General features: G+C 53.6%; 3 protein-coding genes across 3 annotated transcripts in view; 2 read left to right on the top strand and 1 right to left on the bottom strand.

The window, feature by feature from the left end:
- Positions 1-1876, bottom strand: part of LOC119110557 (cyclin-dependent kinase 12) — a gene marked incomplete at its 3' end in the record, with an annotated part of 6689 nt that extends 4813 nt beyond the window's left edge. The window contains exons 1-3 of the mRNA XM_037234432.1: positions 1756-1876; positions 661-795; positions 157-265 (exon numbers count right to left, since the gene is read on the bottom strand). Coding sequence (XP_037090327.1) covers positions 157-265; positions 661-750 — 199 coding nt within the window. The remainder of the gene's footprint in view (positions 1-156; positions 266-660; positions 796-1755) is intronic.
- Positions 1877-13159: 11283 nt separating this feature from the next.
- On the top strand, positions 13160-18575 carry Ogg1 (8-oxoguanine DNA glycosylase). Its single transcript, XM_037234597.1, has 6 exons — positions 13160-13184; positions 13521-13701; positions 14610-14933; positions 15355-15637; positions 16278-16472; positions 16879-18575. Exons 2-6 carry the CDS (start codon positions 13622-13624, stop codon positions 17146-17148), a joined length of 1152 nt encoding a protein of 383 aa, XP_037090492.1. The 5' UTR covers positions 13160-13184; positions 13521-13621; the 3' UTR covers positions 17149-18575.
- A 5106-nt stretch (positions 18576-23681) lies between these two features.
- LOC119110344 (transcription factor Dp-1) lies at positions 23682-58723 on the top strand. Its single transcript, XM_037234123.1, has 8 exons — positions 23682-23909; positions 24473-24572; positions 24990-25178; positions 30520-30645; positions 44341-44450; positions 56420-56502; positions 56846-56929; positions 57352-58723. Exons 1-8 carry the CDS (start codon positions 23761-23763, stop codon positions 57543-57545), a joined length of 1035 nt encoding a protein of 344 aa, XP_037090018.1. The 5' UTR covers positions 23682-23760; the 3' UTR covers positions 57546-58723.
- Positions 58724-70771: the final 12048 nt, after the last annotated feature.

Genomic DNA, 70771 nt, shown 5'->3' with positions numbered 1-70771 from the left:
AAGCGCGTCGCGGCGAGACGGCCAGACAACACCGCTGGTGTGAATTAGCTGCGAAGCTGGGTGTGATCCCCGAATACTTTTTTGACCAAATGAGTGGATTACTGATGGGCCGCACTAAAGCGCAGGCGACGCGCCAATAGCATCGCGTCCACTCACCACTGGCGCAGTCCTTGGCCTTGTACACCTGGCCATACGTCCCCTGGCCGACCTGCGCGATCAGCTCGAAGGCGTCCACGCAGCGGTCGCCCCAGGTTTTGTTCTCGCTCTGCGGTACAAGAGCTCGGTGTAAGCGGGTTGTGTGTAATTGGGGCTTTACGACGCACTCAGCTGCTGAGGCTATATGGCGTCGCCTGTCCTCTCACCCTGGCAGGAAGGGCGGGCACCGCGGGGAATCGAACCCCGTACCTCTGGTTTCCCAGACGCGCAGTAGCCAACGCAGACGCGCTAACCACTACACTACCGGCACCCCTGGTGTTAGCGGGTTGGCCGCACCGGTGCCGGCCGCGCCGGCGTCGGCAACACCGGCCGGCGCCACGCCGAAACGGTGTACGCCTATTCGATCTGTGGGGCGCGCGGGCCCCCTGGCCACGCCCGACCCGCCGCCAGCGGGGCACGGCGCCTGCACAGCCGGGCATTGACGTCTCCCGGCGCGACCCTCACCTCGCGTCGCTTGTGGATGATGTTGGGCCGCTGGAGGCGCGGCTGCGGCACGCGCGGCGGCGGCGGAGGCGGCGGCGCCGGCGGCGTCATCGGCCCGTCCTCGTCCGGCGACAGGTCCTCCGTGCCAGGGCACCACTGGTGACGACACGACGCTCGGTCAACCACTGAGGGCACCGCTGGTACCTGACGTGCGCAGGGACACTCAGGCACCATCAGTGGTGACAATACCATTAAGTACGGCACTATACTGGTGACCGTGCATCATTTCATCAACCGCTACGCAACACGTCAACGGCACAATAAACACGACACTGTGAAGCACCGAGCACCCAGCTTAATCGGAATCACTGGGGGGGGGGGGGGGGGGGGGGGGCGCCAGACTACCGGTCACCACTGGTGAGTTACCAATGGGGTGCCACGCCAGTGACCTGAGCTGGTCAAGGGCACAGTCAACACAGTACACCAGTAGCACCGAGCACACAGGCTATCTAAGGGGATGAGGACGTCCTCCGGTGAAAATCAGCAGCTCGCTGACAGCTATAACGTACTGGTGATCATTGGACACCATGCCACCATGGCCACACAGGGAAATGTGGACTATGTGCGCTCATGTACGGTAATTACCTCCACGTCACGCCAAATGCCAGTGCAAAACGAATTTTGTCATAACCGACATCCATCGATCGTTGGTGAGTTTCTAGCCCCAATCCAACACCTAAAATGGACAATCAAATTATGTAACATGGACAAGACCTCCGGGCGGCACAGGACCGCGCGCACGTGACACCAAATCCAGCTGCCGATACCAACATCAGCCGCTAAAAAGAACGTTACGACGGTCGAGCACGGTAGTCACGTCAACTACCTTATTTGGTGCTCGTCCGAACAACCACCGCGCGGGCATTACCCTCACCGAAGCAGCCACACGTCACCATCACCCAAACACTTGCCGACGGCGGCAAGTACCGACATAGTTCTGTCCGAAACTGCATCCCTTTCAAACCCTGGCTGTGTAGTAGTATGCCGCCCTCCGGTCCGGACCGTCAGCAGGCCTCGGTGGCCGGGAGGAGGGCGGGTCCGCGCCGCCAGACTGACCGGGCGGCAGTGGCGGGGTGCGGCCGCGGCCGCGAGCCGGCTCGCCCGGCCGGCGCGGCTCCTGCTCGGGCGTGTACAGCTCGGGCGACGACTCGATCGTCTCCAGCTGGTCGGCGCCGTCGCGGCTGTCGGGCGGCTCCCGGCCGGCCGGCCGCGGGCTTAGCACATCGCCCTCCGCCTCAGGATACACGTTCTCCTTCTCCTGCCGGTCATGTGGCCCGGCGTCACCGGGCGGCTGCTCAGCCGCGGGGGGAGGGAGGGGGGGGGGGGGTCGAGACCGCGCCGGAGCGGGAGGGGGACTCGGCTCAGCTGATGTGAAACGGATGTAAAATATCACACGACCATTCGGTAATCCACATTAGCCGTATTCCCGTCGCGTGCCGCCCCGCTCACCCCCAACCCCAACACGCCACACGGAGGGGGGAGGACGGGCACCCACGGACGTGCCAGCGGGCAGGTGGATCCTTGCCTTGGATGAACCCCGGTACGGTCGCGTGACCTCCGCCATCCTCCAGCATCTCTCTCGCTCTCTCGCTCTCGCTCTCGCTCTCGCTCTCTCTCTCTCGCTCTCTCGCTCTCTCTCTCTCTCTCTCGCTCTCTCTCTCTCTCTCTCTCTCTCTCTCTCTCTCTCTCTCTCTCTCTCTCTCTCTCTCTCTCTCTCTCTCTCTTTCTCGCTCTCTCTCTCGCTCTCTCGCTCTCTCGCTCTCACCTTGCCGTCGTCCGGCCGCTCTCGCTGGAAGAGTGGCATGCGCAGCGCCTTCTCCCTGAACTTCTTCTGCTTGACTAGCTCGGCGAACAGGGACGTCTCCGACATCTTGGCTTCAGCCGTCAGCTGCTTGGCGGAGGGAGTGCCGCGGCGTGGCGCCGGCGCTGGCGGCGGCGGCGGTGGCGGTGGTGGCGGTGGCGGCGGTGGCGGCGGCGTGTAGCGCGGCCCCCCGTAGGGACGGCCCGAGTGGGCCGGCGACCGCGAGCGTGACCGACGCCTGCCAAACCAGAGCGCCGCCAGTGAGTAGGGGCACACCGAGAGACGAGGCCACACACAGATCAGTCTGCGGATCACACTGGACGGCTCCGAGGCACACACAGGTCAGTCTGCGGACCACACTGGACGGCTCCGAGAGCGGAGGGCACGCACAGGTCAGTCTGCGGACCACACTGGACGGCTTCGAGAGAGGAGGGCACACACAGGTCAGTCTGCGGACCACACTGGACGGCACCGAGAGACGAGGGCACACACAGATCAGTCTGCGGACCACACTGGACGGCTCCGAGGCACACACAGGTCAGTCTGCGGACCACACTGGACGGCTTCGAGAGAGGAGGGCACGCACAGATCAGTCTGCGGACCACACTGGACGGCTTCGAGAGAGGAGGGCACGCACAGGTCAGTCTGCAGACCACACTGGACGCCTCCGAGAGCGGAGGGCACGCACAGATCAGTCTGCGGACCACACTGGACGGCTTCGAGAGAGGAGGGTACGCACAGGTCAGTCTGCAGACCACACTGGACGGCTTCGAGAGAGGAGGGCACACACAGGTCAGTCTGCGGACCACACTGGACGGCTTCGAGAGAGGAGGGTACGCACAGATCAGTCTGCGTACCACACTGGACGGCTTCGAGAGAGGAGGGCACACACAGATCAGTCTGCGGACCACACTGGACGGCTCCGAGAGCGGAGGGCACGCACAGATCAGTCTGCGGACCACACTGGACGGCTCCGAGAGAGGAGGGCACGCACAGATCAGTCTGCGGACCACACTGGACGGCTCCGAGAGAGGAGGGCACGCACAGATCAGTCTGCGGACCACACTGGACGGCTCCGAGGCACACACAGATCTTTGTTGTTGTTGTTTATTGGAGTTTAGGGGCGCGCCGACTGCGGTGGTCATTTGGCGCCCACACACAGATCAGTCTGCGGACCACACTGGACGGCTCCGAGAGGAGGGCACGCACAGGCCAGTCTGCAGATTACACAGGAGGGCTAAGTGCCTCCGAGGCGGCGACAGTGGGCGGGGGGGGGGGGGGGGGCAAATAATAATACGCTGGTCGTCAGTATCAAGCCATATTCAATACCCACTACAAGGTGTACATTTACTTTCGTATCTATGAAAGTAAATGTATATTTTGTATCCACCAAGGGGTACCCATTTCCCTTCATTTCTATGAAAGTAAATGGGCACCCCTTACGAAGGTCATGCCAACTATAAACAAGAGCGGCGGACGACAGCATTGGATAGGGCAAGCGTCTACCTGGGCCGTTTTCTATTGTACGGCGAGCTTCTTGAGCTTCGCTTGGGCCGGCCCGGACTCCGGCTCTGGGAGCGTGAGTAGTTCCTCCTGTACCTGGAATCAATCGAGGTGTTAACTTCACTGCGGTTGTAATCCGAGGGGCTTAGCTGCAATTAGGACAAACACAACTAGTGATACAACGCTGGGAAGCTCACGGCGTGGAGGCCAACGTACTATGGCCGAATATGCTGATGAGTTCTGAGTCATCCAGCGCATATGCCATTTGACATGCGTTATGAAATACAATGCGACACATTGGTGACGATAACAGCAGCTTTTGCGCAGGCCTACAGCCAGGATAATTTGGCGCCCACCCGAAACGTTCAAAGAAATACGACTAAAAATCGTGAGTGCCCGCACCAAACATGCAAAAGAGAAAGTCAAGCACGCAGTACGTGCCAGGACAACAGCAGTGACGCAGCCAACATCGATGACGCAGGAGTGGGTCTTTGGAGTTGGAAGATAGCGGCGCCTGACGCAGGGACGGACACGGGAACGAGGAGCGGGGAGAGCGGGAGGGGGTACCTGCCGCCGGGTAGCGGACTCTCGCTGTCGCGGTCCGCCGGCGACGACTCGAACTGCGAGGCCGGGATCTCGTCTTCTTCGCAGCTGATGAGGCGGAGGCTGTCGGGCGGCGTGAACACCTTTGGCAGCCGGCTGGCCATGAGCTGGCGCGCCCGCTCCAGCAGCCTGCTGAGCGGCTCCGGGCACGGGATCGCCTCGGCGTCCGACTCGGCCGGCTCCGGGGCCGACCCGGCACCGCCGGGCGGCGGCGCCACCACCGCGCAGGCAGGCGGCGCCACCCCCGGGGCCGGCCCGCCGCCCCGCGCTGCTGGACCCCGGGACACTCGAGGGTGCATCCGACGCCGCTGCAGCCCGGCGTCGAGCCGGACGCCTTCGAGGCGACTGACGCGGCGCTGTCGCCGCTCGGGCGCGCCGGCTCGGCCGCCGCCGCCGCCGCCGGCGGGGGCTCGGCGACAGCACCGGGCGAGACTGGCGCGTCTTCGGGCGCCAGCGTCTGCAGCGCCGGCTCGCCGGCGACGGTGGACCCTTGACCCCAAAGCGAGGAGGGTGAGGCCTCCCTACCTGGCTCGAACGCAGAGTCATATTTGAAAGGGACGGGCGAAGATGCTTCGACTTCAGTCGCCGCGGGCGATGACACCTTCATTTGATCTGAGGACTCCTTTGCTGTTTCGTCGTCTTTGGCATTGCCTGTAGGATCTTCAGAGCGGTCTTCGATAGCTAATGATGTAACGTCTGCACGCCGGTCTTCCGCATTAACTTGTTTCCGCTGTACGCTCTTCTTCCTGGGGTCAGTCTGTGCGGAGCGTCGTCCATTTACCCTCACCGACTCTGGCGCCGGCGTCCGTGGCGGCGGCCGTCCTCCCCGTGCGTCGTCAGCGCAGACTCCCGCGTACGGCGGCACGGACGTCGATTTCCCCGGGTCCTGCGGCTCCGGCCGGCAGGCCGCCCGTCTCGGGTCGGTCGGGCGGGGCTGCGAGCCACACCGCCCCCGGCCGGCCGGCTGACCGCCACGGCTCGCGGCCGGCTTCTCCCGGCCGGCCGGCCGCTGGCGGCTCGCTCCTGGCGCGCCCTCCTGTCGAGGCCGCGGCGCGTCCCGCTCGGCGCCGCCCGGCTCGGACCGCGGCCGCCACTCCCGGCCCGCCGGGCGTCGGGCGGCGCAGGGCTCCTCACGGTTCTCGCTGCGGCGCGGCCCTGTCCCCCGGCCTGCGTCGGCGCCTCGACGCTGGCCGGTGCTCGCCGCCTCCCTGTCCGCCTCGCGCGAGCGTGGCCGTCTCTCGACGCCCGTGCCGTCCGCCTGCAGGGCGCCCCGGCGCGCCCTGTCTCCCCGCCGCGGCTCAGCGCGAGCCTCCCTCTCCGACGCTCGCGCCGGGGACGCGGCGCGCGTCCGCGCGTCCGCCCGCCGCAGCTCGGACCGCTCGCCGCGCCCGGCCGGCCTCTCGCGCGACGGCGAGTCGGCGCATCTCTCCGCGCTGCGGCGACGAGGCGACCGGCCCCTGCGCTCCTCCTGCCTGGCGGTGGCGCGCGCCGGCGGGCTGCGCAGGCGGCGCGGCGGCGAGCGCTCTTCCCCGCGGCGGCGAGTCGGCCACCTCGGTCGGCCAGCCGGCCTCCGGCGGCCGCGGCCGGAACGGCGGCCCACGGCGGCCACAGCAGCGGCCGCGGCGGGCCCAGCATCGGCCGCGGCGGCGGGAAGCCTAGCGGCCCGCGGCCGGTCGGGCCAAACGCCATGTCGCAGGGCGGGCGCGGCGGACGCTCCATCGGATGCGGGCAGAAGCCGGGCGGCCGGGGACAGGGCGGCCGCAGCCGGAACATGGGCGGCAGCCACGGCCGGAACATAGGGTGCGGCAGCATGGGCGGCGGCGGCGGGATCAGGAAGGGGCCGTCACGCTGCAGTGGCGGGGCGGCCGGCACTGGACCAGGGTCGGAGCGGCGCCGCTCCAGCGGACGACGAGCCAGGCGGCTACAACACAGGGCAGCGTGGTGACGGCGAGGACGAGACGGCGGACGTGGCACCAATCATGCGGACGTGCCAAGCGGCCCAGACAGGGAAGCGTGCAAAATGGCAGCCGAAGTACCATTCCCCACACCAGCCGGCCACACCGGGCATCGCAAAAACCCACCACCATCACCGTACTCCATGCACGTCACCACCACCCGATCCGTCCCACACCCCGCCACGGGCCTGCCGGAGCACCGGCCCTTCCTGCTCACCTAGGCGAGCGGCTGCGGCTGCGGCTGTGCGGACTCGTGCGCTTGCGCCGTTCGCGCTCGTGGCTGCGCGAGCGGGACCTGCGCCACCGGTCGGCGGCCGGCAGCCGGCGACGGCGGCGGCCAGCGGCGGCGTCTGGTGGCGCGCGCCGCGGCCCGCCGGCGTACGGCGGCGATCGGAGCGGACCGCGGCCGGGCGGCGAGTCGCGCTCGCGGCCGTCCGGAGACACCATGCCGGCGTCCGAGGCGGAGCTCACCGGGCTGGTGGCGCCGAGGCTGGCGCGCCGGCGCGCCCTGCCGCTCGCTGGAGCCGCCGCGGCCCGCCGGCAGCCCGTCCTCGGCCAGGTCGATGACGGCGTCGCGGCCGGAGGCGGCCGTGCCCACCTCATCGTCGGAGGAGATGGGACTGGCGCCCGGCAATCGGCCCGTCCGGGCTGGCCGAGTAGCGGCTGCGCCGGCGCCGCTTGCGGCCGCCGCTAGCGGTGCGCTCGCGCTCGCGCCGCCGCCGCCGCTTCTTCTCCTTGGAGCGCGGCCGCTCGTAGCTCGGCGAGCGGGAGTCGGAACGGCGGTAGAGGCCGGCGACTGGCGGCGGCGGGCTGGCCGCCGGCGGCTGCACGGGCCGCGCCGGCCGCCGCACCGGCGAGCCGGGCGACACCTCGCCCTCGCTCAGTTCGTCATGCGCGCTGTCGCCGCTCTGGATCTCGCCGGCCTCCGGCTCGCTCAGCGCCTCGGACGATACGTCCGAGTACTCGGCCGGCGGCTTGCCGTTCACCATGGTCAGCGGTCGGCGGCCTGGCGCATGTCAGGTCAGGTCACCACTGGAACGGCACAGACGCGGACGTCAGCAACGCCAGGGGACTCACATCAACAATGTTGGCGCCAGCCGGCAGCCACTCGCGCAGCCTACCTGCATAACCCTGGCAGGTATGAACAGTCAATCGTTTCTCTGATGGACACTGGGCAATGTGCACTGGTGTGGGAACTTGGCATGACCCCTCCGGCACCTCTGGCAATGTGTTCGGTTACCGGGATCACCTGGTGAGGCAAGACAAGGCTTCCCAACATCCCGATGCACCATAGAACTGACCACGGATACAGACCGCACGATAAAGGCAGCTCGCGGACGTGAGATACGACCACACCGATGCGGGCCGTATCGACTGAGATAAGAAGGGTCAGACCGTTGCAGCTGATCACTAGAATAACAGCAGTCCTGACAAGAACACCAAACAGCACGCAGAACTGCTGACAGTGATGATAAACCAACTGCGATATTCCCACACATCATCATCTTGCTTGGGTTTGCACTGTTGGATGCAATGACACGATATTGCCCCAATGCGCTACTACGTTGCACTATTATTGTATCAATTTAGGTCATCTACTAATTTATTCAGATTTAGCGACTGGTACACCAATATTTTGTCCCCACTGACCATGCCAATGACATCAGGCTTACAGCGGTTAATGCTGGTAAGCTGCGTGCCAGGTGGTATTTTGTTATTGCATCACCTGCATTACGTAGGATAGTCTCATTTTCCCCGAATTCCTTCCGTGGTCTGGTAACCATATCTCACCTCTTTGGCGGGTACCGTGTTCGTATTGACATGCAATACATTGAGATAAATACTAATGACTGCTTAATGCACACGATTTATTTTGTGAGACACAGCTAGCTGTACCTTAATATATATATATATATATATATATATATATATATATATATATATATATATATATACAAACATACATATAGGCATCGTGAGTTCAAATTGTTTACGCCGAATCAGCGACCGTCAGTGTACCAGGAGGTGCTGGCTAAACATTGCTGAGTTAAGTAGCCTTAAATTGATGGTGCCCAGCATTTTGAGCTGTTTTGAGCAGCATTATCATCCTTGCAAGGATGAGAACAGTTTGCTACACCTCCCTCTCGAAGATGAGATGAGCACAAAATATTCAATACCGCCAGTAAAATCGTCATTTAGATCGACGTCATTTAACCAGCACCTCCCCGTATATGACGATCACTAACTTAACATAATGACATGGAGTTCAAAATTGCTGGTTTTCTTGGGTATTTTCAAGACGAGTGCATTTCTCCCTTTATCCACACCTGCCAACGCACATAAGTTCTTTTTTTTAGTGTAGCCAGGCGGTATCTTGTTACATCTTCCATACATGGCACCACAGTACCACAATGATGAAACCCCTAGGATATCTATGCATTATCTGCTTTGCCACGCTCTTTGGTATGACACAGCTGCGTGGATAAGTGTCATTAGACTGCCAATGCATTTAGCTACAAGTTGACAAATGTGCCCAAGTAGGTAAGCTGTGTGTCCATAACTATGAATTTAAACAGTTCTGCACTCAGCAAGTATGGTGCTTCCCATTTGATGTGAACTAAGAGTACTCCACCAAGCATTTGGCATGTTTGCACCACACAAACTTGAACCTTCTTACTTGTTCTGGAGCTTGTTTGTCAAAAACGGCTCACCAGTTGGGACAGCTAAGTTTCTAAATCAGCTTTCACCCAAGGCAACTGATCCTGATGCCCACATAATAACAGCTGCATGTCATCTGAAGATTATGCTGTTGTTGCACATCTGTGTAAAGACTCATCTCATTGGCAAAAAAACCTAAAAACATCAAGCAGGTAAGCAAAAAATCCTGATTCACTCATGCAACATTCAGTAGCATTTTGGACAGGATGGCAAGTCTTCTAGAAAAGTTGAGCTGTTCAACAGGTTATGTCATGCCCAGTGAATATAACACAATTCAACTGTTTTATGCTGTAACATGTATCAATGGATGCATTTGCACTACACTGGTCTTCAGTCAGCCTCAACTGGGGACATTCTCAGGGCCAATGACAGTCATCTCCTAATACCCAGAATATGGGGATATATTATTTGGAGGACAAGGGGACTGGTATTACACTGGTTTAATGATTTACAAGCACCCTCAGTGCTCCTGTTGAAATACATGAACAAAGGATCAGCTTCAGTTGAGGGGTCTGTGCCTCCAGCATGCAGCTGAGGTATCCAACATGTGGGTAAGGTTTGTAGTAAGCCTTCCCACCAGGATACATCATGGTCATTAAAATAGCCAAAAAACCTGGGACCAAGGAAAAAGTATGGAAAAACTAGGACTGCAAGCATAGGTGCATGCCCTAATTTTAAATCCACTTTCAGCTGTACCCATCCCCAATTCAACACAACTACACTTAAAATAAAATGAGATTGACATTAAATTGCTCACCTTTAATTCACAATTCCTAGCAGACTTAATCAAGGTGCACATGTGGTGACATAAAATCCAATCTGTTAGACTTTCCCAGGTCAAAACTGGCTACATTGCCACAACTTGACATGCCATGCTGTACTCATGGTTTGAGCGGCCAATGTTTGATTAGGCTTACTATAATGTTTGTGTTAATGTAATATTTCCAAACCAAATATTTGCTTGATGGGGCCATTTAACCAATACCTCCTGGTATATGGCATGTGAAGAACTGTCAGAATGGGAACTCTGAGCTCATAATGCCTTTAAAAGAGGGTCAAGGCATTTCTAGCATGGACCAAGTGCATGCAGATCATAAACTTTCCAGTGAACTGAAGGATATACTAGCCATAGTCTGTTGAAGGAGAAAAAAGCTAGAAGTTAAAGAGGAAAGAAAAGAAAAGTTAAAGTTAAAAAGGAGAAAAGTTAATGTGTATCAGTAAAAATTAAGAGCCAACTTTTAAAACAGCATAAGGGAGTCCAAAGGTTGCATATCACATTCCAGGGTTCAGGGTAAAAGTTCCAACACTGTGGTGAAAGATGTTTAGAGCCCAAAATGTATGCCTGGTTATTGCCAATTCTGTGATACCCAGTTTTAACACATTTGGACAACTCCTTGCAGGTTCCAGCTCAGAAACAACAGAGTTTGCAGCATGTGCAAAAATCTTTGTTTTTATTTGAAACCCAGAGTTAGCAGATCAAGAACAAATCTCCCCAACAATGCATGTCATGCCATGCATTTTGATAGTTAGTTATTGAGCTTTAAGGGCTGACCAAAAGCATTGGTTATTTGTGCCCATATCTTATTATTACAAAACTATGTCAATATAACTATAATCAGAACCAAGCATTTGGTTCTCTGGTGCCTGAGAACACAGTAGTGGATCAATAAGTTGTGTTGTATAACTAGCTGAGCTGCAGCTTGACATCTCCTGTCCATTTCCATATTCAAGCATGGCAGACAGCATCTTGTCAGGCCTTCCTCATCTTGCAGAAGCATCTTGTGAACCAGCATCAAGTAGCTGCTGGCACAGGGTATTGATATGCGCAGCAGCTACTAACTTATGCAGCACTTCTTGAGGACAGGTTGCATGATGGATAAGATATGTACATGTGGAACAATCAAGCCTGTTTCAACCAAATTATGTTTTCACATAGTAATATTTTGGTAGGACATAGGTTTTTTTCTGCATTACTTTGACATAACATATCCATCATGTCTTGACTTGTGTGACACAAGTCAAATCCAGCGTAATGTGATAGTGAAATTTGCATACGTGCACTTGGTATCTGGCCTATTTTATAACAAATGGACAGAGACATGCTAGCCCATGTTAGAAGAATTGTATTGGTTGTCTTGTGTCTTGATTGTATCTGTGTAATTTCTTATAAAGAATGGAACAATAGAGAAATAGGTATACCTTTGAGTATTTTTTAGAATGTGCAAAGCAAGAGCATCTGTAATGACCTTTAATAATAAAGGCAGTCATTACCTAGCACCCAGCATCATTAACAATATAACAAATATAAATATCTGGCATCAATTAAATCTCTTGTTTGACTTGGGCCATCTTAAAAAGTTGACTGCCCCAAATATTTGTACAGTGCCAAACTTTCTCAGCTTTTTGGAGATGGTACTAGCAAATTCAGAGTACATCCAACTTATATTCATATATTTCATCCAGCTTGTTTTTCTATCCAAACTATGGTTTACAATCACAAAATCAAATCAATCAAAAAATATTACAATCACAAACAAATTAATCCAATAGCATGCCTCAAACCCTGTAGCATTGGTAGCTAATGTTCTTGACTTACAATTATCATGCAACATTTGGAATATCAGTAAGCAGGTAACCTGATAAATGAGGTAAGCAGGACAAGCTCCACAGTGAGTTACAATTTTCACAACCTACAGTGTTTGCATTTTACTCAATCATTCTCTAGATTTTCATCAAATATTGTGGGCAACTGGATAGGCATGCTCTGAAGTAAAGTTAAGCCTAATATGAATAGATACAGTCTAAAAGCATGCCTTCAATGCAGAAACAAAACTACATCTCCCACCCCAATCTTTATTCAAGCAGCTAACCATATTTAACACCATATACACTGGTCAATCTGGTTAACTGTACAGGTGAATATATGCAAAAACAATATTAGCACTGGCTAAGGGTGCCAGGAGGAGGGGTGGGCATTGCACTATGGCCTCACCAGCCGCAACAACGATCTCGCTGTTCCAAAAGTTTGATACCCAGTAATCCCTCATTTACCCACCTCACCAAATAATCGCTTCCTCATCACTGATCCTTGAGCCACGGCACCCAAGCCCCCTGACACAATCAATACCTTTTTGCCGTGGCTTACGGGCTAGTCTTTCGGCGCAGAGGACCTGAATCCGGCAAAACCCGATCCGGTTTGATGAGCACCGTTACGAAGTAAGGTGCCTCACATTCGTCACGGAAATCGCGCTCAAGTGCAAACATACCTGAAGAGGAGAAGCGTAAACTGCCGTTCAGGCGCTGGCTACCATGCCATATATGCTAACGCTGGCACGGGACGACCGAAATTATTGGTATCCCCCCCTACAGCCTCGCGCGAACCCAGCGACCAACACGCAGCCGAGCCTCTGCACCTACCCCAAACGCCGCAATGAACAAGCGCAGACAGCGAAACAAATGCTGGTGGTGCTCATATCAGCCGAAGAGCTGAAAGCTCGCTACCTTTGGGCAATCAATTCTATCGTACATAGTCTTTTACCAATCATCAGGCCAGTTCAACGATAACCTTGCGTGCAACCGTTGAGTCTGAACACTGTGAGCAGGTGTTGAAGGTGTGGAGTCGCCTAAAACGCGGTCTTTTTATGACTTTCCATACCCGTGTTGACTGGTCCATGACTGTGCAACATAATACAACTTAATTGATATAAGGCTATTTTTTGTGTACGGTCTATCTAGTTTTTCCTCAGGTGCTGCTTTGTTAAAAAGATGTCGATAAAGACATATACCCCAAGATTACAAGATATTTACAGTTCTGACGCTTATTAGACGTTTGAAATCAGGTACCGACAGCCACATACCTCGCTTAGAACGTGTGCTGTCACTACCTCACGCGTTGATGGGAGTCGGTGGGTTTCAAATCACATTTCAAGTTGATTACTGTAACAGATAGCACCATATTCATTGGAAGACCATACGGACCACGTAGCCCATTTCACCAAACCCCATGAATCAACGAAGGAATTTTGCTTTTGCCACTTCTGGGCTTTGCTTTCGGCTACAATGCTTTTGACTGAAACACTGATAATCAAAAGTGTCATCACCATTCACTTGCCTTTTCTTAAGTCCAGGGTTATGAAAAAATCACCAGAGGTGTAAGGGAAGCCCAAAACTTATCTGAGTCAAAACTAGTATCATCTGAATCATTCCTGCTTGAGTGCCTTTACCCACACTGATTTTGGCAGTTGGTTGTCAGGTTAGAGCCTGTAATTCATCTGGAACAATGTCAAGAAGCAATCTCAGCAACAAGCAACCCATTATTATTTATTGAGTAGGAGACTTAACTATGGGAAGCTGTGGTAGAATCTTGTGCACCATACATGATGTGAATCTTGCTGCAGTCCTTAAAAGTGGACAGTCATTCAGGTAAGTTGATGAGCTATTGTTTAGTTTTTAAATGTGTTGTCATGGGTTTTCATGCTATAACTGATGGTGGTAGGCAGGCAAGACATTGCAGCTTTAGTATGTTTGCATGCAAGGTATTGTAGCAAATATGTACATAGCCAAAATATACCAAAATAGTAAGTAACCATAACAAATGAGTACATAACCAAAATATACAAAAATCTAACATAGCTGTAAGTCTCTCAGCATATCATTCTCATAACAATACTTCATTTTATCATTCGTCATGTAGACATGTGAATGGGTCCCAGGCCAAATCCAGGTTACCATAGTGCTCTGTGTTGATGGGATCCTGATAGCCTTCTTGGAGCTGCGGGCATATGTTTTGGTGGCTGATGCAGAGAAATGAGCTAGTAAGAAGTTTAATTTAAGGATGGTCTAAACTTCTCTAAATTACTTTTTGGAGACAGCTCAAAAGAAATTCATCCCACTGTACCCTTAGCTCAAACAGCACACATTCTAAGAAGATGCACCATTGTCACATTAACCTCATCCTTCAATCAATAAATCATATGCACTACCCTGATGATATATTGTGGCTTATTGTTAACAGTGTAACCAGTTCCTGTAGGCAACAATTTGTTTGCTATGCCCATTTGTGGTTATTACACATCACTACCTTTTTCTGCAGGCAATAGTTGGTGCACTATGCCCGTTTGTGGTTGTCACATTGATGAGAACCTGTTACACTGCTGCCAATTCAGCACGTGGTTTCCCTGGTGGTGGTGGTGGAGTTGCCATCGCCGCCCCCGACAGGACGGGCTCTGTGGCCAGCTGCAGGGTGACCAGCACCGCACGCTGATGGCGCACTCAGAGCCCCGCATCCCTTGTGCATCCCTTGCATCCGCTGATGCTGCTGTGTGTTCCAGATGGGTGAGGCTGCCCTCTGAGGAGTGGGTGGGTCCTCTGGGCCGGCACGTCTGGATCCTGCGGCAGGACGAGTCCGGCATCACCTTTAGAACACTGCCGCCTCCCAAGAGTGAGGCGAGCCTGGATGAAGGCAAGGCCAGATGCTTCCTCGAGGACTACTTCCAGCTGGGGGTAAACCTGCGCGAGCTGTACTCGTGCTGGAGCGCGGCCGACGAGGCCTTCAGCATGGCCGGCCGCCGGCTGCCCGGCGTCCGGATGCTCCGCCAGGACCCCGTCGAGAATCTGTTCTGCTTCATCTGCTCCTCCAACAACAATATACAGCGGTAGGTACTTTGCAATGGTAAGCTCTGTGACTGTGTGGTGTGAATCACGGCTGCATGTATGCGTACAATAAGCGTGGATCTATGGAGTTGTGAGGCCTGTTCGGCTCTCGGAATGCGTTTTTGCATCGCTGTTGAACAACGGCCTTGTAGCACATTTGTCGCATTTAGTTGAGCTGAAAAATTGAGCAGTTTCGCTAACTGGCTGTACACGTCCATGTTAGAACCGCACATTTATACTGTTCGCGGCAAATGTTATCTCTGCTCGCATATGCCACAATTGCACGAAGACACTTCTGGCCGGTAAGGTATCCTGGCCTAAGCTTTACCAACCCCTTCGGGTACAGTAGCACGGCGCAAACAGAGGGTGCCCGTCTCTGCTCGCGGGCCGCTGCCGGCGCCTCACCCCCGGCCGCCGCCACAGCATCACCTCGATGGTGGAGAAGCTGTGTGAGCGGTACGGCGAGCCGCTGGGGGAGCACGCCGGCCGGACGTTCCACGCCTTCCCCGCCGTCTCCCGACTGGCAGAGCCGGCCGTCGAGGCCGAGCTGCGCGCGCTCGGCTTCGGCTATCGAGCCCGCTACGTGCGCGAGACGGCCCACCAGGTGGCGGAGCGCGGCGGCGCCGGCTGGCTGCGCGCCCTGCGCAGCGTCCCCTACGCCACCTGCCACGGACAGCTGCGCCAGCTCTGTGGCGTCGGCGCCAAGGTCAGCCCGTAGATGGCGCCGGTCGGGTGGGGTGGATGAGTGTGGCGGCTGAACTGGCCCAATGGTAGAACTTGTCTCGTGATATGTAATGCAAGATGAGATGCGCCAGCTTTGGGTGGGGGGCTGAGATGTGCTAAATGTCCATTGCGGGATGTAAGCTGCGACGAGCGATCTGTGATGTGCTTTGTGGAAGAAGGGCAATCAGACGGTCTTAGAAACGAAATGAAAGGTGCTCCGCGGGCGTTCAAAAGGACTTGGCGAAAGATGTTTGTTGGTGTGTCTTGATTGGCTGCAGCTTTGAGGCGTCTTTCTGTGTGCTGCCGGTGCGGGTTTGATGTGAGATTTCATCTGAACATAAAAATGTGGTAAAAAATGTTAATGAGCGGAGGCACTAACGGGCACTGATAAATATTTCCATCTTTCGAACTCCGTAGCTTCTGATGACAGAGATCGATTTCGGTGCTTGAGGATCACGATGAGTTCTGCGCCCATCGTGATGCAGAATGACACGCTTAGACCTAATTCGCTTGCGACTAAGGGGGTGACCTATGGTGGACTGTCAGCTGGTTTGGCGTGTTACTTGTCCGTTGTGACCGCCGCCGCCGCCGCTCTGACCCGACGCCGTTGCGTTCCGCCGCAGGTGGCCGACTGCGTGTGTCTGATGTCGCTGGACCAGCCGGCGGCCGTGCCGGTCGACACTCACGTGCACCAGCTGGCGCTGCGCCACTACCTGCCGCAGCTGCGCCACACCAAGACGCTGACCGATCGCACCTACCGCCAGGTGGCCGACCACTTCCGGCTGGTGTTCGGCGAGCGCGCGGGATGGGCGCAGGCGGTGCGTGCTGGCGGTGGGCGTCTCCCCTCCGGAGAGTGTAGCTTTAAACTGAGCCAGGGAGGTGCAAACATGATGTTGCATAGAGCTTCCTTGCTTGGTCTTGTTGTTACGTTCCTGTTGGTCACGTCGACCGTTTGATGCATGTTTCGTTGGTAACGATTTGATCATTGCATGTAAAGGCATACCGTCGTTTTTCGACGCTCTCCGCTGGTAATTTTTATCATTCTTTTCTCGCTATTTTGACGTATAATGCTGATTAAACTGGATTAATCTGAATGCAAGTGGTAGACCGCCGGAAGCATGCTCGTATCCCGAAGTTGATGCGTTTTCTTTTTGAGACCGCCGTGTCTGTACGCTGACGTTACCCCTGTGACATCACTGGAATGTATGATGTCGCCATCTACAGGTCTTGTTCTGCGGTGATCTGGCTGAATTTAAAAAGGCCGCTGCGGATGAGGCATCAGGCCCAGCCCAAGAATCGGCCAGCGTCCGACAGACCGTGAAGTGTCCGGTGGCGCCAGCCAAGACGACCCCGTCCAAGAGAGTGCGAGTCACTGCCGCTGTCGTCGGGAAGGCCCCGGATGTGGGCGGAGACGGTCCGATCGGGCGGACAGCCGCAGCACGCAGTGAAAGGGGAACTAGACAGCAGAAACGGCGGACGCCTGTCCCCCGCTAGGGCCTGCCCGGGCAACCTTTCAGTGCCAACACGCTCAGGTGGTTTGTGTTGGTCCTCTGGAATTGTGGATGTGTGCTCTCAGGGAGTTGTTGCGCTGTTCCGGTCCGACTCGTCGGTCACTAAGAGGGTCTGTGAGTATGTGATTTCGATTGAGATCTTTGCCCGGATTTTGAATTAGAATGTGCTTCAATGCCAGCTGAAGCACTTTCATATTGGCATGTTGTCTTGTTCTTATTTTTGTGACAGGCGTCGCCTGTGTTCTGATCCGGAGCATGTTACCAGCGAGTACCGTTTTTTCATAATGCGTTGCTAGCACTGATGCTCTTATTCACCCATGCGTTGACATCATCTATGATTTGTGTGCACTCACCAGGTATGGTCCCACTCCGAGGGTGAGGCCAACTGCGATGTGTACCTCTCGGTTTGTGTGACCTGACCTCGGCGCGAGGTGTGCGCGCCGACACCATGCTGAGGCGTCCGTCTGACATCCGGCTGTGGCTGGAGCGATTTCGATCTTCATGCCGGCCGTGGGCGTCCTGTGTCCTGCCGTAGCTGATCTGACCTGACCTGAACTGGGATGAGCTGGACTGACCCGATATGACCTGGCCTGTCCTGATACGGCCTGGCCTGACATGACCTGACCTGACACGACCGGATTTGTCATGCTCGGCCGCTGGCGCGCGGTGACTTCTGGGTGCCTGAAGTGTGATGTCGAGTTGGGTGGATCAACATGATACATGCCTCCTGAGGCTGTTTGGAAGGCTCGTGGCAGGCTGCTGTAAAGTGGAGGGTTGCTCAAGCACTGATGTAGCATCAGACGGGGGGGGGGGGGGATGTGATTCTGTCCCAATTTGGACAAACTGAGCTGATTGCCATGGGTGCCAATGTGTTGTGCGGTAAATATGGGTCAGACTGTTTTTGATCCCTGCTTAAATTTACCTATGTATCTGCTGTCCAGGACACAAATGATGAAACATTATAAACAAGTAGCTGCGACACGGAATGCCTGTATGAGGTGTGTGGTGATGCCTAGACTGAGGCAGCAATAATCATGAAGATGTCGTGTTTGCTGTCATGCATGTTATTAATGTGCATGACATACAAATTTTAGACTGAACATGCTGCTTGTCGCCGACGAAATACTTTCAAGCATTCTATGGCTGGTGCTGAGTCATGGAAAGTATCAGTCTCTCCCAACCTTCCAGATCACTGCTTGTGGCCCCTCTGATGTGTATTGTCTGCCCAACAAGCTCCAGCAGGTGCTCGTAGGTGGTCGGCTATCAACCCACTCGAAGTAATAATGTGGGTAATAGAAATGGATGGGTATGTTGCCGACTCCGGCATATCTAACATCAATGTTGGATGCTGTGCTCAAAAACAAAACGGTGATAATTGGACCTCCTCCATCCCAGGTGAGGTTCCTTCACTCATGCGTGCAATACACATTTTAGCTCATTCACATTGGTCGGATCCGTGCTGTCCATCCAGAGGAATGCAGCTGCGTCGCTAAAACATCTGAAAATGAACTTAAGGTCCATGCCGCCGCGTGGGGGTGGGGAATAAATTATAGGGAGCGGTAATTCCCTTTAATTTTTGAGAATGCCTGATATTGATCATGCGGCGATGCAATGGAAGAATCTTCCTAGAAATTTGTGTGACCCCGCCCACAAACACCTTTCAAGACATTCCTTGCCTAGCCTCATGAGGCGGTGCATTGCAATGCTTGCCTGGCAACACCCGTTGGCGCACCCAACTGCCTTTGGTCGAGTGCCGCTCAGTGCCATGCCGTTCAAGACGTCCTGATGCCATTTTACAGCTTTTCACTTGACTGTTCCACATACTGAGGCTCATGCCTGTAATTAATCCGCACATGTGTGGTAAGTGGATCTTGCAGTCCACTTCGCGCTGCTTTATTTGGTGCGTTCCTTGCGATTCGTGCTGTGGCTATTAATTTAGCTGCTGCGATCCTCAGTCGGAATTAGGACGCGCCATTTGTGCACGAAAATTTTTGGTGGTGGTGAGCGGGGGCAGCCTGCGAAATAAACAGCTTGGCGCTGCAGTATCAGGAGAAGTGGTACTACTTCGTCGGATGGTATGTGTTCCTGGATGTCATGAAAATGATTTAAATAATCTTGCGCGCCCCCTGATTCTTGCGTTTTCTTGTCACCCCCCATTGCATTATCCAGCACGTCCCAGGTCAAATCCGAAAATGGTCTTGCTGTGTGCGCCGCAAACGAAACGGCAGCGGTTTTGCTGCGGGATTCAATTGTGAATGTGGTAAGGATGTGCTTATGGGCGTTCTCTGCTGGATTGGGTGGGCTTATCTGGCTATAACTGGCATAGAAGAGCGATTAAACCATGAGGAACTGCACCCCTCTGCCCATTTGAGCCAACTAGCCTTCAAAACTACATTGGTGTGCCTGGTACAGTATAGCTAACAAGGTTTATGGCATTTAGTTTTTGTTATCTTCTATGTTAAAGAGACACTAGACTAGGATGCTTAGTCTTACTGGGCAGTCATTGGCTCCTGGAATTGTTGGGTCAGTACCTATGGAAAAGCAGAGCAGTGTAAAAGATATGCATTGTTATGCCTGTTCAGCTGCAGGGTAAGGCAGGTATTGGATATGCAGGCAGGCGTGCTGCTGGCTTTACTGAGGCAAACTGACATGCCTTGTGGAAGTGTTTGTGCACTGATGTGTTAGGAAATACTGCACCATCACTGAAGTATGTTATGCAAATACATCACATAGTTATTCAATCAAATGTTGATATTTTTGCTCATTTGTTATTTTGTGTAATGGTAGGACTGGCTGCATCAGCAACAAAAATAGCTAGTGTCATTTTCAGCCATATGCAGTTATGAGAAAGTAAGAGCTGGAGAGGTTAAGTTATGAAGCATGGTAGTTTGATACAGGATTTAAGTTGAGTGTCAGAATGGTTTATACATTGGTGCGTGGATGAATATGCTAAAAAATAGTGTTATTGGTCAGGAATACCAGACAAATTCATTTGTGGATGCTCATTAGTCAGGGACATTAGACCACTTTCTTGTTGGTAACTGACCTTTGCCTGTTTACAATGGCACACTCCCAGGTGTCAGATATGTGGGCCCAGATCCTCTTCAGCATTTCAGCCTGTACATAACCAAGGTGAGCACAGAATTTAACAGTTAAGGGCCCAAACCTTAGTGAAAGCCTATCTTCAAGTCTAAATTGAGAGATACTGCAAGCTTATAACAAGTTGCACCCTGGACATAAGTAAAGTGATGCTGATGACCTTCCAATGTCATAGCAGATAAATGTCCCAAACCAAAGCAGAGGATCATCCTATGCCTGTACTTAGGTTAAAGCACCCAACCACAACTGCAGCTTGTTCCAGACTGCAGTAGAGGGGTGCCTATCAATCTTTGTGGAAGAGGCAGCCATAACCATCAGCCAGCTGCTCATTGATGGGTGTATCATCATCTTCATCATCATTATCCCAAGTAGATCAGTGCTCCTGAAGTTGAGGCTGAGGTAAACACCAGACTTGACAAACAGGTGAAGAGGTGTATGCAAACTTTGGATAATGTTGTCCAAAGCACTGAAGGCAAAGAATGTCACAACACTGTCTCAATTAATTTTTTACATTTTATGCATCATGTAGCTGGGTGTTCTTGTTTCTAAAGAGATGCATAGTAGCTGTGGTAAATCACCAGTTGCTGACTGCATGTATGTCCTATGTGCTTCAATGAGGTTGCCATGATTGCTATTCAATGAGTGGATATTATTATATATTTTTGCCTTTGAAATATGACTATTTTCTAAAATTGTGCAAAATGGTTGGATTTTCCATGATTATATTCACTGATCTTCCATAAGCCAGCTTAGTATTTTCCTCTATTTTACAAGTTTTGTGCCATTATGCATCCATGTTGCTCTTTGTATCATTGTTGCTAAATTTTCATTGGTAGCTCTCAACCAGCACAGATTTGATGTGATGTGTGATTAGATATATAGTTATGCTGCAGGGAGCATGGCTGGAGGCATTAATTAGTCCCAAAGTAGATTTTGGGACTCTGATTCCCAATTGTCACCCATCACAGATCATCCATGACATTTCTATTCAAATGAAAGTGCAGCTGTGGAAGTTTTTGATGGTTAGATGCATCAGAAAAGACATGAAATGTGTTGATGCTGTTTCTTGTGCCACATTGGAGGCAGGTTTATTGCTATTTTGGTATTATCCACGCAGGGTGCAAACATCATTGAAGCCATTCATCTTGCACCAACCATATTATGCCAATGCCAGCAGTTCGCCACATGTGGAAAGTACTGCTGCCTGTGGTGCCACATGCAGCATGTTGATGGTGCCACCTCAGGTTATGCCGGTGGAGCATTGACGCAGCACCAGCACTGCCGAGATGTCGGGAGGAAGCGGCGCCCCGGCGGCCGGTGCGCCGGCGCCCGCCAGTCACGGCCAGCAGGAGTTCGGCACACTCTGGATCCAGGACCAGAATGGTGAGCTGGCTTCACATGGATGTGAAATGTGTCAGTATATCCTCAGTACATTTGTGATCTACTTTGTGCCACTTTGCGCCGAGGTGACTTCCTATCTGTTCCGGCTTCATGGCTTAGCCTGACGTTCTTCGCTCCTGCCTGCGGCGTGGTTGTGTGTTTGTCGACATTGCTTGGCCATCTACGTCTGGCTTGACCTGACCTGACCTGACCTGACCTGACCTGACCTGACCTGACCTGATCCGGCCTGGCCTGGCCTGACCTGAGCTCATTTGACCTGGCGTGACCGACCCCACTCCCCGCTCTGCCGCAGGTGTGTCGCAGATGATCCGCGTGCTGCAGGCGACGCCCACTAAGGTGTCGGCGGCGCCGGTCGCCCCGACCGCCGTCCCCTCCTCGTCGGCGGCGGCGGCCGGCGGCAACGTGGTGCGGGCCATCATCAAGACGGCGGCGCCGGCCGGCGCTCAGCCGCAGGTGGTGCGCCGCACCGTCCAGCTGCAGCCCTCCTCACAGGTCAGTCGTGTGCCCTAGCCGGTCGGCTGGCGGCCCGACGCCAGCCAGCCGACCCCCCGTGAAGCCTCGGTCCGTCGCTGTCGGGCGAAATTGTCAGGTGCGTCAAGCGCGTTTGCGCCGTAGAGCGCCAGCGAATCGAACGCTCCTTGCGTTGTTCGTCGTGATATTCGCCGAAGAACGTTGCCAGGCGTTGTGGCCAGCACAGGGGTGGCCTCCCTCTTCACACGGTGTGTTTTCTACTATTATTGGCCGTTATCTCCCACACAAACAAATATACCCCACTGCTGCAGCTCGCGTCATCGGCTTCTTAAGGCCTGCGGTTCCATTTTGATGTCATCAGACGTCGAGCCCACTGCTGCGCCGGTGATTGAGTGTCTGCGTGTGACCGACTCCTGTGTGTGCCGCAGGGGGCCGTGCTGGCGCGGCCGGCCGCTCGGAGTGCTCTCGGTACCCCGCAGACCAGTGAGTGGGCCGCTTCCGTCCCGACGGACCGGCCGCCGGGCGGCGGCGTTGCCGGTGCTGCCGCCGTTCGCAGCAGCGGCGCCGCCGATGCCGCCGCTTCTGCGAGCGGCGGCGGCAGCTGCCATACTCGTTAGCTGTCCGATGCCACTTCTGGTCGCGATTGCTGCGATTGATGCAGTGTTTACTAGTGCTGTGTCTGTATATGTATGGTTAGATGTCGTGCGGACAGTGGGAGTTTTGGATAGCGAAATTATTTAACTCGGACGTTGGGCTCGTCGGTAATGCAGCTCAGTGCGGTCTTAAAAAGTACAATAGCATCTGTACCAATGCTTGCACCCATCCGTTTGGATTTCCACTGCATGTCACAAGTTCCTTTGTTACGTCGCCTCAAATGTCTGCCTGGGGTCGGTTTGCTCGAGGTGTCGGGTGTCGGTCGGGGCCTCCGGTGCCGGTTTGACGGAGTGGGCGGCTGTTCGCAGGGGCTCAGATCGTGACCATCTCACCTCAGCGAGGCGGCGCGCTCCATGGCTCACCCCTGGTGAGTGGTCGGCGCCCGGGAAACCGCCGCCGCTCGCGGCCTGTGCCGGTCTGTGGTACTGTTAAGAATGCCGGTCGTTGCCTAATTGTCTTTGCCAGAAATGCACTGTAGAACTCTTGATCTGAGGCCGCTTGCTCAGCATGCAGAATCCGACATTCGTCATGTGGATCGGCTGTGACCGCTGATTGGTCGCTGTCACTGCGTTCTATGAATGCTGATTGGCTCGTTTGTCTTGCGCTCCCCTGCCCTGCCCTGCCCTGCCCTGCCCTGCCTGCCCTGCCCTGCCCTGCCCTGCCCTGCCCTGCCCTGCCCTGCCCTGTCCTGTCCTGCCCTGCCCTGTCCTGCCCTGCCCTGCCCTGCCCTGTCGCGCTCTGACCTGGCGTGCCCCGCCCTGTCGCGCTCTGACCTGGCGTGCCGTGCCCTGTCCTTCGTCAGCGGCGGACGGTGATCGCCGGCCGACGGCTGCCCACCACGCCTAAGCGGCGCGTGCTGCCGTCCGGCCCGCCGGGTGCGCTGACGGCTGAGCCAGCACCGGTGCGGCCGGCCCCTGCGCCGCTGGAGACGGCCCAGGCGGCCGGCCCGGCACTGGACGCCATCCCACTGATGTCTGACCCGACGACACCGCCGCCCGGCCGGCCGACGCCGCTGCTGATCCAGCCGGCTGGGCGCGCCCCCTTCATCTCGCCCATCCTCGACCACAGCGGCGCGCGCAAGCGCCAGGGCGACCGGGAGCACGACACCTGGTCAGACGCGTGAGTGGCGCACCGGCGCCGCACTGGAGGCGCCGCCCCTCGTTTGCCTGTGGACGTCACGCGCCTCCGGTCACAGAGCTGGTGGGCGCCCTTTCTTGTCCGTTTCAGTAACGGACCAACTTGACGGCATCGCGTCTTCTTTGCGAGTTTTTTTAATGTAACAGTTCATTGGTCGGCTTGTTGAAAGTCGCTGGAAAGTCGCGACGACTGCTTCCTTCGCTAAGATGTGCTGTCCGGGAGCATAGCTCCAGTATTTGTCCAACCGGTGCCAGAAAGCGGTGCCAGATGATGGCTTTCACAAAGTCCATTAATTACACCATCGAAATTATTGGACCGCGCAGGGGTGTCGGAAGACGATCAATACCATGTTGGGGTTGGGCGATCGATGTGATGTGTTGCACTATTGTTTATGATATGTTGTTCAGCTTAAGCTGACTCAGTGACTGCTGAAGTTAAATAGCGGGGACCACTCGGCGTTGGCGCCAATCTCCGGGCCGCTCGTCTGCCCCTCCCCCCCCCCCCCCCGTTCTCATCGTCAACACCGCGGCTCTGCGCGTCCTTAGGAAGCGTCGCCGAACAGAGAAGAACAGCAAGGGTCTGCGCCACTTCTCGATGAAAGTGTGCGAGAAGGTGCGCACCAAAGGCACCACCACCTACAACGAGGTGAGCAGGCGGTGCATCCGCCGAGCGACGCGTATGCCACGGGCTGATGGGTCTGGCGCCAGAGTCGGCGGCCGTGCGCTACCTGCGCAGGTCAAACGACAGGGAGGTCTCGCTACTGGCATTGCTTGGAGATTTGCGACCATTCAGTACATGATCGGGGTCCATGCTAGCCGTCCGCACGCGAGTATGCGCGCTCGAAGTTAGGCACATACGAAAATGGGTGAGCCGTCATATTAAACATGTGTCGTACAAAGTGATGATGTCTAAATGCCGTTAAATGGTCAACTGTCTGCAGACTATGAGGAGTAGGTCCCGGTACACATCGTACCAAAGATCACTGGTCTTTGGCTCAGAGTTGCGGCCATCGTACGCCGGACGGCGTGCATCGGCACTGTGGCTTCTGCGTATGGCCGACAGGTGGCAGACGAACTGGTGGCCGAGTTCACGGAGCCGGGCCGCTGCGAGTCGCCTTCCGACCAGCAGTGCGACCAGAAAAATATCCGCCGCCGCGTCTACGACGCTCTCAACGTGCTGATGGCAATGAACATCATCAGCAAGGAGAAGAAGGAGATCAAGTGGCTCGGCCTGCCGACCAACTCGCTGCAGGTCAGCTACCGGCGCCGGCTGGCGCGGCGCGCGGTGGTCGCGGTCACTGGGACGGATGGTCTCGGCGGAAGGACATTGATGTCGAAGCCGTGCACAGTGGCTCGCCTGTTGAGCTCATATTAGCGAGATCAGTGGCCAGTCGGAGGATCAGACCTCCATTTGCACCGTCCAGTCTACTACACATGCGATCCACTGAACGTCGGTGCAGGCCCTCGGGCTGCAGGTTCGGTTTCACCGACCGGCCTCCTGCAGAGATGATCTGCTCGGTTTTGCATATCCATCTCGTCCTTGCTGCTGGTACATGCCATTGCCATGCCCGGAGGGGGATGGTAACGTTTCCATGACCCTAACACGCGGTCATGGGATGTCTTGCGTGATGCATATCATGTTGGCACATGATATGCTTCATTGGCGTTCCCGCGGACCAGCCTGCAGCTCCACTATGACAGTCTAAGTTGAAATTGCACCAAGGCCATAATTTGTGGTGTTTCCGGCAGCCTTGGGTGAATAGGTTTGATGACACCCAAGCTCTTTGATTGCATCGTAAATCTGCTGTATACCAGCGCACACTTATCTCTGGTTTGCCATTTTAGCCAGCTAGTATGAGCACGCGATCACGGGCTCACAGCTTTTCACGGCACCACACCACGAGACCCTATAAACCGCACTGAAAGTCTCCGCGTGGCAGATAAAATCAAATCGGTATCATAGTGGGCACGGGGCTTCCATCTCCTTCCAATCATCTAGGGCTACGACGGGATGAAGCGAGATACGATAGGGCGAGATAAGGATACCAGCTGACTGCCGCCCGCGCCGCTGGCCAGACCGGCCGCTGGGGGAGAGATATTTCCGGTCGCGTCACTTTTGCACACGTTTGCGCGCGTAGTGCAAACAAGTAGTTGCGCTTAGTGCACTCAAGTCATGTTTTTAATTTTTTAGGCTACTCTGTCGCAAAAAACAAACAATTATGAAATCTGTTGGAAGATGGCCTAATTTTGTTTAATGATGATGAAATTGTGCTAATATGATGCGACAGAACGCAGTGCGTTTAAGCTGTGTGTATTAATACTCCTTATAATAATGTTCATAGTAAAAGCAACAGGCAAACAAATATTTTCGTGAGCGATGCTAATAATTTGCCCCTATGTGAACGCGACATAATGGCTGCTAATAGCCGCGGTCTTCCCAAGTACGCTTACTAAGCACACAAAAAAGCTCTGCCTAGTCGGAACGAAATAGATCCGCTGAATATGGCATTTACTGAGATAGCTTTACTTAAAAGTCGACAAAATCGACAAAACAAAATTAAAACAGCAAAAATCACATCTTTATAACGGTGCTGAAGCCATGCCCCGAGGGCGTTTCCGACCCCTGGAGAAAGACTGGGCGCGGTCAGGTGGGGCGCGCGCTGGTGTGACGGTGCGGGTCCCGGCGCCGGGCTGCCGACCCCTGGAGAAAGGTGGGGCGCGCGCTGGTGTGACGGTGTGGGTCCTGGCACCGGGCTGCCGACCCCTGGAGAAAGATGGGGCGCGCGCTGGTGTGACGGTGTGGGTCCCGGCGCCGGGCTGCCGACCCCTGGAGAAAGACTGGGCGCGGTCAGGTGGGGCGCGCGCTGGTGTGACGGTGCGTGTCCCGGCGCAGGGCTGAAGTGGCCCAGCCGGGGACGTCTGGTTGTGGCGGCACTTAAATCGGACAGTGGTTGGATTGATTAAGTCATGTGTCGCACTAATCCCAAGACAGCAGAACGGACTGCATTGAGCAGGAAGATGTCATTGTTTTGTGGGGGCGAAGCATTGAAAGAGACATGTTCCTCTTAGCTGGCTTAGTCTGCAAACTCTACGCGTATTTTTGTACTCGCGTTCGACACGTGCAAAAGGCATGGGCGTTACTTCCGCTGGCCGTCGCACGTCTATGGTGCTCGGCGGTACGTGAGCGTCCTCTGACCTGTTTGGAGGAGCGAGAGCTCTCTGTAGGCCGATTTGATGAGGGCTTTCACCGGCCAGCTAAATGCAGCCTCACACAGGTGTATTGTGCGGCTTTATTGGTGAACTTCGGGGAACTATGGGCGGTGCTCTGGATTTTTCAATTCAGGTAGCGGGATAGCAGTTCGTTGGAGGTGCGGTAGAACACCACCATGTATCCTTAAATCCCTGTGTCCGGGAAAGTTCCAGCGCGCCTGTCTGGCGGACAAGGGGCACTATAGTGGCGCCTAGCTTCGGGAAACGCCGGCCGTTTGTCAGTTCCAGGACGTGTCGACCTGTATTGAATGCACTGTGTCAGTTCCAGGAAACGTCGGCCTGACATGAATGCATTGTAAGTTGACACCGGCCAGGCCATGCCCGCTTGGAGCGTTGTCCGTGGAAGCCCTGCCCGGGGTGAGGCTGGCTCCAGGGTTACACAATGTATGCGTCCTTTAGTTTGTAACGGCAATTCGGTGCTGTCCTTTACGACCCGAATAGGCGTGGGAGGTACGCGGCACCGCGGCGGCGCTCGGCGGGTCAGGCTCGCCGACCTCTCGACCCCGGGCGTCCCGCCTCGCCTGTCGTCACTGAGGTCACAGCTCACGCGACGCCATGGTGACAAGGGAGTGCTCTGAGCGGATAGATGGGTGCGCAGCCGGTCATGTGTCCGTACTGGTGTCGTGTCTTTCATACCGCGACGTTTAAGGGGCTTTAGACTCAACTGACCCCCTCCTCCACGCTAGCGATCATAGCATTTACATCTGCCGTGCAGTGGTTCCGAGGAATGCAGTGACTTTTTCGACCTGAGTTGAATGACAACAAAATTGATGTCGGAGGATATGCCTCAGACCGACGGTCGTGACCCCTGACCGCAGCCAGGCCGAGGTCACCTGACCCGGCCCGAGTCCGGTAGCCCGGAGCGCACCCCAACCACCAGGCTATGCCAGTATTGTTCTACTTTGTACCCAGGTATCGTTCTCGCAGAGCCCAAGCGTGTTTGAATTGGCTGCCGTAAAGTCAACGCCTTTCTCTGGTCACTGTTTTTTGGACAGAGCTCCACAACACGCACAAGTTAGACAGATGCCGTCCTCTCCCCGCAAGTGCCTCGTTTTGCTCGAGGTTTTCGGCTAGAACTTGAATCACAAGATAGACGTTAAACTACTCCAGAACTTCGAATTGCACTCCTTGATACCGCTGATGTTCACCCTTATCTTTCGAAACGCTTTTTGTTGATGAAAGTTTAGCGCCTACGTTTGCTACGATTGTCGTTTCCTGAGTCGGCCGCAAGAAGCGGCTGACTGTGCAGGCCGGTGTGTGGATCTCTGGGCGGACCACAGTCGGCCGGCCAGTCCCCGAGCGGAGCACAGTAGACCGCCGGTCTCTGAGCGGACCACAGGCGGCTTGCCGGTCTCTGAGCGGACCACAGTAGACCGGCCGGTCTCTGAGCGGACTACAGCCGGCTGGCCGATCTCTGAGCGAACCACAGTAGACCGCTGATCTCTGGGCGGACCACAGTAGACCGGCCGGTCTCTGGGCGGATCACGGTGGACCGGCCGGTCTCTGAGCGGACCACAGTTGACCGGCCGGTCTTTGAGCGGACCACAGTCGACCATCTGGTCTCTGAGCGGACCAAAGACGACCGGCCGGTCTCTGAGTGGACCATAGGCGATCGGCCGGTCTCTGAACGGACCACAGTCGACCGGCCGGCCTCTGAGCGGACCACAGTCTGGTGGCCGGTCTCCGAGCGGACCACAGTCGGGTGGCCGGTCTCTGAACGGACCACAGTCGGCTGGCCGGTCTCTGAGCGGACCACAGTCGAGTGACCTGTCTCTGAGCTGACCACAGTCGGCCGGCCGGTCTCTGAACGGACCACAATCGGCCGGCCGGTCTCTGAACGGACCACAGTCGGCTGGCCGGTCTCTGAGCGGACCACAGTCGGCTGGCCAGTCTCTGAACGGACCACAGTCGGCTGGCCGGTCTCTGAACGGACCACAGTCGACCGTCCTGTCTCTAAGCGGATCACAGTCGGCCGGCTGCCGTGCAGTCGAATCACAGCCCCGACCGCGCGCCCTTCCGCTGGCCGTCGCCACACCTGCATTATTGAGGGCGCCGCTGGCCTCCCAGATGGCCAGCCTGGGAGAGCCGTCAGTTGGCCGACCGGCAGCGAGCACTCGCTGGGGAGGGCCGGCGGAGCCGTCCCCAGGGCCGTCTCCGACGCCGCGCCGCTCTGATGCGGTGCCGCCCGCCGACCCGCGCGCGAGAAAGCGGTGGCATGTGATACTGTCTCGCTCTCGTCAGAAACAAGGTCGTTTTCAAGATGGATAATCGTGTGGGCTGTTGTCCAGAGCTATTGCTGAGATGGCGTGCCGCCATCCTCTCCAGCCGTCGACCGGTGTCACGTGGTGCGAGAAAGACCAGAGGATGGTTGACATGTAGCCGTGTCTGTCTCATCCAGCGCCTCGTTTCGCACATTCCGTAAAGTGTTGCCTGTACCTAACGGCGAGCGCGGAACATTGATCACCGCGGGGCCTCACCGCGTGACGTTGGCCCGGTCGGAGCGGTACCGCGGCAGCTGGCCATGTTCCTCGGCGTGCCCACACGTGGCCTGCCCACGGCGGCATGCGGGCTGCGATCCGGGCGTGGCGTGGTGGGCCGCGTGGACGCTGTCGTGGTCGATTGAAACACCCGTGTGCTGGTGACCGTTCGGTGCTCTGCGTCACGAACCGCGGCGCGACCCTGCCGACCTGCGCGGAATGAAAGCGTGCTGTCGCCGTCAGCTGGAGTGTTTCCATGATATGGCCAACTCACAGGCCCGCCGTATTGGCATTGGCAACTTTTATGGCACTGCTGGCGCGGGCAGGAAGCCTCCAGCCCTCGTCATTTTGCGGGCGTTGCAAAGTTGGGGGCGGGTGGCGTCAGCTGGCCGGCGGCCCCGCTCGCCCACGTAGTGTGGCCTCTGCCAGCCAGCTGGCTGGTTTGCTCTTCCAGTGCGAGCTGTTTGCTTTCTTCCGACCGCACTGTTGCAGGCGCTTCGGGACAAGTTTCGGTCCAGTCTCAAAATGGAGTGACACAATTTGATTTCCGTCGTAAGTGGTGAAGGCTTTCAGCCAAACGGGCTTGCCTCGCCAGTGGTGGAGCCTCCTCAGATCAAAGCCTCCGTTGACAGCCGGCATGTTGTGCTGGCGGGTTTTCTGGGCTGTAGCGAAAGTTTGCACATTGCTTTTGCATTTCAGTCTCTCTTATTGATTGAAATTGTAAAAAAAAAAAAACATTCGTAGTCGGATTTCACTGGCCAAATACGTTTTTGACGGCTTGGAGGTTTTGATCGAGAGTCGGCCGGTGTCGCCCCTGACGCCAGACTGGTCTCCCTTGCGTCGTAGGAGTGTACAAAACTGGAGCGGGAGAAGGCGCAGCGGACGCACCGAATCAACATGAAGACGCAGCAGCTCAAGGACCTCATCCTGCAGCAGATCGCCTTCAAGAATCTGGTGGAACGGAACCGCAAGGTAGGCCTACCACCTCGCTTATCGTGCGTGCCCACCCTGTGGCGACTTATCTGGACGACAGGTGTCGGCTTGGGGGGGGGGGGGGGGAGGGGGAGGGGGAGACGCCCGCCGCGGCTGGTGGCGATCCGACAGTGCATACGGCCGTCCCGCTGTACTCAGGCGGTAGCGGCGAGGGGCCGGGGAGACTGGGGCTGGCCACCCCGGAGAGCCGCCGTGGCCGCCGGTGGACGGCGGCAGCCTTTTCCTCTCGTGCCACCGCCGCTCACTGGCGAGGGGCAGCACCCCTCACCACTCGCTCCAGATCGAGCGTGAGCCATGGAAGAACGGCCGCTGAGTAGCCTGGTTTGCCTGAAGAATCCAGCAATTGTCCCGACTAGTCCCTTGGGATCGATCAGTGACGATTCGTGTCGAGTCTACTTTATTGTTTGGGATAAGACAGAAGTAATAGCCGTATTCTTCGGAGAAAAACCAGGAGGATGGAGATATTTCGGCAACGTGCCTTTATCGAAACAATAGCAGAAGTGAATTCAGAATTCCCTGCCGATGATCCTACTCGATTTTTCAGGGTTTTTACAGCAAGCCACAGTTCTTAAAGGACACCAACACCCGTGAGATTCAACAGAGCGATTGCCAGCTATTATTATGATACAGTGCCTATGTAGGAATTAGAATGCTCGAACATACGTGTACACAGTGTCCAAGAATTCGAGACTTTGGGTGTAAAGCAACACCCTATGAGGAGGAATTTTTCACTCCTTTTCCCCATATTTTATGTGAATTTTTCACTCCTGCCTGACATCGTCTAATCGCACATGCCAAACCCCTATTTCCCTTTCTGAGGTTTTCAGATGTCATCCAAAACCGATCTTACTTGAAACCACCAGGCATAAACAAGGCTCTACAGACCCTGGACACCTACAGCTATGTCCCGCCTCACCTACATTTGAATCATGCCTATATATGCACAGAGCAAGGGCGCCAGGTACCTCCAAGCACAAGAACCCCAGCGACTCCAGCCACTTGCGCGCATTGAATTTGGTTTGTTTACAAAATGCATCATAATCGGCAGCTGTGTGCCAAATGCAAGATTTTCACGCATCCCCTATTTTTTTTTTTGTCCCACCACACCACGAGGGCTGAGCCTGACGCAAGCACCAGCAAGGCCTGGTAGATAATTTTACTCCACGTATTTCTTTTTTCCCGAGGAAACCTGACCACTAAATTGCACCACTCCCGAAATGCAGGAGTGAAAAATTCAAGAAATGTCTTCTAAATCAAATTTACAACATTAATATCACCATTTGAGCACTTATGTCAACATATTTCAAGTCAAATTAACTGATGACAAAACTTTGTCAGAAAAGTATCAGTCTTTATATTGATTTAACTCCTTTTGTTTTTCTTGGTATCATACTAGTATGATACCACTTTAGCGTTTTTTTATTGCCTTTAGAGGTATGCTCTGTGGCTTAAAATGTTGACCAATTTCTCTGCAAGATGCCCCAACTGCAAACTGGTGCGTATTTCATACCTAAATTGGATTAATTCGCCAGCCACCCAAACATGTTTGATAGGCACCCAAGAGTGAACAATGCGCAGGGAATATAGGAGACAATTTGAAGCACGGAACTTATTTTTACCGCCATTTTTGCCCTATTAAACCCCCGATTAACCGTTTTCTTGGTTCATGGCGGTGCTTAATAATGATAAATCTAAGCCTTTGGAGTGCCTAACTCACCAGGCTACCTGACAAGGTTATCCTAATGCTGCCGTACAGAGCTTTGGGACAAACCTAGCGCGGCTAATACAGAAGTGTTTGATGGCAAAATTGTGGCCACTGGAGATGTTTATCATGCACACTTCTTACTTGTTTCGCATTTTAATCTCGTAAGTTGATGGTCATGACTGATATTTATATTTTTGGGGCGAGTGGGATGACTGTCTGCCAGCAGACCGTGCAAAATTCACTGACTTTTTGTTGTGGGGGAGCAGGAAGAAGCCAGTAAGTCTCCTCCGGCCAAGGTAAGCTTGGCTCCGGTAAGCCGAGCAATTGCATACCTTACCTGCTTTCAACACACGATTGGTAACCAGAGTTAGCGATTTTCTGTTTTAATCCATCGAGTTTTGTCATAAGACAAATTATGATGCCACAAGGCATGCAAAGGGCTTATATTGTTCCATATTTTTGATTATTTGCCCCAAATTTCTTGAAGTAGTTCCTCGTGGCTGCTTTAACCAGATGTTTTCCATAGCTGTCATGGTTGCTAACTGGCAGATGACTGTACTGTACAAATGCACTATGTTTTTAACACAGGGATGCTCCAAGCTGCATAACAATTATGCTATGAGTTAAATATAAGTATGCAACAAAAAGTCAGACCATCCCATGGCTGGCATGGCTGGCGGAGCCATCCAAAATGTTAAGCCAACACCTCAAACTTTGCGATTAAATACTGAATAAACAAGCCTAAATAGATGTCTTTGCTGCAGCTGAAAAGGAAGCAGCAATACCGGCATGGTCATCCAAAAGTTATGTTACTTTTGGAGAAGAGAGATTCTTTTGTGGAGCATACATTGCCGTTGACATAGGTTAACCATGGCAATCAAAATAAGTTGTTCGAAGTAATTTAAAGTGTTTTGATTTGTGTGTTGTCAACTTTGTCGATGTCAACAAGCATACACAAATGAATTGAGCAAAAATGGAAGTTGAAACCAGCCAAAAATTAGGTTTATCATGTTTTCATTACAAGTGATGCTGTCAACAGATAGGTGAGTTGAGATGATGTTCAACATATGGGCTACTCGAAGTTAGGTAAGTTGGTTAAGTGCATGGCAAGTGGCAATATGAATCGTGCAAGAATCAGTAACTTACAACTGCTGCTGTGATACAAACAGGTTAGACAGGATGAGATGAAGTAAGGCCTGTTTAGGTTAGGCATAGTTAGGCTACTTTCATGAAGATAAGCACAGGTATTTTGTAAGAAATAGTGACAAAATGTTTGTTTTCCCTGACCCCATCTTAACAGAAGCCAGAGGTATGTCTATTGTGTTTGACTTGGTGATGGGCTGCGTATGAATCCAAGGTTTTTTTGTTTGAGTGCTTTATGCTTGTTGAATTTTCTGTTGTTATTTTGTTATTGAATTGCTTTGCTTTGTTTTGTGTGAAAGTGCTGTGGAAAGAAAGTGAAAAGTGCAGCATCAAATTATTGGTGTTAAGTTTTTCAAATGATTTGCGTTGCATTGTCATGAAATTACTATGCTTTAATGTATTCTGTTTCACTTTAATGGCCTAAGATGTTAAAAAACAAAACAGTTGTGTCAGGTTTCTGATATTACGTCCACGCCAGCTTGAAATAGGATGCCTTTGTTTGCTGAAGCGTCAGTCACGAGCTCATAAGTTCCCTCTTTTGTGAATGGATTTATCCACTCCCTCACGGTCTTTCTGCGACGAAATTTTTCACTCCCAGCCGAGTTCAAAAGGGATTCTAGCTCCCTGCGTGTACATGCGAACGAATTCAAAGAAGTAGGCATCACGCGTCACGCTTGATTCAAACATCCAAGCGAGATGAAGTAAGCAGGCATCGCACATTGTGGATCAGTTATACATGCAAGCGATTTCAATTGAACAGGCATCGCACATCACGCGGCAGGCATCACTTAAACATGCAAACTATTTTAAGCTAGCATACACCACACGTGAAGGCACACACCACGCGTGAAGGCACATATCACATTTGCCTGATCGGTCGTGATGAGCCCTGTAAGGTAAGATTTGGTCGCCGAATTTTTGTAAGAATAGATTCACTCATTTTCTTGCCTCGGTGGTCTTGCGCTTTGTAGATGACTGAGCCCTAAAAGGGGCATAGGTTTCATACCTCCATTGATTTGAGCCTGAGTGTATGCCAAAAAATGTCCACCGAAAGGGGTATTCCTTGTTTTGTTTTTGGTGTCTCGCAGATGTTCATTATATCTTAAACGAAAGGGTGCATGGACTCCCCGACATAGACTGTCCCTCCCGTGTTTTTCACACAGTCTGCACTTGACTTCGTAAACCACGCTTTTTTGCGTGCAAAACCCTTGAAACCCAGAACTGGATAAATGGCATCTATTGCCATTCGGGCACTTATGTTTCGAGATGGAAGATTTCACCAGACAATTTTTTAGCTTGTCGCTCTTCCATGCTATGCGCGCGCGAGTTTTGATTTCTTAACAACGTGTTTGATTTTCCAAAGCAAATGTTCATCTATATAAGGTAGCGCTAAGAATCCGTCTTCCGATAGGACGTGTTCCCGCCCCGTACCACCCATCCCCCCACGCGCTCTAGACTTGTTTTTACTGCTTCCAACATTGTACCTTAAAGTCGCGGAGAATATCCATTGTCCAACAGCAAAGCCCATGTTTTGTTTATGCTCTCTCTTTCCTTTTCATCACTTAATGAGTTGTTTAGAGCCCTATGGAATATGTTATGAATTATGTTGTGCTTAGTGGAAGTTGGATGCGCAGATTCGCGGTGCAGAATTATGCCAGAGTTGGTAGGCTTGATAAAGAGCTCCGTTTCTAACGTTGTGCGGCTGTTTCTCCTGTCCACTGTCACTAGCGTATCCAAATATGGGACCCCTTTCCGCCCCGTGTGTGCTCCATCGTAAGAGCTAAATTCGGATGTTCGTTGCGCATGAACTCTAAAAACTCTTCAAGGCACGCTGTCCGTGCGTCCGTACCCAGCATAATCACCGATGTATCTTGCTAAGAAAGTTGGTCTTAATGAGCTGGCGGCCAGAGCCTTCGTTTCAAAAAGTTTAAGAATATTCTCGCCGGAGGAAGAGCGCATGGGTTCCCCCATTGCTATTCCCCATGGTTGTCGGTAGAAGTCATCTCCGAACGAGAAAGTATTATCCTGGAGACACTGTTCTAAAATACCGCAGATATCCTCTTTTGATGGACCGAAGGCATCAATTTCAAGGGAATGTTGGTCTACCTTAGCTAAGTACAGGAATGAATCTGATCTACTGAGAAAATCTGAATCTACAAAGCACAGGAATGCTCTTGGGAAATGCTCGTCTACCTCAGCTAAGGAAGCGGAACATTTGCATGAAATTGATGCGTTTGGTTTATCAAAGGGGCATATCTGCAGTTCTTTAGAACAGTGTCTCCAGAATAATGCCTTTTGTTCGGAGATGACTTCTACCGACAAAAATTGGGAACGGCAATGGGGAACTCGTGCGCTCGTCCTCTGGCGATAATATTTTTGACCAATTTGAAACGAGGGCCCTGGCCGCCAGCCCATTAAAACCAACTTTCTTAGCTAGATACATTGATGATTATGCTGGAGTACGGACGCACGGACAGCGTGCCCTTGAAAAGTCACAATCCATGAACAACCAGCATCCAAATCTAGTTTTTACGATGGGGCATATAGGGGCCGGAAAGGAGGAACAGCTAGTGATATTTGGATACGCTAGTGACGATGGAAAGGAGGAACAGCCGCACAACGTTAGAAACGGAGCTCTTTATCAAGCCTACCAACTCTGGTATAATTCTGCACTGCGAATCTGCGCATCCAACTTCCACTAAGCATAACATAATTCATAACATATTCCATAGGGCTCTAAACAACTCATCAAGTGATGAAACAAGAAAGAAAGAGCATACACAAAATATGGGCTTTGCTGTTGGACAATGGTTATTCTCCATAACTTTTTGGTAGAATGCTGGAATAAGTAAAAAAGTCTAGAGCGCAGGGTTGGATGGTAGGAGGTGGGTACATGTCCTATCGGAAGACGGATTCTTAACGCTACCTTATGTAGATGAACATTTGATTTGGAAAAGCAGACACATTTTTAGACAATCAAAATTGCACGTACGCATAGCTTGGAAGAACGGCAAGAAGCCAAAAAAAGTATCTGGTGAAATATTTCATCTCGAAACCTAAGTGCCCGAGTGGCAATAGATGTCATTTATCCAGTTCTGGATTTCAAGGGTTTGCACGCAAAACACGTGGTTTACGAAATCAAGTGCAGACTGTGTGAAAAACACGGGAGGGACAGTCTGTGTCGGGGAGTCCATGCTCCCTTTTCGTTCAAGATATAATGAACACCCGCGAGGCGCTAAAAACAAAACAGAGAATACCCCTTTCGGTGGCCATTTTTGGCAGAACACGCTCAGGCTGAAATCAAGGGAGGTATGGACCCTATGCCCCTTTTAGAGCTGAAAGTCATCTACATAGCACAGGACCACCCAGACAGGAAAATAAGTGAATATGTTCTCATAAAAAGTCGGCGACCAAATCTTACCTTACAGGGCTCATCATGACCGATTATACGAACGTGATATGTGCCTTTATGTGTAATGTGTGCTAGCTTAGAATCATTTCGTGTTTAAGTGATGCCTAACGTGTGATGTGCGATGCCTGTTGAATTGAAATCGCTTGCATGTATAATTGATATGCGATGTGTGATACCTGTTTACTTCAAGTCGCTTGCATGTCCGAATCAAGCGTGATGCGTGGTGCCTATTTGCTTGAATTCGTTTCCATTTACACGTATGTTCGCGTTTTCTAATTCTTAAATAGGCACTGTATCGTTGCATGGCTGGCAGTCGCTCTTTGTTCAATCCCCTGAATGTCGGTGTCCGGTAAAACACTGTGGCTTGCTGTAAAAACTGAAATATTGAGTAGAATTATCAGCAGGGAGGCCGGAACTTAGTTGGGACTAGACCTGGCAATCCCATGGTGACGTCACCATGGAATTGCCCCAGGGCATTTAGTTGTTTAAAGGGCATTGCAATGCGTGTTTTTTAATAACCGTTTTCGAATACTTCTAATGCGTTCTCTCCCATAAAATAAGTCTCAAGACGTTTGCCAGTATGTCTCCTAGCCATAACCGGGGTTCAAACAGCTGTGGTTGGTCAAATATTTTAACACCAGCCCGTATCCCCATACCATGTTTTACATCCAATAAGGGCGGCTTTTATGAACGTAAGATGTGATTATCACCCGTACTGTCACAGAACGTGTCTAGCTGCGCGGTGCGGGTTTTAATCCAGATGCGGATTACTTCAAACCGGTGATACGTATAAACGAGCGGTCAGCTCAGTGAAAGGGAAATATTAGAGCGTGCAACCACCGAGAAGGCGGCAACGGCTACATTCAATGTTAACATGCGCCCGGGTGGCCGGTTGGATACCCTTCGCTCGGGGGTCAATTTGACCCCCCTGATAGCTCAAGAACTAAGTGAGCTAGATACATAAAATTCATAGGGTGTATTGATCTGTACGTGATCTCATTTAAATCATATTTTGAGGTTCTTAGGTCATGACCTTGGGTCAAATGAGGTCAAACGGGCAAATTCCAGATTGATCTCCAAAGGGCAAGTGGAACCTGGGACCCAGGTACATGTTCCGAGCGAAAGGTCACACGTTCATCTAAGGTCACTGAGCTCGTCTGACCTTTTGAGGGTCATGGTGACCAAAATTCTACAAGACCGCTTTGAGTTTTGCATCTGGATAAGCGACGTAGGTTACGCTAGGCCGTATACTCCGGAAAACCAAATGTTGACCCGGGTTATTATAGGTCAGTGACCTTTTCTGACCTCGGAAGTCGGTGAAAGGTGTGTAATGCGGCTCCTGTTATCAATAAATTCGAAATGAGCGTCAGAAACTACCCCAAGCAGCAAGACCTAGATTAATAAAATAGGTTGATTTTAACCGTGGTCTGGCCTTCATAACTGACGTTGCGTCAATGCAATTTGTTCGTTCAAGTTTTGTGATGCCTAAGAAAGTATCTCATAGATGTATGGCTTCGTCTAACACTCCATTGTTGGATCAGATTGAGCGATTTCCTAGAAATTGTCTTCGCTGAAACCATGGCCTGATTTAGACCTGCCGTAGGTCAGCGACCTTACCAGGTACATATAATTTTTATGCCAAGCGATCCGCCATTCAACTGTGTACAGCTTTGCAAAATTTGGCGTGGCTACGCTGCGTCGTTCGGAAATCATTCCAGAAAAGCCTTTGAGGTGTCAATTTGACCCCCCTCGCCACGCCACCCGAACGCGTGTTAAGAGAGGCACTAGGAGTTTTGCCGAGCGGAACGACGGGACACGCAGATGCAACCTGATTTCGCATGATGTCGGCGATAGCAATGCATGAATCACTTTTGAGCACATGCAGTAGCTCGGAGGTGAAACTTTCCCTCAAAAGTTAAGAGTGCATATGCCATTTTTGGACCGCTCCTTCTGTGCACCGTCGTAGCCGTACCTAGCCTTAAGTCGTTTGCAAGTTTGGGCCGGTGCAGTTATGGTCCCAATTGCGTAGTGTTGAGGTTGCACCCGTGCAGACTTAAATGCTGGTAAAAAACGACAGCCGGGCTTCTGCAAGTCATTCTAGGAAGAAATTGTCATGCTACAGGCTTATGTTACGGGCAGCGACAACATGGATTATCCAATGAAGTTTTGATGATTTATGTCCAGTCAATGTACATAGGGACAACATAACATTTTCAGAGTGGTTGAAGACCAGCGCCGAGCTGTAATCTTCTCCCCCCCCCCCCTCCCCTCCCGTGCCCCTGGCCTTCAAAAGTCAAGAAATAATGACAAGTTCGGCGTGAATATGTTGCAAACTTGTAGGCCACTTGTGATGTAGATGATCCTGGCACTGTGAGGCCTTACAAAGTTGGTTTGATGTGTCAAACATGGTTAGTTGCACATCTAAAGGCAAAACTTCAAGTGTCGAACTGAAGTATTTTATGTGATTTCTTATATTCTGCAGGAAAGCCGAGACATACTTGAAATTTGAGTGTGCAAGGCAGGATGTCATCTTTCAAGGCATAACATTGAGAAGGAAATTACCGGTCTAGTATGCAGGCAATGACAACCGGGTCCACAGAACCTAACAGGATTTAGGGACAGGGTAATTTATCCATGTATTGTACAGCACTCATAGTTGCAGCTAGTCATTTTCCAACAGCATAAGGGATTGCCTGTGTGAAGAACAACCTGTGCGAACCTTTGCCTCTGTCCCAAATGGCATGCCATAGACATATTTCTGTAATTGTACCAGTACTAGAAACATAAGAGCACCTTTGTCATGTCTGTGCTGGATCACAATTGACGTCAGTAACTAAAAAGAAATGCCCAACACTGACTGGCAATTGGCAGGGGTGCAGTTTCCTTTTCAGTCAGGGGCTCCAGTTCCCCAAAATATTTCGCCTGCAGCCTGACTTTGAGAACAAAGTGAGCCAAATCTTGGGAGAAACAGGCCTGTTCGTTGGCGTCTTTTGAGGGGTGGGTTACATCATTTCCCACTGCTCAGTTCGCTGGGACTGAGTGGAGTGAGTTGAGTTGAATATGAATTGAGGGCCCCAACTCATTTGGCATCCCTGACCACTTACCGCTGGTGCAGCACTTACAACAAAATGTTGACATTGTTATGATTGTCATAAAAAGTAGGAAACATGATTGATTGCATGCCAGTGGTTGTATTTTAAATATCAAAACAAGGTAGGAGACAACCTGAAGACAACCAGTGCATGGCTTGAGGCTAAAATCTCATCATATGTTCCACCTTTTTGTGTCCGAAATTTTATTATTGGCGTGAACAATTAAAGGTTTCGTTAATTTTTAGGCTACTTCAGGACACAATTTAGAGAAGATGATTGCATAAACGTCAGGAAAGTGTCATTGTAGTTGCTCTTACGAGAATGTTCACCGGGATTGCCCAGCAATGAACGGCGGAAAATGCCTGTGCTGCCCTGCATGCTGCCAGCAGAACCAGTGCAGTTTTGTTATGTCGCCGGAACACCATAATTGTAACGTTGCCGGATTTAGTCAAAGTTTTAGACTATTGAGGATGCTATCTACATATTTCTGACAACAGATTATAATCCTTAGCCAAATGTTATGTGTTTACCAATTTGTATTCAAATGGCACTGTTGCAAAAATGATAAATAAAAAGCAGCATAAGATCACTGTGCCGGTACCAATTTGAAATCTGGCATGTTCTGGTATTATCATGCCGTCCAACCTGTTGTTATAGGGCCTTGATCATCAGCAGGCAATTTTGAATTTACGTCTGCTATTGTTTCGATAAAGACATGTTGCCGAATTATCAACCCAACTATATCTCCATTCCCCTGGTTTCTCTCCGAGGAATAGGTTGTTGCTGCTGTCTTATCTGTGTGAATAATGTTTCTCGCTAATGCACTGAACAACTTACGTGATTATTGTTTGGGACGCAAAGTCGAGAAGTCGGCGTGCTGGATCACCAAACAGCACTCCTAACCAAGCGGACACCGAGTTGTGTTCCGCATCGGGTCGGTGTTGTTTGCAGGCAGGTTCCGTAGTTCAGAGCAGATTTAGACTTACGAGCGGTTTTAGGTCAGTTAAGGGCATGGACCGTGACCTCGCTGGATGGACCTGTAGGTCACCAACCCATGAAAAGGGCCCAGTCTGCGCGCAGCCGATCATTAGGTACTGAGTCGGTGCCAGAGGTACCATTCATTGTCATCGGTCCTGTCCAACATGGCGTCACAGCTCAGCAGCTGACGCGGCCAAATAGCAGAGTTATTTTCCAAGCATTCACAATTAACGTATCATCAGCCATCTCAAATCGAGCGCCACCACTTTTTATCGCGTTCAGTGTTCTCAGAAACATCGCTGCTTGGGGAGCGGAGGGACCCCCACCGCTTCGCTGGCGGGAGGCAGTCGATATCGGCTGTGCCGGACAGGGCAGCGTTGTATAGCTCGGCAGTGCGGCATCTCGACTCACGGCCCCCTTCTCAATGTCTCGAGTCTTTATCTCAGAGGCCTGATATCCGCTGCTCGTTAGTCATGCGAACGGAGGAACTCTTTGAAAAGCACGATGCGCAAACGGCATTTTAGAACACGCAGACTTTTTTCCCAGAAAAAGAAGCCCTCGTCGTGCACCAGATAATCCGACAGGTTCTGCTATTGACGGTGGTGCCTGGCATTGTGGCCAAATGTACATCTGCTTACACCTATGCATTGGGAAGTCCTCGTAATGTAGTTCGTCGGATCTACTGAATGCGGTGTGGTGGATGTCTGTCATGCATGTGTACGGAAATTCCTTGTGATTGAACACAGGCACCGCCTGTGCGATGGGGCACAGGCACCGCCTGTGTGATGGAGCACAGGCTCCGCCTATGAGCCGGGACAACAGACATTGCTTGACAGGCAGGTGCTGAGGCGTAATGGGTGGTGTTTCCCGTACCGAGGCCACCGGCATGCGCAGTGTGGTGTACACCTGCTGCGTAATCAATGTTTTAGACAAATTGCTGGGTCAGTAAATTGGTTTCTGCGTTAAGAAGAAGACTCATTAGCTAAGATCAAAGGAATAACTGGGCACGTGCCGTATTCGTCGCTCTAAAATCTGCTGCTAAAGCGGATTAACGGATGATAATTTCGCTGTCGTAGGCGCTAGAGTTGCTACTTGATTATATTCGGAAAGCCTTGTAGCTCACGTTTGGCGCACGGCGTGCCCCCGGCAGATACAAGCTCAACAGTCAGCGTTTTGCCATGTGCACTCCTGGATGTATGAAAGATCTCCAATAGTTCTGCGATTAAAGCTACTACCAGAGCTTTAGCCAAAAACGTATCGTCATGAGCAGACATGTCCGTGCCCTATTCATGATAGCAATACACGGGATGAAGTAAGTCAGTATCTCGCTTACACAAAAATCTGCTCTCGTCCAAACTTCCCGTCGCCCCGGTTCAGTCCACTCCCCGCTGGCTCCCGTCGCCCTGGTTCGGCCCACTCCCCACTGGCTCCCGTCGGCGCCTCGACCCACGCCGCCGTGTTCTCCCGTCGCCCCGGTTCGGTCCACTCCCCGCTGGCTCCCGTCGCCCTGGTTCGGCCCACTCCCCACTGGCTCCCGTCGGCGCCCCGACCCGCGCCGCCGTGTTCTCCCGTTGCCCCGGTTCGGTCCACTCCCCGCTGGCTCCCGTCGCCCCGGTTCGGCCCACTCCCCACTGGCTCCCGTCGGCGCCCCGACCCGCGCCGCCGTGTTCTCCCGTCGCCCCGGTTCGGTCCACTCCCCGCTGGCTCCCGTCGCCCCGGTTCGGCCCACTCCCCACTGGTTCCCGTCGCCCCGGTTCGGTCCACTCCCCGCTGGCTCCCGTCGCCCCGGTTCGGCCCACCCCCCGCTGGCTCCCGTCTCCCCAGTCCGGTCCACGCCGCCGTTGTCTCCCGTCTCCCCACGCTGTCGGCGTCTCCCGCCGCCCGGTCGGATCCATGGCCGGGGCGTGACGCCGTGCCCGGCCGGCGGCGCCGTCCGCCTGTTTGTGGCGCCTGTCTCCCGTTACTGGTGGGCCGGGGCGCCGGGCGCCGGGCGTTTTTTTGCGGCCGGCGGCCAGACGACTCATTGCGTTCCCGCCGGGGCGCGGATGGCGCCGCAGCCGAGGGCTCTTCTCCGATCGGCGAGCGGTGGCTTCACTGGAAAGCGCGGCCTCGAAGCGCAGGACAGCCGCGCCGGCGCAGGTCTGTGTGTGCTGTCAACAGCGGGGATGGGATTACTCGGTTACGCGCTTCTCCCACTCCGAATGGCGCCGCGCCGCCGCCGCCGCGCTGGCAGCGCGTCACTGTATTGTCAGCCGCTTCGGTGTGCGTATGAGACGATGGCCGCGCCGTGCCGCGCCGTGTTTGGAGCTGACTCACCTCATTATCACTGGGCCCTGAAACGCGGCGCTGCATGTAATTTATCAACCCCTCGCATCCCTGCGCTGCGTTGCTAATGCATCTGTCTTGAGAACTAATTTATCTGGGAACGACATGCCCATCTAGGACTCGCCATTAGCGTGGCACACCATTCAGCGCTCATCGATTACACAACAGTGAAACGTTGCGCGTTGTATGGAAGCATGATTTGCAGACACAACGAAAGCACTTAACCGTTTTGGGGTGCGTTTTCTGTCCTTGAGCTCGTTTAGGTGTTGCGATGATGTCATACATATCTGGATTTGGGGCCGTGATTTGGAGCCATGTTTCGTCTAAAATGCGATGACCTCTGGTCCTTTCAGCGACAGATATCGGACTGTTGTTATGGAACGGAGCCGCTGCCAAGACCAGCAAAAACGTGTTTTGTTCACTTCGTTGTTCTCGAGCCAAAAAGACAGTTGCGTGTTTGTTTCCGCGATCGCTTGCATTCCGCGTTCGCCGCTTTCCTGCCGCCATGACCTGCCGCGGATCGCAGGCTGAGCTTGTCATGACCTGCCACGGACCGCAGGCTGAGCTTATCATGACCTGTCGCGGACGGCAGGCTGAGCTTGTCGTGACCTACCGCGAACCGTAGGTTGAGTTTGTCATGACCTGCCGGGGACTGCAGGCTGAGCTTGTCATGACCTGTCGCGAACCGCAGGTTGAGTTTGTCATCACCTGCGGCGGACCGTAGTTTGAGTTTGTCATGACCTGCGGCGGACCGTAGTTTGAGTTTGTCATGACCTGTCGCGGACCGCAGGCTGAGCTTGTCATGACCTGTCGCTGACCGCAGGCTGAGTTTGTCATGACCTGTCGCGGACCGCAGGCTGAGTTTGTCATGACCTGTCGCGGACCGCAGGCTGAGTTTGTCATGACCTGCCGCGGACCGCAGGCTGAGCTTGTCATGACCTGCCGCGGACCGCAGGCTGAGCTTGTCATGACCTGTCGCGGACCGCAGGCTGAGTTTGTCCGCCATCGGCTTGTTACAGGCGGAGGAGGACCACGGACCGCCGCCGCCCAACTCCACCGTCCAACTGCCCTTCATAATCGTCAACACAAGCAAGAAGACTGTGATAGACTGCAGCATTTCCAATGACAAGTAAGCTCCTGATGGCATTGACATGTGCGTGTGCTCTTTGTTACCAGAGCATTATTGCTTATTAAAGCGAGCGCCTTTTGGCAAAACGGTTGTGCATGAAAAGCATTAATTCTAATTTCGCATCACCTATGACATCTGCATACAAGGTGTGGTGAAAAAGGGATTGAACGATCATATAACTTTGTAACTTCAAAGTGCTTTATGACCTCGCGTGTGGTCTCATCTTTCAGAAGAATGTGTATATATATATATATATATATATATATATATTACATCCTTCAAAAATAAGCTGTACGATGTGCGGACATTTCCGACATATAGCAAGTTTGCCCAGGACCGATGCTCTTTGAGTACCAACACGCGCTATCTGGACTGTCGCCTGTCAGTATCGTCGGCAGTGACGCCCCCCATATGTGACTGGTCGGCCCTGTGCGCGGTTGGCGCGGCCTCCGTCACCGTGGCTGGGCCGCGCTCTTGCCGGGCTCGATCCACCAGGCGGCCAGGGAGACACGCAGGGGGCGGGTGGGGGCAGGGGGGGGGGGGCGCAGAAGGCGCGCGGCTCGGCCGACGTTGCGTCAGCCCGGGTACGGACAGCGGCGTTGATCCGGCCCGAGCCGCGGCCGTTCCCGGCGCCGGCGGACGTGAGCCAGGGTGACCGCGCCGCCGATACCAGCCCGGCCCAAACTTGTCGCCCGGATCGCCGCCGGATTAGCGGCTGGCTCCATTTTGCAGAACTTTCGCGTCGCCTCGGGCCGGTGGTTGGGCTGCGATGTGGGCGCATCGAGCCGGCGGTTGGGCTGCGATGTGGGCGCCTCGGGCCGGCGGTTGGGCTGCGGTGCGGGCGCCTCGGGCCGGCGGTTGGGCTGCGGTGTGGGCGCCTCGGGCCGGCGGTTGGGCTGCGGTGCGGGCGCCTCGGGCCGGCGGTTGGGCTGCGATGTGGGCGCCTCGGGCTGGCGGTTGGGCTGCGGTGCGGGCGCCTCGGGCCGGCGGTTGGGCTGCGGTGTGGGCGCCTCGGGCCGGCGGTTGGGTTTCGGTACGGGTGCCTCGGGTTGGTCACCTGTCTCGCCAGGTGCCCTCTGGAGCGCTCCAGCGTATCTGGTTGGAGTCGTGGGGAGAGGAGCGTTCCGTCGCCGGCGTGATTTCGGCCAACCGAGCAGGTCCGCTAGGCCCCGCCGGGCGGACGCCGGATCGCGGCACCGCATCTGGCCACCACGCCAGCGCAGGCGGCGCGCGGAGCAGCCCGCGCGGAGCCGCCGTCCCCCGTCCCCTCTACCCCCTGAGAACAAGCCGCCTGCACCGCTGCCGGGCGACAGGCCTCCTGAGGAATGGCCCGTCTACCGTCGGCCGGCTGGATGCAGCACCCGGCGCTACTGTTTTCCTGCACGTAAAGTAATCCTTGAAGGCTCGCAACGCTCTCGGCCTGTTTTTCGCTCGAGGCAATCACATTTAACGTGCCAGGACTTATTGTCTGTCGGTCCCCCGTGCTGCAATGGAGCCTCGTATGAGCCGGAGCACCGCGCCTCGGGCCGACTGACGGAGGAGGCGGAAGCTATTTCTTGAACAACGCATTTGCGCTGAGAAAGGGAGTGTGCTTGTTGAAATGTAAAGCAGTTTCGCGCTGATAGGCGTCATTTGGCATGCCCAAAGACGAACATCACAATATCAAGCATAAGTCAGGAGGTTGTCACATTCGTGCGAAGCGTGCCGGCTCGGAGAGGCGATCATGGGGCTGGGGCTCACGAGACAGATGGGTGGATCACGGTCAGCCGCGGTCATTTGCACGTGCCCGTGGCAACGCTGTGAAGATGTGGGTCACCAAACTCTGGCAACTTAGCAGCGTTGAGGCATGCCCCGCAGGGACGCCGGGTTCGGCCGCTGTAGGAGACTAGCGCCCTCGCGCGTCCCAGCTCCGGTAACGGGTGGACAGCGCAAGCTGTTCCTCTCAGGGCGTAGCGACCCTGCCGGTACGTGAACTTCTGCTCCTTGTCCCGCCCGCTCCCTTCCCATTACCCGCTTTCCCACATCTGGCCACTCATCACTCCTAATCCCCGTTTTATCGGGGTCGCCGTACCCCCTCGCCCGCGTCCCCGGGTTGATCGGATCCTGGTGGCTGAGGGGCGCGTCGTGCGGGTCAGTCGCGGCGCGTCCCAACACACCACTTTGGCCAGGATATCCGGAGGCCCGTGTGCCCGTGAGGGCCCCACACGGGTCTAGCGGCTTGCCGTTCGCGCTGCGGCTGGGTGCTCCGTGCGGGGACGCCTGGCCGTGCGCAGCGGCTTAAGGGGTCAAGGGGCGGCGGCGCTGAACCTCGGTCAGGACGGGGAGGAGGGGGGGGGGGGGTGGTCTCCCCGGTTACACGTGGCCGTATGGGAGGTGTCGTTCGCCCGTATAGCACCAGGGCAGCCCTGACGGCGACCACCTCTCAAGGGAGTGTTGGAGCGTCCCCCAGTTGGGCTCCGTGTTGGATGGGGGGCCCCGGTGCCGAAACTTCACTGAAACTTGCATGGCATCCTATAACTGAAAAATCACCCGACCCCCTAAAGGGGGAAGGACCACGTTGATGATAGAAGGCAGCGGAGAATCTTCACCACCTCCCCTAATTTTGGTCTTCCAAAGTGATGAGGCGAGGGTCTCGTCTCTCGTCGTTTCAGCGGAAGAAGCGGGTGTTATCGATTTGGCGTTCGGCGCGACAAATAGCGCGATGGAGGGTTAGAGGTAGAGTTCGTCAACGTGACAAAGGCTGATCGTGCGAGGGCTGCAGCTGAATTTACGTACTGCGTTCGGGACAAGGATGTTAAACGAAACGTTTCTGTGCGTATCCGAGTAATACCACACCTCACAAAAAAATGCCTCCAGGGGAATAATTAACTGCTTCGACTTGCGTGACGTCAGTGAAGAAGAGATCGCTGACGAGTTGTCTGTGTTCGACGTCACTGCTGCACGTAGGATCTCCATTAGAAAAGGGGGTGAACAGCTGCCGACAAATAACATTATCCTCACCTCCAATCGCCCGGATCTGCCTTCTCAAGCACACGTTGGATACGCACATGACATGTGCGTATCCATTGACATGCGTATATGACATGTGTATATGACACATGACAATGACAATGACATGACAACATATGACAATGTTTATGTTTATGCGACTTTGTTTATGTTTATGTATACGACAACAATGTTTATACGACTTTGGCTTTTGGCTTTGGCTTTGTGTGTTTACACAGAAAGAAAATTTACTTCCAAACTTTTTGAGAGATACAGAGAGAAAGAGAGATGGGATAGAGAGGGAAACGGAAAAGGAGAGGGAGAGAGAGAGAGAGAGAGAGAGGAGAGAGAGAGAGGAGAGAGAGAGAGAGAGGAGAGAGAGAGAGAGAGAGAGAGAGAGAGAGAGAGAGGGAGAGGGAGAGGGGAGGGAGAGGGAGAGGGAGAGAGAGGAGAGGGAGAGGGAGAGGGAGAGGGAGGGGAGAGGAGAGGGAGAGGGAGAGGGAGAGGGAGGAGAGGGAGAGGGAGAGGGAGAGGGAGAGGGAGAGGGAGAGGGAGAGGGAGAGGGAGAGGGAGAGGAGAGGAGAGGGAGAGGGAGAGGGAAGGAGAGGGAGAGAGAGGGAGAGGGAGAGGGAGAGGGAGAGGGAGAGAGGAGAGGGGGAGAGGGAGAGAGAGAGAGAGGAGAGAGAGAGAGAGAGAGAGAGAGAGAGAGAGAGAGAGGTGCACCTTTTCATCCCGAACCCCATGGGATGCTTCCACTGCCAGCGATTTGGCCATATCAAACAGTACTGCCGCAACAAGTCTGCTTGTGGAAAATGCGCTTCTTCCCAGCATACGACGAAATCGTGCGATTCGGAGAGAGCCTATTGCATGAACTATAACAAAGACCAGCCTCCGCACGCGACTTGGGACCGCACGTCCTTTCGCAATATCTATTTTCACTGGGCTAGAACACTAAGGACGAGAGCCGTCGTCGAACATCATACGCCGAAAAAGCTAAGATCACCGCACGCCCAAGCTCCACTGATCAAACGACCGCTGCGCAGTTTGTTGCGCTCTTGAAGTCCTTTGGTCTCGCGGTTGTGTCGACGAACCGGGCGCTGGACTCCAATCTGGTAGCCCTGGCTCCCCCTTCCTCGCTGGGGCGGTCGAAGGAGACCTATCTGCCAACCTCCTCGACGGCGCCCCCGCGGGGGGTTCGCCGTCGGTGGCAGGGGGCGGTGGTTGGGCGATAGTTCGGCGTGACCGAGGTTACCAGGCGCTGTCGACTGCCGCCTTGCCTGCTAGCCCGGCGACTAAAGCAACCTTGGCGAGCGCGTGCTCGTGAACAGCAGAGACGCTAGAGCGCCACGAGGTAGACATTTGCGCCCGTGAGGCAAAGCGGGCATGCCTGGTAGACCGGGAGCGTGCCGAGGCAACCAACCCGCTGTCTGGGGCGGACTAGGTGGTCGCTCCAACGGGGGAAGCCCCCCCCCCCCCCGCCTCCCCGAAAGCGTGTGAAAGCTCCCGCAGGTGTCTCCGACCGGCGGAGAGATCCGCCTATGGGTCCTCCGCCACCGCCACCTAGGACCACGACGTCGTCGCGCCGGCCCCGTTTAGAACGGGGCACCCAGAAACGCGTGGTCCGCCGGGGCCGATTTCGCCTACAGATGGCGGTAGTCCCCCGATCCGTCCCAGGATCCGCCCGATCTCTCTGCGAACGGGTTCTGAAGATAGAACCAACAACCATGGGCCGGACTCTAGCGCTGCTAAGTTCTTTTCAAACATTACAATGTTTTAAAGCCCCCTCATTCAGCCAGCTTTACAATGGAAATGTAGAGGTGTAAAGTCAAGCACCCAGGACTTGCTGACAATTTTAAGTGCGCATTGCCCGGTAGCCGTGTGTCTCCAAGAGACAAAGTTGGCACCTGATGCGGCCTTCAGCCTGAAGGGGTACACCACCTTCCGCACTGACATGCCGACAGACACCGTTGCTTACGGTGGCGCGCTGTTAGCTGTACACCAAAGCGTACCCACGCAGCGTCTGGTGTTAAAAACAGACGCAAGCCGTCGCAACAGTGGCTAATTTTAACCGCCGCACCGTAACTGTCTGCTCTCGTTACTTGCCACCTGGGGCTCCGTTTTCATCTGGAGGAGTGTGAGAAATAGTCTCAATTTGCTCCCTCTCTACCGGTTTTAGGCGATTTTAATGCACATTATATTGTTGGGGGGGGGGGGGGGGGAGGGGCTGCCAGTAACACTTGCGGTAAGTTATGTGAGGTTTTGGCGCGGGACGAAGACTTATGTGTTTTAAGTACAGGAGCAAGGACGCATTCTACATTGCCATCAGGACGATCGTCAGTGCTAGACCTAAATACTTGTAGTCCGCAGTTGGTACCACACTGCACTTGGAATGTTTCAGAGGGCCCATCGGAAGTGACCATTTTCCGGTCTGGGCTCGGTACCGTGAGGGTACTGCTCTTGGTACTCGACCCCAGCGTTGGAATTTTAAGAAGGCGGACTGGAGCGGATTTGGGACCCGCCTGGAGGAAATCTTTTCTAACGATTTCGGCTCTGCGACTCCGACTGCGGAAGAATTTACGCATCTCATTTTGGCCGCGGCGAAAGAATGCATTCCGCGCATCTCTGGATGCCCTCGTCGCATCCCTGTGCCTTGGGGGAACGACGAGTGTCGAGACGCTGTTCGCCCACGTCAGAGAGCTTTTAGGGCCTTTGACCGGTACAGCAAAGCATTAATCCTCATAGCTTTCAGGCAAGCACGCGCGGCCGCACACCGCACTATACGAGAGGCGAAACGTGCATCGTGGCCCAGCTACGTCAACTCACTGAATCGTCACACGCCGACCTCACATGCATGTGACTGCATTAAAAGAATCGCTGGATTGCACCCACCAGTTTCACTTCCCCTACTGCGAGTGGGAAATCAAGACATCACTCACCCGAGTGATGTCGCGGAAGCCGTGGGGAAGCCTTGTCAGACGGTTGCGGTAATGACACCTGCGATCCCGGTTTTTGCGACACGGCGCGATGTGAAACTTAACGGATTAATTTGTATAAAGATGACATACTGACGTACAACAAGCATTGCACTATGATGGAACTTCAAGCGGCCATTTGCTGACCGTGTAGTGTCGCGGAGGGGTCCGACCTCATCCACAATGACATGATACGGCATTTTCCTCCCCATATACTACGAGCACTACTGGCACTTTTCATCTGGATATGGGAGTCAGGTAGCTTTCCGCCAATCTGGGGAGAGGCCATAGTGACGCCTATAGTAAATCCCGGGAGAAGTGGAGGGAACGCCTTTGACTATCGCCCGATCGCCGTTACATCCTCGCTTTGTAAGCTCATCGAAAGGATGGTGAATGTGCGGCTCTCATGGATTTCAGAGCGGCAGAACTTTTTTACCGATGCTCAGTGTGCATTCCGTAAGAACAGGAGTACAATTTACCACATCTTAACTCTTGATACCGCAGTGCGGACCGGGGTTATTAGCAAGCGTCATATCGGCACCATCTTTTTTGACACAGAAAAAGCTTATGATATCACATGGGGACATTACATTTTGATGAAGGTATTCGATTGTGGCATCCGTGGTCACACGGGAAAGTCTTTGTAAAACTTTTTGATTGACAGATTTTTGGGGGTGCGTGCTGGTTCTTATCACTCCGACAGGTATCCGCAGGGATATGGTGTGCCTCAGGGCAGCGTATTAAGTGTCGTTCTTTATGCAGTGGTGAAGAATGATATAGGGGGCATGCTTCCACATGGGACCAGCCGTTCTCTGTTCGTAGACGACTTCGCCATTTGGTGTAACTCATCGACCACTCGCACAATGGAGCGACAGCTACAGCTGGCTGACACACGTCTGGAGAAGTGGAGTGTGCTCAGTGGGCTCCGGTTTTCCACATTGAAGACAACTGCAGTTCATTTCTGCCGCCGCCACTGCTCTGAAATGGGAATAAGGCTGTATGGGCAACGCGTCGCTATTGAGAATACCGTGAAATTTCTCGGTATATGATTTGACCGACGCCTAACGTATCAAGAACACATAAGAAATATCTGCGACAAATGTTCACGATCTCTTAACGTTACAAGGTGCATGGGACGTACATCATACGTGCTGACAGGAGGACGCTCTTTCTCCTGTGCTGTTCCCTCATTCGTTCAAAACTTGGCTACGGCTGTCTTATCTGTGACGGTACATCAGACCTGATCAAATGTACTTTGAACACGGTGCACCGCACGGCATTACGTATCGCCACAGGGCTTTCCGAGTATCGCCCGTAGATAGTCTTCTGGTGGAGGCTCACTAGCCCCCACTAGCATTGCGAAGGCAGGTGCTGGAACTGCGCTACACGTGCCAGCTAGCGTAGTTCCCAGATCTTCCCACCTACAAAGCAGTGTTGTCGCAAGGCTTAGGAAGGCTATTTGTACTTCAGCGGCCACCACAAACTTATCCCTCTTGTGTACGAATGCGGGAAGTTCTAGACGCGAGCGGCTTCAACCTACCACTTGTCATCGAACCTAAACTCATGAAGACTGCTTCCTGGGTGGTAGCATCGCCAAGAGTGAATGTTTCGCTATCGAACATCCAAAAGCAACGCGTTCTCATGACGGAACTTAAAGACGCAGCCGTAGAGCACATAGCCTCCTTTGACGTACACGTGATGACCTATACGGATGGTTCGAAGACGGATACAGGTGTAGGATGCGCTTTTGTGTATGGTTCCGCATCACGGCCATTCACACTGCCTGCACGCGCGTGGGTCTTCACTTCCAAGCTTAAGGCCATCAGCAAAGCTCTCTGATTTATTGAAGTAGACGATAACAATTTGCATCTGATTCTTTCCGTCTCCTTGAGCAGTCTCCTGGCTGTTGGTGGCTTCTCCTCGTCGAATCGATTGGTCCAGGACATTCAATCGCGTCTTAGCTCATGGGATCGAGTAGGAAAAACGGTCGCAATGTGTTGAATCCCAAGTGGCGTGGGCATCTGCGGGAATGATCTTGCTTACGCGGGTGCAAAGCACAGGGGGCACACATTCCTACGACAGGGGCACACATTCCTATAACACCACCACCAGCTGAAGACATGCAACCCGGGGTGTCGTCGTTTATGCAGAATTGATGGCAGTTCCACTGGAACTCGCTGAACGCCAACGAGCTGAAGTCAGCGAAACCCCGTATTGGACTATGGCAGTCGTGTTTTCGCAACAATAGGAGGGAGGAAGTTGCCCTTTGCCGGTTACGCATAGGCCACACATATGCCACGCACCGCCACCTGTTATTGGCTGGCGACAGACCACGCTGCAGTCGATGCTCCGACCCGCTGACCGTGCATCACGTACTCGTCACTTGCCGTCACCTTCCCGCAACGAGAGCGCGGTTTTTCGGACACAATGTCCAGAGTCGCACGCTATGTCACTTTTTTGGGCATTGTTCGCATGCTGTCGAGTTTGGTAAAGTGTTCCATTTTCTTCGCGCTGCAGATATATCAGTAAAATTTTCATCGTGATACCGGGCCTGATCATCAAGGCTTTATAGGGTGGCCGGATGCATTTGCCTGATTTACGGTTCTGCATAAAATGATGGCTATGGGCGTTGCATGACCTACAGCAGTCGATGCGCCCCAAAACCCCAAATCATCATCAGCGTTGAGGCATTCTAAGTTTCATGTTGGAGTTAGCAAATTTACAACCGTATTGACCAGTGAAATGCCCTTCCCCACAGGCTCTGCGTCTTGTCAGTAGTGCGGAACCCACCTGAAATGCTGCTTTATAGTGGGAAATTGTCTTTCATCTTTACAGGATGGTGCAACAGATAGCACCGCCAAAGATTTACCATCACTTCCCTTTAGAATGATCCCTGGGACGCGTAGGGACGTGGATTGTCGAACGCCATGCGTTAACACGCGCCCCGGTGGCCGGTTGGATACCCTTCGCTCGGGTGGAGGGTCAGTTTGACCCCCCCCCCCCCCCCCCCAGCTGAAATCTTAGGAACTAAGAGAGCTAGAAACACCAAATTCACAGGGTGTTTTGACCTGTACGTGAACTCACTTGGGTCAAGATTTGAAGTTCCTAGGTCATGACCTTCGGACCAAATAAGATCAAAGAAGGTCAAATTCGATGATGGTCTCGATATGGCCGTTAGAACGTAGATAACTATTTTAAGCAAAAGGTTATATGCTCATTTAAGGTCAGTGACCGTGGAAATTTTGAAGGTCGTGGTGACCAAAATCATACAAAACTGCATTGAGTTTTGCTTTTCAATACGCGACTAAGGCTACGCTAGGCAGTATGCTCCTAAAAACAAAATGTTTACCGTAGTCATTTTAGGTTAATGACCTATTGTGACCTTTAAGAAGTCCATGGTAGGTGTATAAGGCGGTTCCTGTTATCGATATGCTCGAAATGGGCGCCAGAAACTATCCCATACAGCAAGCCCTGGAGTAATAAAACGGGTTGGTTTGACCTTGGTCTGACCTTCATACCTGACCCTAGGTTAATGCAATTTACTTATTCAATTGTCTTGTTGTCTAAGAAAGTATCTCAGAGATGTATGGCTTCGTCTACCACTCCTTTGTTGCATCAGATTGAACGACTCCCTAGAAATCGCCTTCGCTGGAACCATGGCTTGACTTTGACCTGCCATGGGTCCGCGACCTTACAAGGTGGATCTAATTTTTTTATATCAGACGATTTGCTATTCAATCGTCTACAGCTATGCAAATTTGGCGCGGCTACGCCGCGCCGTTCGGAAACCATTCGGAAAAAATATTCGGGGGGGGGGGGGGGGTCAACTTGACACCACCCGTTACCCGAGTGCGTGTTAAGAGCATCATTTATAAAAAAAATGCTGCATGAAGTGAACATGTGAAGTTTTGGCATAATGATGTGTGTTTAAACGTCATTCAAACGCCAATCGTCCGCCGGTCATATGCCCCACGTTTGTATGAGGTGTCGCATTGAGATGCTCGGTAGTGTTCCCTGAGGGCACGGCAACTTAAACCAGTTTTACAACGTTCTTTTTCCCCAAGTCTGAATGTAATTTATTACCGGCTCGTAGATGTACCATTACCTCAGCACCCATGAAAGAAATAATGACATAACCGTGCACTGTTTCATGATGTTTTTTTATCTGATAGTCATAAGCACGCGTATTAAACCTTGCGACAGTTAACATTTTGTACAATACATTGTTTTGGGTCAATAGTTGTCACTGTTATTCACTGGTACAGATTTCACCGATGGGTTTGGAAGGTAACAATCACGCGTTGCTTATCACTAGAAATGTTCATGGTTCCAATTGTCGGTTTCTGGCATCCTTTGGTTTGTTCACAAAATAAAGAAGCTGCATCTTGGTTCCCGTTGCCTCCTCACCAAATCCAGACCTTGGATCCTGGGTCTTCTGGTTTCTTCTGCATACAACACGCACTGCATCCGAGTTCCCGTCGGTCCCTTTGTATAGCCGGACACCGGCGCCTCTTGACCGTTATATACGGGAATCTGTTTTCCAGTGGTTTTGAAAACCGACCTTTCCTGGTTCTCTGGTCTCTTCTAGAATCAGGCTCCTAGTCCTGGCTTCTTTGAGCTCTTGCAAAATAATGCACGGTGGGGTTTGGCTTCCAGAATTGTTCAGGGGTGAACAACGGAACCCGGGAGCTTGGTCCCAATTGGTCCTCTTCCAAATTAACCATTGTTTCCTGCCGGACGACACAGATCTGGGAGGTAATTATTCGGCCCTTCATAAGTCCATAAGTAAAGCCGGGATCGCGTAGTGTCGTTTGGTGCTTGGACCCAGACCTCGGCCCCAGGGATCAGCTCGTGGGGCCCAGTCGCATACCTCCTCGTGCTTCGGGTCACTGACGGGGTCGCGAAAACGGCAGGTCGCGTACCGTTCGGTCCAAACTTGCAGCGTACCGTCTGGAACGCGGGAACGGGGCGCAGCGGTTTTCAAGGAACTGCACCCCGTTCCAACCTCATTCGTCGTGATTGCATACAGTTCAGAACTAATGCGCCGCATGCAGAGCGAAGGAATTGCATCTAAGCGAGAGACATCCATTCTCGGCACCTCTTCAGCGGCCGACAGTAGCAGAAAGAGCGTCCTCTGCCAAAAAGAGCTGTGCGGGAGTAACCGGGCGTTTCCGCTCTCACTTTGGAATTAAGTCTCACCAGTTCGAAAGCGCCCATCTAATTTCAACAACTCTCAAGCAATTTCGGCAGCTCCGGAATTACATGTAAACGTAAGACTTTGCGGGTGGAGTGCGTTAGAGTCCGAGGCCTTGATATTCCGATCGGTTCTATCCCGTCACTCCCGTTATACCATGCGTAGCTGCTGTTGATTTCAAGAGTAGATAAGAACGGGAGCATGGTTGTCTCTGCGTGAGAACATGATGTAATATACACGCATAGGCGATCGGCAATTCGGCGTTGTAGACACTGTGCGATGATTTTATGTTTTATATGGCCACGCCTTGTCTGCAGATGGGACTTGCATGCATGCACGGATGGATGGATGGATGGATGGATAGATGCGCACATTGCATCTAATCTTGTTTTCCTGCGCTAATTTCGCTATTCGATTTGTTATGGAGGCGCCTTGTATTTACAATGAAGTGGGATATATAACTGTGGTATGGTCTTCTTCATGAAGTCAGCGCTTAGTGGCCTGTTCAGCGTCGCATGGTTGGTACTTCTTGTCTGCCTTGCTCCATCAGCCATGAGCAAACTACTGTGTCGGTGACTAGTTGTACCTTTGTGATTTATGGCGCGCTGTCGGTTTGGAGCTGTGTGCAGCTTAGGGCTATTGCTGCTGGGAAAAATCAACCAAAGAGTAAGGTGAGGGAGAGCGTGAACTTTGACATGTGCCGTGCTGGCCTTGCTTGGTTTGACGTCACATCCTGCAAACGCCGTTTGTCGAGGCAACGCCGGCATCGCAGCACGTCTCGGGCTGACGTTGACGGTGCCATCCGCTCGTTTCAGAATGGAGTACCTGTTCAACTTCAACGACACGTTCGAGATTCACGATGACATTGAGGTGCTCAAGCGCATGGGCTTGGCGCTCGGTGAGTGGTTTCTCGCGTGCCCCTGAGCAGGAATCGCGCGCGCTGATGGCAGGGCACGAGCAGTCGATTCGATATGGGAACCGACAAAGCGGGGATGTGGTCATGCCGACCATGCACTAAAGATGTCGTCGGCAGCAGCCACTGGCGGCGCCCAGAGGGAGGCCGGCTGTGGGTACGACCTCACCGCTGGCGCACAGCCGGCAGTGATGACGGTGGGATGGCCGCCCCGTCCCATTGCGGGGGCGATCCTCCGTCTGGGGGGGGGGGGGGTCCGCTGCCGTGACTGGGTCCAGCTGACGACCTGCGCTGCCGACGCTGACGGCGCGCCCCGCGCTGCCGACAGGTCTCGAGAACGGCACGTGTCGCGAGGAGGACGTCGAGAAGGCCAAGGCCATGGTGCCGCCCTCCCTGGCGCCCTATATAGACCGTGAGTACCTCTTCTGGGGACGGGCTGTAGCACGTTACGGTTGAAACTGGTTGTTAGCGGAGTCCTCCGCATGTGGACACAGGCTGCTTACGACAAGTGGGACAGAAAAATTGCCTCACAAACGCTCTGAACCAGCCCTGTGCTCACAGCACCCAGCCGCGAAAGGTTCGGCCCCGTGGCGTCGGTCTGCCGCGTGCCTCGCAGCTCCTGTGGCGTCGGCCTGCCGCGTGCCTCGCAGCCTCTGTGGCGTCGGCCTGCCGCGTGCCTCGCAGCTTCTGTGGCGTCGGCCGCCGCCTGCCTCGCAGCTTCTGTGGCGGCGGGCCGCCGCGTGCCTCGCAGCTTCTGTGGCGTCGGCCTGCCGTAGCGCGCCGCGTCGCCGCCCTGCCGCTGACTGAGACGCGTGTGTGTCCCCTGTGTGGCAGAGTTGGCGCGGGACGGCAGCCAGTCGGAACGGCTGAGCGTCGACCTGGAGACGGCGCTTTCGACGCGTGGCCTCGGCAGCGGCACGTCCACGACTTCGGAGCGTGGCGACTCCGTCACGCCCAGCATCGACTTCGACACCGACGACGACGAGGAGGAGGACGACGAGGACGACGACGACGAGGAGGAGCACTGAGTGCGCGTACAAACGAGGGGCGGGCGGGCCCCGGCGGGCGGAGCCAAGAGGCGCCGGCCGCGCAGTCAGGCTGGCGCGGGCGCGGACGCGGCCCAGCGGCGCTGGACCGGCGGGGTGTGAGGGGTCGCGCCGGACCATCCGGGGGTACCGGACGGAGGAGGGCACTGAACCCATCCGCCGCCCGGCGCGGGGTGGCCTGCTTCCGTTTTGTTTCTATCAAGGTCTGATGTGATTTCGTTTTGAGTGCGCCCGAAAGTCGGATTCTTTATTTGGTCTAATCAGTGAGCACATTGTTTCAGCTTGGCTCCAAGCTGTCGGGGATTGGCGGGGCGCTCTCATTCGTTGCCAGTTTAAAGGTCGGCCACTGCTTTAGCGTGCAGAGAAGGCGCCGTTTGTGTTCCCGTTTTACCGTTGGTCAGGCGTTCTGTTGAGATTTGTATAAAGATTGCCGAGCAACTAACGTGCGTGATGTAGGCGAGGACAGCGGCGTCTAAGTACGGACGCTGCACCCCGGCCGTGAATCGTTGTAGCCCGGCCGGCAGGTTGGCGGCGTTGGGATGCGCTGGTGGGCGAGATACGCCTGCCTCGTCGGCCGCCCGGACTGTGTGTGAGTGTGTGTGTGTGTGGGTGTTGCGGGCACGTGCCGCTGTGCGCGGCGAGAGGGCCCGGGTCCTGGTACCGATCTCCTTTATACTGCCGCTGGACCGTGATGGAAAATACACGCACACGCCCACCGGCGTCACTACGCGCCGCCGTCCGGCTCGGCTCGCTGGGCGGTGCCGCAGCCTCGCAGCGGCGCTCGCGTGACGCTCCCTGGCGGGGCCGTAACGTTCTGTCGGAACAGGTGGCAGCGCGACGCAACAGCGCGCCGCCGCGTGACCGATGTGACGACTGGGTGAGGGCTGTTTGGGTTGGCGCCTGGCCCTGCGGACGGGACCAGCCCGAGCCTGTTGCGCGCTCGCCGCCACTCTGCCTGCCAAACGCAGGAGCGCGGCTCGGCGGTGCCGCTGCCCCGATTCCGGCAGCAGTCGGCGGCGGACCGTGATTAGAGCCGAACAACCGGCCAAGTATCGAGCGGCCATGAAAGGTCACAACGTGAACTTTTTCAAATGTACCCTTTCCGTGCTGTCAGTGTCGCCACAATAGTTTGAACGATGCTGTCGAGCATTATTTAGAACTTGCATTCGCCTATGGGCTATAAATATAGCTGTTGGCGTCAAATCTGACGGCCAATTGTTTTGCTCAGATGACCAGAAACGTCCAGGCTGCTATATATGCTCCAAGTTGAGACCGAGGGCGTCCAGTCAAAAGACTGACTGGAATAGCTTGCGACTTCTGCGGTTTGCACAACGCTCTGGAAGAAGACGGGGCTCGGTATCCGGACATTGCCCCCCCCCCCCCCCCTCCCAGTACCTGTCTCGTCACCTCGCGAAGCAGGGCCTGAACCTAAGTCTGAGTAACGTAGCTAGCTGGACAGCTGAGTCACACCATCACGTTTCCCCATTCTTTTGTTCCGCCCCCCAAAATGGAACGGCTCACTGGAAAAGATAGTGGACAGGCGCCGGGTACCCGGCCTCTTCGGCCCAGGCTCCGATGAACCACCGAACACCGGTGTGATTGCAGAGTCTGGAGAAGACGGCCGCATCATCAGGCACACCAAATGGGGAGCCTGGGCAGACAAACACGAGAAGATGGACACCAGCGCGAAAACGATGCGCTTTTCAGGGCGATGCGAGCCATGGACGGTGGCGGCCGAGAACAGGCATCGGCAGCCGTTCTTGTGGCCAATGGAAGGGCATCAGAACGCCAAACCGGAAAGTTGCGGTCCCTGCCACGCGTTACGCCTGATTAAGTCCGCATGCGCCGCCCAGATGCCCCCCCCCCCCCCCCCGCCCGGAACCGCAACAGTAAGCGGAGCGGCTGAAGGCCAACGTTGCATAGTCGAGCTACGTCGAGCACTCGAACTGCCTGCACATGGTCTGCATGCCCCGCAACGTAGCTGGGCGGGCGGCGGCCCGCAGCAACCCGATGGAGTGACGCCACCCAGGCCCCGACGGAGTGACGTCATGCAGGTCCCGACGGAGTGACGTCACCCAAGAGTGACGTCAAAGCTGTACAGACAGCTGATCGCCGCTGGGCGGAAGGCCGCGGCGTTTGCTGAGCCCAAGCGTCGAGACAGGAAAAGTGGTCACGTTCTGGGGAGGGCTCACATCCCCCTGATCTACTAGGCTGGTAAACCACCGGAAAAGCCCTCTTCGCACCGAAAAATCAGCCCCGTCCAGGGTGTTCGTACGCTGGCGAGCCGCTCGTGCAGAGTGGATTGACCTATCTCTTGAAGAAGAATGAGAGAGGGAATAAGAGTGCCAGAACAGGCCGTCTCCAGGACAGGTCGCTGCCCTGGGAGGCAGGCCGAAAGGCTGGGGCAGGACATCCTCGACGCTCTCAGAGCTGAACACACGAAGCGGACAGTTCCGGTCGCTGCTGACCTGGCCGCCGCGCGTGATCGAGTCCGCTGGACGAGCCTTCTTTGTACGCCGAAGTAGTTCTACGCTGTCTAGCTGGTAGGAGCACAAAATTTTCTGAGGCGAAGTACCATAGACCGAGGTCATATACACAACCACGGGGGAGGGGGCGCGTAGACACTGATTTCTTTTAGCACCATAACTGCCTCCCAGGACAGGAAGTCAAATGGGGGCTAACCATGGGCTGGGTATTATCTCCGTTTTTCAGGCTTGTCTACTGCAACGACCTCGTCCCGACGCTGTGCCGTCACGGCACCCAAAGCAGCAAGGATGATTGACTCTCCAGAACCTAGAAGAGCGGCCGCTGGGAGCGCGGCTGTAGCTATGCCTGCAGCGGACGGCATCTTCTTCACCGCCGGCTCCTCCGAATACGGGCTTGGGACGGGTAGTGGCGGTGTCGTCAGAAGGGAACGACACGGCGGGAGCGCGGGTCGATGAACAGGATCATGCCGGTGAGAACAGATAGTGCTTCTAGCGCCGACCAAAAACGCCAATGACGCCCCAAAGGCAATCGATAACCGCAGGTCCTTATTTTTTTACAGAGGCGTCCAGGGCCATAGCAACCATACAAAACAATGGCCCGCTGTGGGAAGGGAAGAGGCCACGAACCATTGGAACACTGGCAGCGAAGTTTTACACCGTCAATCGCTACAAAAAATAGCGTATAGGCCTCGCTGTCTGCCCCAAAATGATTGTTTCTCTATTATTATGGACCTACGACACGATGCTCGTTTTCTGTCTGTCAAATACAGTTTTGTCCCGCAAGTGAGCTCTGCAGTGGAGGTAAATACGGCCATGAGAATAGAGGACGTCGCTCGAGTGCTTCTGTGTCAGGTCACGCCGAGCACCCCTGTATCAGGTCACGCCGAGCACCCCTGTATCAGGTCACGCCGAGCACCCCTGTATCAGGTCACGCCGAGCACCTCTGTATCAGGTCACGCCGAGCACCCCTGTATCAGGTCACGCCGAGCACCTCTGTATCAGGTCACGCCGAGCACCCCTGTATCAGGTCACGCCGAGCACCCCTGTATCAGGTCACGCCGAGCACTCCTGCACCAGGTCACGCCGAGCACCCCTGTATCAGGTCACGCCGAGCACCCCTGTATCAGGTCACGCCGAGCACCCCTGTATCAGGTCACGCCGAGCACCCCTGTATCAGGTCACGCCGAGCACCTACGCTTCAGGTCATGCCCAGCACCCCTGCACCAGGTCACGCCGAGCACCCCTGTATCAGGTCACGCCGAGCACCTACGCTTCAGGTCACGCCGAGCACCCCTGCACCAGGTCACGCCGAGCACCCCTGTATCAGGTCGCGCCGAGCACCCCTGCACCAGGTCACGCCGAGCACCCCTGTATCAGGTCACGCCGAGCACTCCTGCACCAGGTCACGCCGAGCACCCCTGTATCAGGTCACGCCGAGCACCTACGCTTCAGGTCATGCCCAGCACCCTTGTGTCAGGTCACGCTGAGCACCCCTGCACCAGGTCACGCCGAGCACCCCTGTATCAGGTCACGCCGAGCACCCCTGTATCAGGTCACGCCGAGCACCTCTGTATCGGGTCACGCCGAGCACCCCTGTATCAGGTCACGCCGAGCACTCCTGCACCAGGTCACGCCGAGCACCCCTGTATCAGGTCACGCCGAGCACCTCTGTATCAGGTCACGCCGAGCACCTCTGTATCAGGTCACGCCGAGCACTCCTGTATCAGGTCACGCCGAGCACTCCTGTATCAGGTCACGCCGAGCACCCCTGTATCAGGTCACGCCGAGCACCTCTGTATCAGGTCACGCCGAGCACCTCTGTATCAGGTCACGCCGAGCACCCCTGTATCAGGTCACGCCGAGCACCCCTGTATCAGGTCACGCCGAGCACCTACGCTTCAGGTCATGCCCAGCACCCTTGTGTCAGGTCACGCCGAGTACCTACGTGTCAGGTCACGCCGAGCACCTTTGTATCAGGTCACGCCGAGCACCCCTGTATCAGGTCACGCCGAGCACCCCTGTATCAGGTCACGCCGAGTACCTACGTGTCAGGTCACGCCGAGCACCCTTGTATCAGGTCATGCTGAGCGCCTGCGTGTCAGGTCACGCCGAGCACCTTTGTATCAGGTCATGCTGAGCGCCTGCGTGTCAGGTCACGCCGACCCCGCCCGTCTGTCGCCGAGCCCTTCGGCTCCAGCATTGTCGGTCGAGTAAGCGCCGGCGCTGACAGTCTTCTCGGCCGCGTGGTTGTGACGGCCAAACAGAGCGGCTGGGGCGGCTGAGGACGGATCGTGTTCCCGGGCGTCCGTCGCAGTCGCGCCCCCTGTAACGGGCGGATGTGGCGCGGCAGGCGAGCCGGCGGTGTCGCGCCCCCAGTACGGGCGGATATGGCGCGGCAGGCGAGCCGGCGGTGTCGCGCCCCCAGTACGGGCGGATATGGCGCGACACGGTGTCGCCGGTATATGGCGCCGGCGGTGTCGCGCCGGCCGACGCCGGGCTGGCCGCTCTTTCGAGGGCGCCTCAGCGCGAGAGGCCGCTCTTTCTCCGAGGACGCCCCAACGTGAGAGGCCGCTCTTCCTCCGAGGACGCCCCAGCGTGAGATGACATGCTTAGCTTGCTGCCGTTCGGGTGTGGGTCGAAACATACGCACAGCAGGCTCTCTTCCCTCCACCAGCAGCGTTAGAAGTCATCGTGGCGAATATAACCTACGCTCGCGTCTTCATGCAGCCGCGGGCAAACTTCCGGCTTTGTTCGTGCGTTGTCAGCCGCGTGCAAACTTCCAGCTTTGTTCACGCGTTGTCAGCCGTGGGCATACTTCCAGCTTTGTTCACGCGTTGTCAGCCGCGGGCGTAGTGCCAGCTTTGTTCACGCGTTGTCAGCCGCGGCTGCGATGGGACGCCCCCACGTGTAAGGACGGGATGGCAACCGCTGCCTTCTGGTCAGATGAATTGTAGCTGTTTATAATGGGCTGCATCATGCCAACTGAGAATCAAATTTTGTCTTTTTATTCGATACGTGATCTTGAAATATTACGAGAACCAGCGTAAGAGTGCGCGTATCTTCGTCTCCACTGACGTTATTCGGTATGGATCTCTAGTTTCAGCCAACATGAGATATTTCAGACCTATGAGATCAAGGCGACATGTAAGCCGCAGAAAACTGTTGCAGCCAGCGGTGTCCATCTGCGTAAACTGCTGAGGGGAGAGGGCGAGGGCCAACCGTCGGCCCGATTACCTAACCTTACCTAGGTACGCGTTTCTTTTGTGTTACCTTTTTATCAAGTAGTTTTCTTCTCGTACATCAAATGCATAATAGTCATGGCCACCAAGCTGTTGCTCAAAGGCGGTAAATTCCGTACGATATCAAACCTTTCCGCTTTTTGTAATATTCCAGCAAACAGATAAAGGGAGCCCAACCAACATTGAGGGGCCATTGCAGGTCCAGAGCCCTCACAAAAGATACACGTCGACACCCTGCCTGTGGCCATATTGCATGCATCCGTGGATGACCGCGCCCAGCTCCGCTGCGTCCGGGCGTGGACGGAAACTGACGCGCTCGGGGCGTCTGACCACGGCGGCGGTCAGGCCGTCACGCAGCTGACGGCCACAGCCTGCACCACGAAGGCTGCGTCCTGCTGGGGTACAATCACGGGGCGGTCAATAGGGGTCAGAGGCCCGATGGCGCTTTTTGGACTCCTCGCATCTTTCATTACAAGACATTGTGGTAAGCCGGTTTAGATACAACAGTGTTTAACTTTTATTTCACTTATGTAATGTATCTGCTGCAAGCAGATAAAGAGCACTTCTCCTATGGCGCGCCACGTCAGATCTTGCTATCGCTCCCGCCTGGCAGGGGCGCGGCTGACCCCAGTGACCCGGACGCTTCCGCCTGCCACGTCACGCGCCGCAGACAGCGTCTTCCGGGGGCCGATAGCGCGGCTCCATTCTCAGGCCGCGTGCAGCCTGGAGAGCGGACCGCGCCGTGCGCCAGCGGACTGCAGCGAGCAGGAAAAAAACAATCCTTGCAAGCTAGGTCAACGGGCAAGAGGCTTCCGTCGTCCTCAGTTTCAAGTGTGTTATCGTAGCCATCACGCCAAGTGTGTTAGTTGGTAGTTATGAGCTCCCCATCCTTTGATTTTGTGTTGTGTGCCATGCCATCGATAACTTCCCACACGGGTAGCAATTCTTACATGAAATCACATTTTAGCATGAAATTTGCTTGGGATTACAAATATTTCCGATTTGTTTTAAGCTACAGGTTTTCATGCCTACTTGTGAGCATGCATGTCCTTGGTGACAAAACTTCACTCATGCTAAGACATTGCCCTACTCATACCAGGACGAAGGGGCGCCACCACCCACTTTTGATAAACGGGACCAAAGGTGTCAATGTTTGTGAATTATTGAGGGGCCGAACCAAAGGTCCGACAACCTACCTCCCACCAATTTTTCCACTGGATTTAGTCCACTTCGTTTTGATTAAACGCAATATATGTTTTTGATTTTTGCATAATTTACAAAGGTCTTTAATCTAAGCAGTATAGAAGTCATGCACGGTTGGATCCAGAGAGTAGGCGCTGGATGCACGCATCTCTTCTGATCGGCACGTGAAGGCGCCCCTTTAGAGGTCACCTTAGGGCGCTGATGGCGCTCTTCTATGGCGGTCATGGGAAGCGTCACGCATTTTGGTTGTTAGGGACGGGGGCGGGGTTAACCATGAATGAATTAGGCTATCCCCACATTCTAGACCTTTTCATTTTAACCTCACAAGCCATTGCGTGTCACAAGCCTTTGAGTTATGATCATCTTTTACCCACGTTTGTTTGTAGTATTCCAGCCAAAAACATTGAGGGGACCAAGCCAACATGGGGACTGGGGCAAGCCAACATGAATTGGACCAAGCGGCCCAACTCAACATTGGGAGAGTCAGGGCCCTCACAAGAGAACACAAATCGACACCCGTTAGCGGGACGAACTCTGGCTTAAAGCTGGCCCAGCCCCCTGGTCCTCCCCCTTCCGTTCCGGCGTCCTTGGCCCCAGCCCAGGGCTTCTGTGATAATCCGATCATTTTTCTATGTCTGTTCGGTCGCTCTCTCGGTCGCATTCTAAGGGAGGAGATCAGGCATGGTGTCAAAATGTTGGCTTGTCCTAAAACTGTTGGTAAAATGTTAGCGACAAACAAATCGTTGCACGCAAAATAGCCACCCGGTAATATTAACAGGATAATTATTGACAATAAACATGTATTAATATCTCAACGATTCGCCTAAGAAATCGCTGTTCTGTTCTTGAAAAGCCTTGCCCCGACCTGGGAGGCCAGCCGATGATAAAGGAAACCTAAAACTGACTGGCATCGTCTTCGTGTGGTTCCAAGCAATTTGCATTGATTTTGTTTCTCGCTTGCTCACTAAGAATGAATGAACGTATTAAGCGTGGAGGAAAGCAGGGAGTTGGAGTCGCGCGGGGAGCCATCACACCGACGCGGAGAAACATGGTTAAATTTCCTATCTTGGCAGGCAAGGCTCAATAAGCCCAACGTCGTCCACTTTTTCCAATGTCTTTTATGTCCGTAGTTCCTGTGTCAATTCGCATTTCGGCATGCTACGGTGGCTATTTTGCGTGTCGATATTTGGCGTTTGTCGTGTTATCAGAAGATTATTGCAATTTATGTTGAGAGATTGGTACCACGTATGCAATTATGGCATATAAATCGTAGCATGAAACAGTCCCAAAGCAGTGCACTTTACATGAAGTTCGCGAGGCAGTGTTTGCTACTAGCTTAATACCTTATGCCAGTTTCGCTCAACGTTGGACGTTAGGTACGTTCCTGTTGTATGCGACTAGTCATACTAAGCCAGCTGGCATTGAAATTTTTAGTGTTTTATCTTTTCGGCTGTTAGATGGCAACTTGCTGGTGTCTCTCCAAACAAATGATTTTCGACAGTTTTGTCACCTTGCATGGTGAAAGTGCAAACTTGTACCAAGGGGAAGTACGAGGGAAGTGAGACGGAACAGCAGAAACAAACCTCCTGAAATCAATTCACATCTGGCGTTGGCTACACCTTTCCAAATGTTTTTGTCATGTTGCTTAACAGGGGCTTATTTATGCATAGTTTCACAATAGTGAGACACATCCATAAATGAAAAGCCATTTAAGCGTACCGCAAGATTTGAAAACGTCTTCAATGATGTATGTCAGCATTGCATCTTTCAACCTGCTTATTTTTACGCGTCTACCTAGATTTTAAAGTTGTTAGCATTTATTCGAGTGCATATAATGCATGCGCAAATTTGATAGGAGTACCTCACAGTCCCCGTGGGGCACTCGTGTGCCCCCTGGGACCCCTTCCCCTCTCGCCTTAAATGCCCCCGTCGTTTTAGCCAAAAAAGGCATCCACCTCCAGTCACAGATTTACTGCGTCGAGACGATCCCCGTGCTAACGACAAAATACCGCGTTCGGACGCGGCTGACTCAAAGTAGACTTAATTTGACCGTGTGGGTCACTGACAGTGACCACAACGGGGTTCAGTCCTGACCGTGCAGCCTGAGCCTGAGCCTGATCCTCACCCCCACAAAGTCACCCCGATGAGAAAAGTCATGTTGTATTCAGCAGAAAAAAACAATTGGCCATGTGAAGCTCAATCTCAATGAACCTCCAACTTCTCTGGCTCCAGTTGTGTATAGCCTTGATTGATATCATCTGCAAATACATTATCTAGGTCCATGGTTTTAGGATAAGAGTTCGTATGGAAAGAAGTACGTATGCATAAAACACGTACGTAATTGTTCGTGAACAAATGTGTGTAAAGTCTAAAAGATTTATAAATCAAAAGTACTTACGCATAGGTTCACGTGAAAAAGTTCGAGAGCAAATGATCGTATGGTATAAGAAACGTAAGTAACATATACATATTGGCGAATGCTTCTCATGGGAGATGTTGGCATGGAAAAAGCTTGTTTGCATAAATCGCATACACTATTGTTCGTAAGCAACTGTACGTACGCAAATATGCGCAGCGGATAAGTTCGTTTCGCAGCAGAAGGGGCACAAAAGTCAGTAAGTATAGACGGGGTAAGAAACTGGTTTGCATCGACAATGCTTCTATGTGTAATAATCCAACCACTCGAGTACGAAACTATCCACACTAATCTCTCAAATTTTCTGAATTTGGTATTGGCGGGGAAATCTGTGGCGTAGAATTTGCCATTCGGAAATTTATAACTCGATCCGTCATGTAGTCTACAAGTCAGACCCGGACAATGTAAAGCTGCCCGCAAACAAGGTCGTCATCAAAGTGGATACACCACAGCGGGTACAGTCGGTTCCACCTTTCTCTCTGGACTCCAGGTTACTTAACATAAGCGTTTGCACACCGCGCGTCACTCGAGCGTCTGCCCGCCACTATTCCACAAACAAGCGGACTCCCAAAGCAGCTGGCGTCAGTGGCGCCTCTCGCCTGACCTCCCACCAGAAGACTCCCGCCTGACCTCCCACCAGACGCCTCCCAACTGACGCCTCGTTACGCGGGAGGCATCAACACAGGCGTCGTCGGGGTGGGGGTAAACCGAGAACGCGACCGAAAGTGTTGGGCAATCTGAGGTGAACAAGTTCTTTCTTCAATTTCGCACCTCTGGTCCGTTCCATCCCAACGTCATCTGCACTACTCCCATCGACTAGAGCTGATTTCCTGGCCGCCAGGCGGCGATTAATTTGATTCCACATCATGAATCATAATCAGTCGTAATTTGTAATTAAGTATGATTGTAATGATCGCGATTAGCCATAATAAGCTGGTCATAGCTCTGGACCTGACCGTTGCCATAAAAATTATCCAGCGCCGTACCCCCGTTCTTGGCCGACGGGATGTGGTGGCCCCGGCACAGTGGCGAGAGCAGTCACTTGAGCGCCGATCTTTAGCGTACCGCAAACCTTCCACATTAAACCGTGCACAAACACATTCCTTTCGCTGGGCTACGTGCTGTTGCGAAAAGAAAGGAAAAATGGTCCATACCGAGCAAATTTAATCATATGCATACGATTGTTCTTTCGTTGTCGGTGATAATTATCAGCAGTTTCATTCCAGCCCAGTCTTGAATGTTGATCATTTAATCTTTTAAGGATTTTTGTTCTTCATTGCGAGGAACGCCCCTCCTGTGTCAGATTGGACGGACGCGTTCCCCGTCCTACTTTGGCAATGCCCATGGAAAACTGCACTGACTGACCTGCCCGCACTGACCTGTGGTCGGCGCGACCGTTACCCGCCACTACAAACGTTGATTCTCCGCCCTCGACCGTCTGCGAGGTTTTAAAGACTCCGTTGCTTCTGCATCAAATCGCCTTATTGGAAAAGTTTAAATGGCATTCCACAGCACCGGCCAACCTTATTAAAAAATCCTCGCGGTGGAATCTGATGCCTGAACGGTGACGTCACAAGTCGGTTAAAACATCTTTAACAAAAGCAGAATTATTGGAAGAATGCAGGCATCCGACTCTCACGCTAATGGTAGTCTGGCATGGGTGCCTGCTTTTGCAAATTAATAGGGGGGGAGGGGGTGGCGAGCCGAAGGCAAGACAACTTGTTCCACCCTATTTTTCTCACCGGATTTAGCCCACCTTATTTTTGTTAAGCGATATATATGTTTCAATCCTTGTATAATTTATCAAACTATAATTTAAGCAGTATAGAAGTCATGCAGGGTTAGATCCAGAGATCAGGCGCTGGACGCACGCGTCTCTTCCGATCGGCACGTGAAGGCGCCCGTTTAGAGGCTACCTTAGGTCGCCGACGACACTCTTCCATGGCGGTCGTGGGAGGCGACACGCATTTTGGTTATAGGGGACGGGGACGGGGCTAGCCATCAAGAACTTAGGTCATCCCCATATTCCAAAGCTTTTTACTTTAGCCTCACAAACAATTGCGTGTCTTATGGCGCTAGGTATGTGACGTTTATTGCATCTTCGCTCAGCTGTTACGATTTGTATCTTGTGGTGAAAGCAGCCATGACTTTTTGTTATGAGAGTGGTACGAGACGCCACTACGCAGAACGATCAAAGAAGATAGTTTTGTGTTATGATTATCTTTCACCCACGTTTTTTTTGTAGCATTCCAGCCAAAAACATTGGGGTGGGGCAAGCCAACAGTGGGGGGGGGGGGGGAACTCAACATTGGGAGCGCCAAGACCCTCACAAAAAAATACAAATTGACACTCGTGTAGTCTAGCGTTATACCTAGGACGGAACGAATGGCCATATCCCTACGCGTCAGCATCATGTCATAACTTTAACAGAGCTTAGTGACTAGGGTTGGGTTAGGCCAAGGGTAGGTCAACACCTTGTTGATTGACTTGATTTGTCTGCTCTTTCAGCTCACTTGCGTCACAAACGTCACTGATTTAAACATGTGTTAGCAGTTCCGATGTAGCAAAAAGTTTGAGAACATCAACCTTTAACATGCTTGTGAGCGGAGCTGGTACGGTCTCCGTTCAAGAAGAAATTAGCATGTTAAAGTATATCACTCCAGTCACTCAAGCTCTGACACCGTGACTCTTGATAGACAGCGCAATGCTTGCGGTTTGCCTCAGGGGTGAAAAAAGCTTCTGATTCACCGTGTATGGTAGGTGACAAAAACTGAGACTTTTGCGGGCCAATTGGTGGCAAAGACTTTGAACATGAGAACAAATTTCACCAGACCAGAACATATAACAACAGACCATCTTACTAGATGAAACTCAAAGCTTAGTATTGGTCTGTACTCGCTATTATTTGCGTGCTGAGCATGTGTAGAGCACATGTCGAAACGCTGACATTTCGCTATATGAGTAGGTTGAGCCATAAGATGCTGCCAAACATAGTGGCTTTAACCAGGATAGTTTTCAGCAGGTGACCGAGGTATACTACAAACTATACTATAGCAGTGCGGACGTTACAGATCAGAGGCGACAGCGCTTTTCCAATGCCCCTCAGATCAGTGCCTTTCACGGACTTTTCAGCCAAGATTCACTTTACATGCGCAACAGTATAAAATACCAAATAACTAGGCTGATGACTAGTCGTAAGAATCGTGACTGGCCGCAGCATCTTGCGACGAATGTGATCAGTTTGCTGCGGGGCGCGATAAAGCGTCGTGCCACTTGAGACAGAGAGGCGCGGGTGCTCGCTACGCGACAGTGCCTTGGGTTCAGTGCAAGACTGTGGTCTGCTGTTGGTTGTGTTCATGTGAGGAGCTGGCTGGGTGGAAGAGCGTAGCTAATCGTCAGTTTTTTAAGCAATAGCTTTAAAAGACCTGCTAATCTAGGGGGATTAAAGTTTGTGGATACCTGAGCTGCAGCTTCAGAGATAAACGGAGCTCACTGGAGCGACATATGTGAAGGATTCATCCGGGGCTTCCTGATAATGAGGGGAACAGCGGCTTTGAGGCAAGAGGCCGAGCATTGCTGGTGTAGGCCTCCCACATTGTCCGATGCACCTCAGTTGACGAACTGATCGGTGGACAGGCGTGGAATAAAACGCTTTATCTCTCATCATGTTGCCTATAAAGCTAACTCAAAGCGGAAGGGTGTTCAAAAATCTTGTTTACGTCTATTGATAGCAATACTGCGTGGGTTTCGCTATAAATAGTTGGGATCATATAATGAGGGCGAGTTTTGCACCAGTAACAATTAGGCAAAGATGGTGAAAGTCTGCAAAGCTTCCAGCTGATTGTACGACGGCACCACAAAACC

Source organism: Pollicipes pollicipes, unplaced genomic scaffold, assembly GCF_011947565.3.
Source record: "Pollicipes pollicipes isolate AB1234 unplaced genomic scaffold, Ppol_2.1 Scaffold_7231;HRSCAF=8579_pilon_pilon_pilon, whole genome shotgun sequence".
NCBI lineage: Eukaryota > Metazoa > Arthropoda > Thecostraca > Pollicipedomorpha > Pollicipedidae > Pollicipes > Pollicipes pollicipes.
This window is presented reverse-complemented; position numbering and strand designations above follow the sequence as displayed.

Coding starts and splice junctions, on each gene's coding strand:
- LOC119110344 (XM_037234123.1), top strand. CDS start 23,761: ATGTCTGACCCGACGACACCGCCGCCCGGCCGGCCGACGCCGCTGCTG. Junction 30,646..44,340: donor TGGTGGAACGGAACCGCAAG/GTAGGCCTACCA, acceptor GGCTTGTTACAG/GCGGAGGAGGACCACGGACC. Junction 44,451..56,419: donor TGCAGCATTTCCAATGACAA/GTAAGCTCCTGA, acceptor CGCTCGTTTCAG/AATGGAGTACCTGTTCAACT.
- Ogg1 (XM_037234597.1), top strand. CDS start 13,622: ATGGGAAGCTGTGGTAGAATCTTGTGCACCATACATGATGTGAATCTT. Junction 13,702..14,609: donor AAAAGTGGACAGTCATTCAG/GTAAGTTGATGA, acceptor TGTGTGTTCCAG/ATGGGTGAGGCTGCCCTCTG. Junction 14,934..15,354: donor TCCAACAACAATATACAGCG/GTAGGTACTTTG, acceptor CCGCCGCCACAG/CATCACCTCGATGGTGGAGA.